This window comes from Hevea brasiliensis, unplaced genomic scaffold (genome assembly GCF_030052815.1).
Source record: "Hevea brasiliensis isolate MT/VB/25A 57/8 unplaced genomic scaffold, ASM3005281v1 Scaf258, whole genome shotgun sequence".
Taxonomy (NCBI): Eukaryota; Viridiplantae; Streptophyta; class Magnoliopsida; order Malpighiales; family Euphorbiaceae; genus Hevea; species Hevea brasiliensis.
This window is the reverse complement of record NW_026614760.1, coordinates 1819-73907: the sequence shown is the minus strand read 5'-3', so window position 1 is coordinate 73907 and position 72089 is coordinate 1819. Positions and strand designations below refer to the sequence as shown.

The following is a 72089-nucleotide window of genomic DNA, read 5'->3' as shown; positions in this document are numbered from 1 at the left end:
AATGAAAATTTTAGAAGTTTATGAATTTTTTTAAAAAACTATTTTCATTGACCAAAGGCGAAGTATAAGAAAATATATGAATGTTCTTTTTAATAGATAAAATTAAATTATAGGGACTTTTAAATATAACTGTCAAAATATAAGGACTAACTAATGAACTATAGCAAATGCTAGGGACCTCAAAGTAATTCACTGTAACATCTAAATGAATTGTGATTTGTGCAATTGCATCCCTATACAAATCTCTTTCCTCCAAATCAAAAAGCTTCGCAATAGTGAATATTTAACCTGAGAGCTCTCTAAAATATGCTACATGAAAATATTCGCTGGGGCGAGAGCGACTATCTCTAACACAACCCCATATATAAATTCTCACTAAATTTGAATTGTGAATAAATATATGTCTATTTTATCTTGTGTTTGAATATTTAATTAATAAATAAGAGCAATCAAAATCCTAATTCTCAATTTTTTAATATATCAATAAATTACTCAATTTAAAAACCGAAACTTAAAGTGAGGGTAATAAGAAAAGGTTTGCATCCTGACATGTCGATCCGCCTCTTCTGATACTACCATAAAATGCAGAATATCCATAAGCTTTATATTAAGTGACGCTAGACTTTCATTTGCATCACCGAGAACAGTAATTGCGGCTAGGCACCAAGGCTTCCAAGATATTTCTGGACTGCCCATTCTTAGCTGCAAATTGAGATTAAAAGTTTAGTAATGATTCATGATATATGTATATATAATAGTCTTCGTTGTTTTATTTTATTAGAATCATAAGTTTAACTAGTTTGAGATTATGAAATAACTTTATTGCTGAGATAGTTAATATGAAACTTTCCCCTCCTTCAGAAGCAGAGTAAAGTTTCCACATATACTTCATATCCATAGCCAATTACATTTATGCCTGCCTATTTAAATAAGACAGCAATTGGACTTCCAACACTGTATCCATCAGCCACCCATTTCAGGTAACCCTGAGCAAAGGATCTTCTAGCATTCCCACTTCTGGCAAATGTTACAGAGTATGTAGCTTTCTGGTTCAGCCTACTGAAACTAATACTGTGAGGGGTTACCTTAACACGTACGCCTTTAGGTGAAGAGATGAGAAGAGAGTAGACTGAGTTGGGCTTGCCAACGTTTGTAACTGCTCTTGAATATATCTGTGGAGTAGAACCCAATTCGATAGAAAATGAAGGGTAATTCAGCTGAGCTTCAGGAATGCTTGAATCATTTGAGCACTTCACGTTGCGCTTCACTATTAGCCCTACATGTTTGTCAGAATAACCAAGACCACATAAGTAAGGAACGTAATCATCAGGTTTGAGGTCATAAATAAGCCCTGGATCACTTGCTCTTGATGGGTTCACATGGCCTGCACCAATGTCAAAGACAGTAGCCGGAAGATACTTTCTTTGTTCAGGAATAGGCTTGCCTCCAAGGTTATACAAAGAAGCAGTGGTCATGATGGCAGATTTTATAGCGGCTGGTGACCAGTTTGGGTGGGCACTTTTGAGTAGAGCAGCAATGCCACTAAGATGAGGGCAGGACATTGAGGTACCAGAGATCATACCAAACCTGTTGGTAGTATGATCATCTGAAACTGGATAGGCAGCTAAAATGTTCACACCAGGGCCTATAATGTCAGGTTTCAAGATCCCAGGACTTGCGATGCTAGGACCTCTCGAGGAAAACCAGGCCACTTGAGGAGCAGCCGATACACCAGTTACAGTTCCTTTAAACAAGAATGTAGCAGTCGGCGACGATGTAGAGTTTATATAGGCTTTAATTGCCAAGCCTGCCATGTAACTCACACGTGATGCAGGGAGCACATGATGTTCATAATCAAGCGTGATAACAGAGCCTTGATACTCATAATTCATTACAATCATGGCAGCGCCTCCTTTTCTTTTCACCTCTTTGCCTTCGGAAACTGTTTCAGACCCTCCTTCACAGAACACTATCTTGCCTTTGACATCAACATTTTTCAATGATCCATTTTCGCAGGATGCATAAACAAGTGGCAGTGATGATGGAGGAAAATGTTTTGGCTGAATAAGAGATTCGCCATGTAGCTCTTTATTATTTCCCAGCAACACTGTTGCTCTTATTTCTCTGTCCAACGTGCTTGCTCCTACAGTTAGAATCCATGGTGCCTCATTTGACAAAGTTCTAAGAAGAGGCCCTTCATTTCCTGCTGAGCAGCTGACAAATATCCCCTTTCGAATAGCAGCAAATGCTCCAGTTGCAATGGCATCATCATAGAAAGGATGAGAACCAGGACCAAGGGAAAGTGAAAGCACATCAACTCCATCATCGATGGCAGCGTCCATTGCAGCCAGTATCTCACTCTCGCCGGCCTTGTTATCTAAGGCAGAAACTTTGTACATTGCCAAGTGGGCTAATGGTGCCATGCCAATCGCAGTGCCATTGGCCTGCCCAAACAAATTGGCACCTTTCACCGGACTTCCAGCTGCTGTGCCAGCAGTGTGTGTCCCATGCTGTTCCCTGTCCAACATGTCATTACTGGTGGCGTCGAATTTTCTCAAACCAATAAGCTTGTTGTTGCACAGTGTTGCGTTGAACTCACATTTCCCTTTCCATTTTGCTGGCGGAGGAGGCATTCCTTTACCGCTAAAAGAAGGGTGATCACTCGCTATTCCACTGTCCACGACTCCAATAATCACTCCTTTGCCATAATTCGAAGATTTCCAAAATCCTAAATTTTGCTGGAGACCCAAAAAGCTAGGTGTGTGGGTCGTGTGTAGAGGCACCATCCTCTGAGGCCGGGCTAACAGCAACTCTTCCCTCATTTCCATTGCCTTTGCTTCATCTGCTGTAAGTTTTGCAGCAAACCCAGTAACCACATGGCGATAGCAGTGAAGCAAACGTGGTTGGTTTGAGTTTAAAGTGTCAGCTGGCAAAAATGATCGATACCAGCTTTCAAAATCTTTGGACTCTGTGAACAATTCTCCTTCTGGTTGCTTTAAGAGGACAATATAAGTCTCCAAGTCACTTTCTTCATTCACATATGCATTACTGGTTGAAGGAGTGATCAGTGGCTCAGCGATGGCTAGAGAGGAGCTAAACATAGAAGTGAGGATAAAGAGGGACATAAACAACATGGTTGGCAATATTTTGCATCTTCTGTTTTCCATATTGTTGGAAGGAATAGAAAATGCTGGAGCTTTTGAGCTTCGACAGCCATATCCAAGTACATTTATAGTAAATTTGGACACAAAGAAGAAAATTAGATTTCTCTTTCAACCGTCCATCGTGCTTAGTGGACTCGCTAATAATGCAGCCAGACCATGCCAAAGAAGAGCAGAAGTCAAAATTTCTTTGGAAATTAAAATGAAATGAAATGAATTAATACGGGGTTTTAAAAAGTTGTATTATAAAATCGATAAATTTAATTAAAATTATATAAAAAGATTATACTATTGAGCCAGAGATTGGACTCGGGACTGGTAATGCTACCAGTCCCTGTGAAATCAATGACGCGATTATGATTTCTTTGAATGACATGTCCTCATAGTGGAAGCTGATTTATCGATCTCGTTAACCAGTAGCCATACATTTTTTTCAACTTTGCTCCATAAGCGTAACATCCATGTCTAGAATTCAAGTTTTATATCAGATAGTGCTTGATCTTGCTAACTTAGCTCCACAAGTTTAGAATCCAAGTTTGATATCAGATAAAAATCACCATATTTAGAACCTAAAACTAAAATTGAATTCTATTTCTTAGATACTCAATTCATATTAAAATGTATGTTTATATGACAATAATTGGCTTAATTCCCCCATCGTTGCTCAATTTTGAGGGTATTTTATTATTATTCCTCAATTTCAATTTGCATTAAAAGAATATTCAAACTTTAATTTAATACCACTCTAAGCCCCTCTCACAAGATTTCATTGGATATTCTGACTAAAAGCTAATTTGAACATTAGATACAATAAACAAATATTTCTCTCTTGTTACCTAAAGAGAAAAGTCTCTCTGTCATCTAGGAAATGCACATGATAAAAGGAAAAAAATTGAGAAATAAGTGAATTTATTTATTGAAGATAAAGAGAGACTATTCTCTTTAGTTGATAAAGAAAAAAATATTTTTTGTTGTGTCAAAGGTATGTCCAGATTAGTTTATAATCGGAGTATTTGTGCACTGTAAAAGCATATAAACTAACAAAAAACAAAACATGCAAAACATCAATTTTTAAGTGATTCATTCTTTGCACATAGGACTATATTCACGGGAATGCCGTTATCCACTATAATCAAATAATAAATCAACCATTACAAGCTCCTAACTAACTACTCAATTATATTTAAGAGAATCCTGATATTATAACTACTCATAATAAATATATTAGTTAATCCTCTTAGTTTTCTCTAATTATAACTCAATATATTTACTATTTTAATTATTACACCAGAAAGGGTGTCTTTAACTACATAGACAAGAGCCTTCTTACCAATAGATAAAAATTTCTTCCTCTTAAATTTTACGTCCTTTTTCTGCTTTAAGCCTAAGGCTCTTTTCCTCCATTGCCTCTTTCTTTCCATGGGACTGTAATGGGCAAGAGTCCGTCATCAATGAGCAAAGCCAACTCCTTAGCAAATGGCCTTTACGTATTCCTTTCCTATTATTTTTTTTGAAAATTTTACTAATATTTTTAAATTTTTGTAGTTTTACTATTTATAATCTTTGAATACAATTTTAAAATTCAGGAAAAAGTCTATGCTAATTCTAATTACATTATTAATTATTAATATATAAAATAATGGAAGTTTGCCGTGACATGTGCATGGCCTTTTGTCAATAATTAGTCACGTAATTTCTAAATTAAACTATCCAAAAAATGCATAGGTTTTATTTTTTCTAATTAAATTATATTTATATAATCCTAGTCTTATTAAAATTCTAATTATAATACTATTCAACTTTCAAGTAATAATAAAATTAGAATTAAAATTTATAATAAAATTTTAATTTATATTAATTAATTTATTTTTATAATACTATAAATTTATAAGGTTAATACCGTTCAAAAGTTTACCCTCATTTATACATTTACATATATTATATTATAGATAAAAAAAATAAAACTACTGGTCAAACAACTAGTTTAATGCGAAAATATACAAAACACACCAAACATTATACTAAGAGGGTCGACCCACAAAGTAAAACCATCAAAACATTGTCTTTTGTGTAAGGAATTTGTCTAGCAATTAAGTTGATGTAGTGCAAATTTATATAAAATTTTAAAGACATTTTATTATATTTTATTGATTTTAGCACGCCTTTATTTTATTTACTATTGCTTACGTTGATTTAGTTGCTTTTATTAATTTTATGTTTTAAAAGTTGATTTTTAATTAAATTTAATGAAATTGCATCCATTTAAGGCCATGAATTGGGCTTCATGTGGCCATGTTCTTAGCATCATGCAAGTTTTTTTGTCTTTATGTGCCTATTTTATAACTTTGTGTTTATTGACTTTTAGGCATTAACTTTCCATTAACATGTGTTATATCTGGCATGAGAAATGAACCGAGCCATGCCTTTACTTGTCAAGATCAAACAGGTGTAGTTCAGGAAAAACAACTTTGGCCATAGTTTGGAAGTCAAGTGGCGAGAGAAGGAAAAGAAAAAAAAAAACAAAAAAAAAAACAATTGGGATAGTAGAAACCACACCAGCCCGTGAGAAGTTGGTACCGCGCACACTTGGCGGTGCGTCCTGTAGAAGGAAGACTTGCATTGCACAGCCGACTATAGAAATATATATAGTTTTTATTTTTTATTTTTTTTTTACCTGATTTAGAACCTCTTAACGCCTAAACACACCAGAAATTTTCATTATTAGAAAGAACAAGAATTTAGAGAAGTTTTCTTGGAGCATTTTGATGCTAAAGTAAGGATTTTTCATCAAACACACTTAGAATTTATTCTTTTTATTCTTTTCTTTCTTTTCTTTTATTTGAAACCCATTTGTTAGTTTGACGTTTGGATTTACTTTTATTAATTTTGAGTTGAAAATTGAGAAAATGAGTGACTAAATTTTTAAGTTAGGGTATTGATGTAGCTCGATTTTAATTTCATTATTTTGACTTAGTTTTCTCTATCTTGCAATTGATTGTTATCTTAATTTTAATGTTTTTGAGTATTATAATTGATGCTTGAATGAATTGTGATTTATAATTTTGACTGGAAAGTAGGACCATAAATTTGATTTTGATAGCAATCATCATTTGATTTTCAATTGAGAGTGGAAATTAAAGTTGGGTCTATAGAGTTTTTACAATAATTTTTGTCTTCATGTTTTAATTAATTGAGTAACTCTTATTGAAAAATAGGAATTACCTCTGTTAATTAGAAGGTTTGATAATGCCCAAAAGGAATTATTAGATAATTTCTGATTATTATCCTCGTAAAGATAGTTAAAGTGATTATTAGACAAAATTAATTGAGATGAATTATTGGGTCAAGTGAAATTAATGTCCCTAGTTAATTTCCAATTTTAGTTAATTTTATTTTTTAGTTCAATTTTAATTTCTTGAATTTAATCTGATTTAATAGTCTAGATATTAGAAAAATTAATATAGATTTTAGTAATTAAAGACAATCTCCATGGGAATGATACTTTACTCACTTTTTATTACTTGTGTAATTTAGTATACTTTCGGATTAGTATCAAGTTTTTGGCATCGTTGCCGAGGATTGACAACTTTAATATCAAAATAGTTGATTTTATTGGTAATCTAGGCATTTTTACTTTATTGGTTTTAATTTGTGTTTGTGCTTTGGTTATTTTCAAGTGGTTTATGAGAAGATTGGTTGACTCAAGCTCATTGCAATTTGATCCTGAAATTGAGAAAACTTGTAAAGCAAACAGAAGATAAGTTAGAGAAAGGAAGAAGGCTGAAAAAGAGGTTAATTTTGAAATAGATGACATGAATCCAAGAGTAGTGATTGAGGAAGTGGTGGATGATGAGAAAGAGGCACAAGTTCCAAGGCAAGAAATGAGGATTTTGCAGGGGGCACAAGTTCCAAGGCAAGAAATGAGGATTTTGTAGGATTACATTAGACTAATGGTGTTTGGTTCTACATCGAGCATTACAAGACCTCCGGTGTAAGCTAACAATTTTGAGCTAAAGCTTTGTCACGACCCAAAATTCTGAACCGTGACCGGCGCATAATTTAAGTATTCTTAAATCATGCAAGCCTTATCAGAGTATCTTGAATGAATATATTGTCACTTACTAATCCCAAAAATAGACAAAATTCAAATAAATAAAATGCTGAATAAACATCATAAATATCCCATAAGTAAACTGCGGAGTCTCTACAGATTTCAATAAAAACTTAAACTGTTCAATAAACCAAACTAATTATTAGCCCGAGAAAACACGAGTTCGGGCATACCATGAGAACAAATCAAAGTTGTCCCTCTCCAGAAAATGGACTAAATATTTGGATCAGCTGTAGAATTCTACTGATCTGAAACAGATAACAGACAGAGAAAATGTAGTTTGAGCTAGATGCTCAGTGAATGATAATTATAGCACACAATGGAATAGGAACAGGCAGACGCTTGATTAATTTCACAATAAATTTTCTATTCAATAAAATCATGCTCATACTGTCAAAATCATTAATAAAATAATTTCATAAAATATATATATAAAATAAATTTATTCAATAAAAATTTTATGGTATAGTGCACCAGGGTGATGATATCCCAGATCACCAAAGGCCAGATGGTAAGCGCGCTACCAGATATTAGATACCTTCCTCCTCCTTCACAGATATCAATGCATATGATACTAATGCAAGCCATAAACTGCAATGATGCAACCTAATACCGTGATAGTCCACACGGCGGGGCCAGATAACAAAAATAGATACTGGGCACAGGTACCAATTCAAAACAGAAAATCAATTTGTACAAATCAATCAATATCAATAAAAAATTTCAGATAGCAAATAATAACTGATAGTGCAATTCCAATAGTGTATTTCAATAGTTTCAGAGAGTCAATAAAATCAAATCAATCTCAAATCAATTCAGTAACACATCGGTAAATTTTATATTCAAATATTAATCAATATAAATACATTAAAGGCCTGTTCTCGGAATCCTAATAGGTCTAATGCAGAGATAGTTGGCAAAATCAATTATTTAATCAAAATCGAGATAAAATTCAATAATAAAATAAAACTCTAGAAAATCACATATAAAATCATTGTTAAAATATTGATTTAAAATTTCATTTAATAACAAACTTAATGCTAAGAAATTTTTAAAGGAACAAAAACGGTGCCATGTACTATAATTACCACTCACCTGGAACCTCCAAGACAATAGTTATTTTCAATGGAAGAGAGACAATTTCAATTGGCTGATTGAATATTCGAATCTCCTACACACCCAAAGTATTAAAGAGAAATATTAAATAACAGTAAAATAAAATGATTTTTAATATATATATATATATATATATATATACACACACACGCACAGGGGTGCACAGGGACGCAGGACGCACGCCAACAAATATATATATATATATATATATATATATATATATATATATATATATATATATATATATAGGAATGACAGAGGGACGAATTCGTGAATTCGATGAACAGATTTATATATATATATATATATATATATATATATATATATATATATATATATATATATAAAATCTAAATTGAAGGTTATTATCTCACAGTAATCATAATCAACCCAATTCAATACCAATGATCAAAGGAAAAAAAATAAATTTTTAGAGTAGTTGTAACAAATCGAGGAAAGAAAATAAAATCAAATTCACCCATTATTGAATAAAGAATGAGAATTTTTACCTTGAAAACAGAATCGAAGGTGATGAATAGAGAAGTAAAAATTTAGGGATTTTCTGCACACATCAGATTATAAATAGTAAATTTTTATATTTATATGTATATATATGTACATATATAATAATAATTTAAAAGATAATGAAAATACCTGTTGAGAGTATTTGATAGAAAAAGGAGGTGACAAACAGGTTTTGAGAGCAAAGTTTAGCAGAAGAGATGATTAGGGTATATATATATTTCAAGAGTTCTATTAGGTGTAGAATGGAAATAGAGTTATTATTGAACTGGGTTGTTCAGATTGCAGATATATATTTAATTTCAAAAATAATATATATATATATATCTAAAAATAAATAAGCAGACCATCCAATAAAATATATATATATATATATATATTTTTATAAATATATTAAATTATTGTTAGCTAATTAAAATAAAATAAAATAATAATAATAAATAATAATTGTATATGGGTTTTCACATACTTCCCCCCTTAAAAAAATTCGGTTCCCGAATTTGAATAGACAAAATTCTAACCTGAAGAATCAAATAAGTGAGGATATTTGGCTCGCATTTCAGATTCTGCCTCCCATGTGGCCTCACTACTTGAGTGATTATGCCGCAAGACTTTGACCAAAGCCACTTCCTTAGACCGGAGTTTCCTAATTTGTCGATCTAAAATCTTTAATGGTTGCTCCTCATATGACATATCATCCCTAAATTGCATGGTTTGAGGTTGTAAAACATGAGATGGATCTGGTACATACTTCCTAAGCATAGAAATATGGAAAACTGGATGTACATGTGCAAAACCAGGTGGAAGAGCTAAACGGTAAGCAACTGCTCCAATTCTCTCCAAAATTTCAAATGGACCAACAAAACGAGGGCTAAGCTTCCCTTTCTTCCCAAACCTCATGATTCCTTTCATAGGGGAAACTCTCAGAAATACATGATCACCAATCATAAATTCTACATCTTTACGCTTAGGATCAGCATAACTTCTCTGTCGACTTTGAGCAGTCAAAAGTCGATCACGAATTAGTCGAACCTTCTCTGAAGTTAATTGTATCAACTCTGGTATAGTAAGCCTTCTTTCTCCAACTTCATCCCAACAAACCAGTGACCTGCACTTTCGACCATATAATGCCTCATATGGAGCCATCTCTATACTTGCCTGATAACTGTTATTATAAGCAAACTCCACTAAAGGCAAATGATGATCCCAACAGCCACCAAAATCCATAACGCATGCACGAAGCATGTCCTCTAATGTCTGTATGGTCCTTTCTGACTGTCCATCCGTATGAGGGTGAAAAGTAGTACTAAAGTCTACTCGTGTCCTAAAGCTTCTTGGAATTTCTTCCAAAATCGAGAAGTAAACTGAGTACCACGATCAGAGACAATGGAAACTGGAACTCCATGAAGACTAACAATCTTGTTTATATACAACTGTGCAAGTTTAGCAAAGTCATATGTAGTCTTCACAAGAAGGAAATGAGCAGATTTTGTCAATCTGTCACTATCACCTGATTGCATTGTAACCACCTCGTGTACTAGGTAAACCCACAACAAAGTCCATGGCAATATGCTCCCACTTCCACTCGGGAATAGGCAATGGCTGAAGTAACCCAGATGGTCTCTGATGTTCTGCCTTAACCTGCTGACAAGTCAAACATTTAGCAACAAAGTCTACAACATCCCTCTTCATGCCACCCCACCAATAATACTCCCTTAAATCACGGTACATCTTAGTTGAACCTGGGTGTACTGTGTAAGCAGAATGGTGTGCCTCCTCCATGATTTCTCTTCTCAACTCATCAACATTGGGGACACAAAGTCTAGTGCCATAATGAAGAACTCCATCATCATTCAACATGAATCCTTGAGCTTGGCCTTGATGAATATTATCTATAATCTCACACAGCTGAGAATCCCTCTTTTGAGCAGCCTTAATTCGATCAATCAAGATAGGCCTAACTCGAAAATGTGCTAAGAGTGATCCAGCTATGATTTCAAACTCTACTCCCTGATCTAGCAACTCATGTAATTCACCAATCAAAGGCCTCATTTTGGTAGATATATGGGCTAAACTACCAGAAGACTTCCTGCTTAGAGCATCAGCCACTACATTAGCTTTTCCAGGATGATACTGTATAGTGCAGTCATAATCCTTCAGCAATTCTACCCATCTCCTTTGCCTAAGACTAAGATCACGTTGGTCAAATATGTATTTGAGACTTTTGTGGTCAGTGAAGATTTCACAAGTCTCACCATATAGATAGTGCCTCCAGATTTTCAAAGCAAAAATTACTGCAGCCATTTCCAAATCATGAGTTGGATAATTTTGCTCGTGTCTTTTCAACTGACGAGAAGCATATGCAATAACCCGTCCATGCTGCATCAAAACACATCCTAAACCAATCCTAGAAGCATCACAATATACTACATAACCCCCTGATCCAGATGGAAGGGCTAACAGTCTTTGTCAGAGTTAAACGAGTCTTAAGCTCTGAAAACTTTTTCACAAGCCTCAGACCACTGAAATTTCACATTCTTCTGTGTCAACTTAGTTAAAGGTGCTGCAATACGAGAGAAGTCTTGAACAAACCGTCTATAATACCCTGCTAAACCCAAGAAACTACGAATCTCTGACACAGTTGTGGGTCTAGGCCAATGAAGCACTGCCTCAACTTTCTTCTTATCAATGCACACCCCATCCTTCGATACTGTATGGCCTAGGAAAGCCACACTATCTAACCAGAACTCACATTTTGAGAACTTGGCATATAGCTTGTGTTCTTGTAAGGTCTGAAGGACAATTCTCAAATGCTGTTCATGCTCCTCCATACTCTTTGAGTACACTAGAATGTCATCGATGAACACTATAACAAATTGATCTAAGAAAGGCTTAAAACTCTATTCATGAGATCCATAAAAGCGGCCGGAGCATTGGTAAGACCAAAAGACATTACAAGAAATTCATAGTGTCCATACCTAGTCCTAAAGGCTGTCTTGAGTATGTCTTCTTTCTTGACCCTCAATTGATGATACCCAGATCGAAGATCAATCTTGGAAAAATACTTTGCACCTTGAAGTTGGTCAAACAGGTCATCTATGCATGGAAGAGGATACTTATTACGCACAATTACCTTATTCAATTGCCTATAATCAATACACATTCTCAAAGACCCATTCTTTTTCCGTACAAATAACACAGGAGCATCCCATGGAGAAACACTAGGGCGAATAAACCCCTTATCTAGTAGGTCCTGTAGTTGCTCCTTCAACTCCTTAAGTTCTACGGGTGCCATACGAGAAGGTGGCATATATATGGACTCAGTTCCAGGAACTAAGTCTATACCAAACTCTACCTCTCACTCCGAGGGTAAACCTGATAAATCTTCTGGAAACACATCAGGAAACTCCTTAACTACTATAACATTCTCCAAACCTGCACCTTCTACTTGAACATCTCTAACATAAGCTAGATACCCTTTACACCTCTTTCGCAATAATCGTCTAGCACTCACTATGGAGATAAGATCACTAGAGGCTATACTGCGATCTCCCTGAAATTGAAATTCTGCCTCCCCAGGAATTTTAAAGAGTACAACTTTATTATGACAATCCAATGAAACGTGATAAGTGGCTAACGAATCCATGCCTAAAATCACATCAAACTCAAACATATCCAAAGAAATAAGATCTGCAGCTAATTCTCTATCTCCAATGTGAACTATACATCCCCTATACACCATATCAGTGTCTATTGCATCCCCCATAGGTGTTGATACAGATAAAGGACACTCTAACAAAGTAGGTGGTGTACTAAATATCGTGAAAAAGTATGGAGAAACAAAGGAATGGTTGTGCCCCAGTCTTAGCCTTAGGCATTTGTTCAGATGTCTGATTAATAGTTTGAGGTGGTACCTCCCCTGTTGGATCAAGGCTTGCACCATTAAGACCCTTGGCCTTAGTTCTCCTCTTACGTCTAATAGACCCAGGCACCTATTCATTTTAATAAACAAGCATTAAATTTGAAAATGTGAGCCATATTAAGACAGGCAAAAAAGTACGAAGGACGCAGATATCTGAAGTAATGATAAACTGAAAAGACGTTAAGGATCCTATACTCCGCAAGTTTACTAGACCTCAACCGAGCTCTGATACCAACTTTATCACGACCCAAAATTCTGAACCGTGACCGGCGCATAATTTAAGTATTCTTAAATCATGCAAGCCTTATCAGAGTATCTTGAATGAATATATTGTCACTTACTAATCCCAAAAATAGATAAAATTCAAATAAACAAAATGCTGAATAAACATCATAAATATCCCATAAGTAAACTGCGGAGTCTCTACAGATTTCAATAAAAACTTAAACTGTTCAATAAACCAAACTAATTATTAGCCCGAGAAAACACGAGTTCGGGCATACCATGAGAACAAATCAAAGTTGTCCCTCTCCAGAAAATGGACTGAATATTTGGATCACCACAGATTCTCTTGATCGAAATAGATAATGCATGAGAAAACGTGGTTTGAGCTAGATGCTCAGTGAATGATAATTATAGCACACAATGGAATAGGAACAGGCAGACGCTTGATTAATTTCACAATAAATTTTCTATTCAATAAAATCATGCTCATACTGTCAAAATCATTAATAAAATAATTTCATAAAACATATATATAAAATAAATTTATTCAATAAAAATTTTATGGTACAGTGCACCAGGGTGATGATACCCCACATCACCAAAGGCCAGATGGTAAGCGCGCTACCGGATATTTGATACCTTCCTCCTCCTTCACAGATATCAATGCATATGATACTAATGCAAGCCATAAACTGCAATGATGCATAACTCGATAATGCAACCTAATACCGTGATAGTCCACACGGCGGGGCCAGATAACAGAAACAGATACTGGGCACAGGTACCAATTCAAAATAGAATATCAATTTGTACAAATCAATCAATATCAATAAAAAATTTCAGATAGCAAATAATAACTGATAGTGCAATTCCAATAGTGTATTTCAATAGTTTCAGAGAGTCAATAAAATCAAATCAATCTCAAATCAATTCAATAAAATCAAATCAATCTCAAATCAATTCAGTAACACATTGATAAATTTTATAGTCAAATATCAATCAATATAAATATATTAAAGGCCTGTTCCCAGAATCCTAATGGGTCTAATGCAGAGATAGTTGGCAAAATCAATTATTTAATCAAAATCGAGATAAAATTTAATAATAAAATAAAACTCTAGAAAATCACATATAAAATCATTGTTAAAATATTGATTTAAAATTTCATTTAATAACAAACTTAATGCTAAGAAATTTTTAAAGGGACAAAAACGGTGCCATGTACTATAATTACCACTCACCTGGAACCTCCAAGACAATAGTTATTTTCAATGGAAGAGAGACAATTTCAATTGGCTGATTGAATATTCGAATCTCCTGCACACCCAAAGTATTAAAGAGAAATATTAAATAACAGTAAAATAAAATGATTTTTAATATATATATATATATATATATATATACATATATATATATATATATATATATATATATATATATATATATATATATATATATATATATATATATATATATATATATATATAGGAATGATCAGGGGGACGAGTTCAGTGGACAGAATTCGATGAACAGGGTGACGAAGGTTTATATATATATATAATCTAAATTGAAGGTTATTATCTCACAGTAATCATGATCAACCCAATTCAATACCAATGATCAAAGGAAAAAAAATAAATTTCTAGAGTAGTTGTAACAAATCGAGGAAAGAAAATAAAATCAAATTCACCCATTATTGAATAAAGAATGATAATTTTTACCTTGAAAACAGAATCGAAGGTGATGAATAGAGAAGTAAAAATTTAGGGATTTTCTGCACACATCAGATTATAAATAGTAAATTTTTATATTTATATGTATATATATGTACATATATAATAATAATTTAAAAGATAATAAAAATACCTGTTGAGAGTATTTGATAGAAAAAGGAGGTGACAAACAGGTTTTGAGAGCAAAGTTTAGCAGAAGAGATGATTAGGGTATATATATATTTCAAGAGTTCTATTAGGTGTAGAATGGAAATAGAGTTATTATTGAACTGGGTTGTTCAGATTGCAGATATATATTTAATTTCAAAAATAATATATATATATATATATCTAAAAATAAATAAGCAGACCATCCAATAAAATATATATATATATATATTTTATAAATATATTAAATTATTGTTAGCTAATTAAAATAAAATAAAATATTAATAAATAATAATTGTATATGGGTTTTCACAAGCTTGCTCTTATTCAAATAGTTTAAATTGCATGCCAATTTAGAGGGACTGAAAATGAGGATCCTAATGTTCATCTGGAGAGTTTTCTCATGATTTGTGACACATTGAAGTTTAATGGAGCATCGGATGATGCCATTAGATTGAGACTCTTCTCATTCTCACTAAGGGATAGAGCAAGAGCATGGTTGAATTCTTTACCTATTGGGTCTATCACTACATGGGAGGATTTGGCAGAAAAGCTCATGGCAAAGTTTTTCCCTCTAGCTAAGATTGTGAAGCTAAAAAATGATATCCAAATGTTTACTTAGATGGATATGGAGACACTTTATGAAGCCTGGGATAGATTCAAGGATTTGGTGAGAAAGTGTCCACACCATGGACTACCTAAGTGGTTGTTGATTCAAAGTTTCTACAATGGGTTAAATGGTCATACTAGAAGCAATATAGACTCTGCAGCAGGAGGATCTCTATTGAGCAGATCAATTGATGATGGTAATGAATTGATGTAAGAGTTGGCAGATAATTGCTATCAATGGCTCAATGAGAGGAACACAACAAGTAGAGTTGCTGGAATTTATGAGGTTGACTCCATTACCACACTGAATGCCAAAATTGATTCCATTTCTAGAAGGCTTGACCAGATATTAGTGAATGCAGCTACCATTAGCACTAGAGCACCTGTATATGAGAACTATGCTGGGCCACATGCAATAAGGGACTGTTATATTGATGAGTCTTTTTTCCAACCAATGCAAGAGCAAGCTCAATATGTAGGCAATCCTAGAAGACAATAGAACAACCCATATTTTGACACTTATAATCCTTCTTGGAAGAATCACCCAAATTTTTTATGGGGAGGACAACAACAGTAGCTTAACTACTAGAACAGAGCGCCACGTAGTTTTTCACAATCAGAGAAGAAACAAAGTTTGGAAGATATTGTGGCAAATATGGCTAAGACAATTGAGAATTACATGAATGAGACTAGGATGAACTTTCAAAATCAAAGTTTGACATTACAAAATCAACAAGCTGCTCTAAAGAACTTAGAGGTGCAAATGGGGCAAATAGCTAGCATGCTATCTGAAAGGAATCCAGGTAATTTTCCTAGTAACATAAAGACTAACCCCAAAGAGCAGTGCAATGCAATTAATTTGAGAAGTGGGAAGCAATTGGAGGAACCGTAAAAGAAAGAGAAGGGAAAGAAAGTTGAAAAAAAGCTGTTGATGATAAGAAGAAGGAAGAAGGGAAGTTGAAAGGAGAAAGTCTTAGAGCCATTAAAGCCTTATATACCTCCTATACCATTTCCACAGAGACTCAAGCAACACCAAGAGGATAAAAATTTTTTGAAATTCTTGGAGGTGTTTAAAAAGTTGCATATCAGCTTATCTTTTACAGAAGCATTGGCATAGATGTCCAATTATGTCAAGTTTCTTAAGGAGAATTTGTCCAAGAAAAGAAGGTTAGAGGATTATGAGAAAGTGATGCTTAATAAGGAGTGCAGTGCCATTATCCTAAACAAATTGCCTTTGAAGTCTAAAGATCCAAGTAGTTTCACTATCCCTTATAAAATAGGCAATTGTGAATTTGATAAAGCATTGTGTGATCTTGGTGCAACTATTAATCTTATGCCTTATTCTGTTTCCAGGAAACTAGGACTAGGAGAGGTCAAACCCACTACTATTTCTCTATAATTAGCAGACCATTCTGTGATGATGCCAAGGTGCATAGTAGAGAATGTGCTCGTAAAAGTCAACAAATTCATCTTTCTTGTGGATTTTGTTGTATTAGACATGGTGGAGGAAAAAGAGGTACATCTAATTCTTGGGCGACCATTCCTTGCAACTAGTAAGGCTCTAATTGATGTTCATAAAGGTACACTGACTTGGGCATGAAGAGGTAAAATTTAATGTCTCTAGTACTCTAAATTTTCCATGGAAAATGATCAATGCTTTAGAATAGAAGTTATTGATGAGAGCTTGAGTAATTTGTTTAGTGAGCCTAAATTGAATGATTTTGATAAAGTTAGTGTTGAGAAGGATTTTACACAAATGATTGATATTGTTAAAAAAGTGCAAGATAAAATTGAGTTTAAGCAAGATGAATATAAAAAGCTTCAATCTCAGTTTAAGGTTCCAAAGGTTAAACTCAAATCTTTTTCTCCTAAACTTCAAATGAAATATTTTCAAGGTGGAATAGGAATGTTGAATAAAATAACAGGTGTTTTAACTATTGATGGAAAGAAATGAAAATATAAGTTCACTAGAACAGCTGTTAACAAGGAAGACAAATCTGTGTTTAAAACTCCATGAAGAGAGAGAAATGGTTAAACTAAAGACTTAAAATAGGCGCTTTTGGGAGGCAACCCAAGCAAAAAAATTTGATATCCTTTCTTTTTGTCATTTCTTTTAAGTTTTGTTCATATTGATTGCATATAATTTTAGTTGAAGTTTTTTCTCAAAGTTTGATTGTTATTTTCTTCTTTGATTATAGGTATATAAAAAGAAAAAGAAAAGACAAATGCTTGAGATTAACAAATAAAGGAATGGGATGCTAAATTTGGTGGAGCAAGAGAAAAAGGCATGCATCAAAAGGGAGTGATATTAATCTATTGATGTCTTGATTAAATTTATTGTGTGCGCGGCTAAATCTTTTTAGAGTTTTGTCTAGTTCTCTCTCTCTCTTACAATGAACGGTTATTTTTCTTCCTTTTTCTGTGCCTTGTTGCCAATTTAAACTTTCATCATAAGTCAACTTGTTGTCCTTAAATTGTCTTTTAGGCAATATACAATGCAAGGAAATATATGTAATAGTCTTTGTGGACAAATTACATTAACTATTTCTTGGGATACTTTATAGCTGTCATGTGTGTTTACTATTGGATGGGTGGGTGGGATAGTTTTCTGAGCGGTGTTTGGAAATTGATATTTGAGAAGCATGTTTTAAATTGTGGTTGCACTTGTGAGTAACAAAAACAGTTGTGTATGATATAACATAATGATAACAGTCTATGATTATCTATTTTTTTTTATGAAATAAATAAATATTTAAAGATATCATTAAAAATAAGATATACAATTAAATAATATATATATATATATATATATCAATTAAAGACATTAAATCAATCAGTTTAGGCCAGGTAAGTATTAATAATAATAAAAAAACTAGAGATTTTTTCTGAAAAAAAAGAAAAAGGATTGTTGTGGCCTTTACTTATTGTTTAAGAATTTTTGACAAAGCATTCTAAACAATTAAATTATTCACATGGCAAATTTTTTTGAATATATCACAGTATCCCTCCATTTAACTCATGGTTACTTTTCTTAATAATATTTTCTTAAAAAATTAGACCTGAATTCTTTCTTCCTTTGCGAGTGTAGTGATCCTTACTATTCCACTCAACACTTGTTGGTCATTCTGGCAAATTGACATCGTTTTTGTGTGTGTATATATATATATATATAAGTTAATTTTATATCATTTAGTTGGAAAGATACAAATTTTGCATTATCGTCTACATTGTTTTATTTTATCAGAATCATAAATTAACTAGTTAACTTTATTGATGAGATAGTTGATATGAAGATTTCCCCTCCTTCAGAAGAAAGTATCCACATACTCCATATCCATAAACAATTACTTTTGCGCCTGCCTATTTAAATAAGACCGCAATTGGACTTTCAACCCTATATCCATCAGCCATCCAATTTAGGTATCCCTGAGCAAAATATATACTAGCGTTCCCACTTCGGCTAAATGTTACAGAGTATGTAGCTTTCTCGTTCAGCCTACTGAAACTAATCCTATGAGGAGTTACCATAACATGTACTCCTTCAGGTGAAGAGATGTCAAGGGAGTAAACTGAGTTGGGCTTGCCAACATTTGTAATTGTTCTTGTATATGTCTGCGGAGTAGATCCCAATTCGAAAGAAAATGAAGGGTAATTCAGCTGAGCTTCAGGAATGCTTGAATCATTTGAGCACTTCACTGTGCGCTTCACTATAAATCCCACATGTTTGTCAGAATAACCAAGACCACATAAGTAAGGAACGTAATCATCGGGTTTGAAGTCATAAATAAGGCCTGGATTGCTTTTGATGGGTTCACATGGCCTGCACCAATGTCAAAGACATTAGCTGGAAGAAACTCTGTATGTTCAGAAATAGGCTTGCCTCCAAGGTTATATAAATAAGCGGTGGTCATGATGGCAGATTTTATAGCAGCAGATGACCAGTTTGGGTGCGCACTTTTGAGTAGAGCAGCAATGCCACTAAGATGAGGGCAGGACATTCAGGTACCAGAGATCATGCCAAACCTGTTAGTAGTATGGTCAACTGAAACTGGATAAGCAGCTAAAATGTTCACACCGGGGCCTATAATGTCAGGTTTCAAGATCCCAGGACTTGCAATGCTAGGACCTCTCGAGGAAAACCAGGCCACTTGAGGAGCAGCCGGTACACCAGTTACAGTTATTGTCGCAGTTGGCGACGATGTAGAGTTTATATAGGCTTTAATTGCCAAGCCTGCCTTGTAACTCGCGTGTTGCAGGAAGCACACGGTTATCAAGGTCAAGTGCAATAACAAAGCCTTCATTCTCATAATTCATTACAATCATGGTAGAGCCTCCGTTTCTTTTCACTTCTTTGCCTTTGGAAACAGTTTCTGGCCCTCCTTCCCACAACACTATCTTGCCTTTGACATCAACAACTCTCAATGATCCTTTTTGGCGGGATGCAGATGATGCATTACCATTTGCACCTGCATAAACAAGTGGCAGTAATGATGAAGGAAAATCTTTTGGCTGAAAAAGATATTCGCCATTTAGCTCTGTATTATTTCCCAGCAACACTGTTGCTCTTATTTCTCTGTCCAGAGTGCTTGCTCCTACAGTTAGAATCCATGGTGCCTCATTTGATAAAGATCTATAGGATTGCCCAGAATTTCCTGTTGAGCAGCTGAAGAATATCCCCTTTTGAATAGCAGCATACGCTCCAATTGCAACTACATCGTCATAGAAAGTATAAGAATCAAGACCAAGGGAAAGTGGAAGCACATCAACTCCATCATCGATGGCAGCGTCCGTTGCAGCCTGTATCTCACTCTCGCCGGCCTTAATACCTCTGGCAGAAACTTTGTACATTGCCAGGTGGGCTAATGGTGCCATGCCAATTGCAGTGCCATTGGCCTGCCCAAACAAAATGGCACCTTTCACAGGACTTCCAGCGGCTGTGCCAGCAGTGTGTGTCCCATGCTGATCCCTGTCCAACATGTCATTACCGGTGCCTTTCTCAAACCAATAAAAGCTTGTTGTTGCATAGTGTTGCATTGAACTCACATTTCCCTTTCCATTTTGCTGGCGGAGGAGGCATTCCTTGACCGCTAAATGAAGGGTGATCAGGAGCTATTCCACTGTCCTCGACTCCAATAATCACTCCTTTGCCATAATTCAAAGATTTCCAAAATCCTAAATTTTGCTGGAGACCCAAAAAGCTAGGTGTGTGGGGTCGTGTGCAGAGGCACCATCCTCTAAGGCCTGGCTAACACCAACTCTTCCCTCATTTCCATTGCCTTTGCTTCATCTGCTGTAACTTTTGCAGCAAACCCAATAACTACATGGCGATAGTAGTGAAGCAAACGTGGTTGGTTTGAGTTTAAAGTGTCAGCTGGCAAAAATGATCGATACCAGCTTTCTAAATCTTTGGACTCCGCGAACAATTCTCCTTCTTGTTGCTTTAAGAGGACAATGTAAGTCTCCAAGTCACTTTCTTCATTCACATATGCATTACCGGTTGAAGAAGTTACCAGTGGCTCAGCGATGGCTAGAGAGGAGCCAACCATAGAATTGAGGATAAAGAGGGACATAAACAACGTGGTCGGCAATATTTTGCATCTTCTGTTTTCCATATTGTTGGAAGGAATAGAAAATGCTGGAGCTTATGAGCTTCGACAGCCATATCCAAGTACATTTATAGCAAATTTGGACACAAAGAAAACACTGGTGTGTTGGTTAGATCTCTCTTTAACCCCGTCCATCGTGCTTAGTGGGACTCGCTAATAATGCAGTCAGTCCATGCCGAAGAAAAGCAGAAACTAAAATTTCAATGGAAGTATACTTGATGGATCCCTTTTGGTGACTTGTTTTGGATTGTGTGATTCTTGAAAAATATGTATCCTAATAAACCAATTGATGTTATGGTGTCACCATATAGTTTTATTTATTGTAGTTTTTATTTATTATGCTGTTATTATCCATATCTATTGATTGTTTATTTAAAATGTACTTTGATTTGGCCAGTTCTTTAAAATTAATTTGATTATTTAATCATATTATACTTGTAACCACTATATATATTCGATAAAAAAAAATCTTTAATTTAGCAAAATGAAAATTAAGTAATCCAATAGTTTTTAATTTTGAGCTACTGAACCTTTGTTTTTTGTTAGAAATGCAAATTCTTTGTTTAAGAGATTTGAGTCATGATTTTTCTCGCTTATAAATAACAAGCCTAGAGACTCAAGCTCCCTCAGGTTAGGTACCCAATTGCATGGTGGGCAAATGGAAATATTATTTGCAGAAATCTTTGTTCACGCTTAAATCATAGGTTTATTTCAACCATTTATTTCTGAAGAATTTATCATTGCCGATGAACGGATGTGGTTCAAAGATAGAACAATCAATCCCCTGATCCCTTCCCACCTACCACTAGTCTCTGAAAAACGAGAGCCTAGTCTTGTAATTGCCTCTTGTTACAGAGATGATAGTATTTGTTAATGGTGACTTGGATTCTTAGTACTAAAGAATTCTAGAATTACTTACCATGAAGATCTGAAAGCGTCAAAAGTTGGTCTTGATTTATATCCTTGGAAATAAAAACAAAATATATTAAAGAATTACAATTTGTGCCAGTTGCAATTCAAATTTAATTTAAATTATTTTTTAATACTCTCTAACTAATACATTTAAAAAAATATTTTTTTAATAGCAATTCCAATCTTAATGCCAAATAGGCATTACATCTTTTGTAAAATTTTGGGTGTAATTGGATAGAGGGTTTTAAGTGATTAGTGAGCGAGAAAAATATTTAATGTTTATAATTATTTTTCTTATAATATAAGATTTATATGTGAAGTAGACTTACGTTGAACCACTTCAAATTTGGTGTCTTTGTATTTTGAATTATATTTTCTTAACCGTATTTATACCAAAAGAAGAATGAGAGAGAAATTGGAGAGATAAAGTAGCCAATCCATAGTCATCAGCACTTTTCCACTTTCATTTTCTAGCATTCTCGTTTGCCATGAAGGATCGGCCGTATCCATGGAAAAATCTATCTTACTCAGGTTAAATTCTACCGTGTCTTAATTTTGGATTGTTTTGTTTCATTTTAGTCATTCACCCTAGATGTTATTATTTAGGCATTCTTCTTGTATATAAATATCCTTATGCGTACATGTAAGGTGATGATGTAAAATACAAAATTCTTGTTTTCCTAGTTTATTGTGTTCTCATAAGAGGGAGACAAAGAGAAGAGAAGGTGAGAGAGTGGGAGAGAGAAATGGTGGAGTGAAAAGAGTGTTTGAGAGATAGCAAAGAGAGGGTAAAAGAGAGACCGAGAAGAAAGGGTAAGATAGAGAAAGAGAAAGGGAGAGAGAAATGGTATAGGAGAGAAAAGAGAGGAAGAGAGAAATGGTGAGAAAGAAAAGGAGAAATTATATTATAAAATTATTATTATATTGCACCGAATGATAAGTCAATAAGAATTCTACGTATATACAAATTTAACTATTAAATTTCGAAGAAAATAAAAACTGTTTGATGCTTATTTGGTAATTAAAATTTTGTAGGGTCTATTTGTGTACACATATTTGCTCTTTATTGGCTTACCATTCGATTTAAGATATCATATATGGAATTACTGCTATATTGTATAATTATTTGAAATAAAAGAATATGAGAGAGAGAAAAATAGAAAGTAGATACTGTGGTTTCATGGAAATGAAAATTTTGAAAGTTTATGGATATTTTTAAAAAACTCTCTACATTGACTAATGACGAAGTATAAGAAAATAGATGGATATTCCTTTTAATAGATGGAATTAAATTATAGGGGCTTTTTAATATAATTGTCAAAATAAAAGGACTAACTAATGAATTATAGCAAATGCTAGAGACCTCATAGTAATTCATCCCAACATCAAAATGAATTGTGATTTGGGCAATTGCATCCCTATATAAATCTCTTTCTTCCAAATAAAAAAGTTTCACAATAGTGACTATTTAACGTGAGAGCTCTCTATAAATACGCTATACACAAATGTTCATTGGGGTGAGGGCCACTATCTCTAACACAACCTCACCCGCAAATTCCCACTAAAGTTTAAGTGCGAACAAACATATATCCATTTTATCTTGTGTTTGAATATTTAATTAATAAATGAGAGCGATCAAAATTCTAACTCTCAATTTTTTCACTTGAAAGACTTTGATAATATATCAATAAACTTATAAGTGAGAGTTATAAGAAAAGGTTTGCATCCTAGCATGTGGATCCGCCTCTTCTAATACTACCATAAAATACAGAATATCCATAAGCTTTATATTGAGTGACGCTAGACTTTCATTTGCATCACCGAGAATAGTAATTGTGGCTAGACATCAAGGCTTCCAAGATATTTCTGGAGTGCCCATTTTTAGCTGCAAATTGAGATTAAAAGTTTAGTAATGATACATGATATATGTATATATAGCATTCTTCATTGTTTTATTTTATTAGAATCATTACTTTAACTAGTTTGAGATTATGAAATAACTTTATTGATGAGATAGTTGATATGAAACTTTCCCCTCTTTCAGAAGCAGAGTAAAGTTTCCACACATAACTTCATATCCATATCCAATTACATTTATGCCTGCCTATTTAAATAAGACAGCAATTGGGTTTCCAACACTATATCCATCAGCCACCCATTTCAGGTATCCCTGAGCAAAAGATCTTCTAGCATTCCCACTTCTGGTAAATGTTACAGAGTATGTAGCTTTCTGGTTCAGCCCACTGAAACTAATCCTGTGAGGTGTTACCTTAACACGTACGCCTTTAGGTGAAGAGATGTGAAGAGAGTAGACTGAGTTGGGCTTGCCAACGTTTGTAATTGTTCTTGAATATATCTGTGGAGTAGATCCCAATTCGATAGAAAATGAAGGGTAATTCAGCTGAGCTTCAGGAATGCTTGAATCATTTGAGCACTTCACTTTGCGCTTCACTATAAGCCCTACATGTTTGTCAGAATAACCAAGACCACATAAGTAAGGAACGTAATCATCAGGTTTGAGGTCATAAATAAGCCCTGGATCACTTGCTCTTGATGGGTTCACATGGCCTGCACCGATGTCAAAGACAATAGCCGGACGATACTTTCTTTGTTCAGGAATAGGCTTGCCTGCAAGATTATACAAAGAAGCAGTGGTCATGATGGCAGATTTTATAGCAGCAGGTGACCAGTTTGGGTGGGCACTTTTGAGTAGAGCAGCAATGCCACTAAGATGAGGGCAGGACATTGAGGTACCAGAGATCATACCAAACCTGTTGGTAGTATGATCATCTGAAACTGGATAGGCAGCTAAAATGTTCACACCAGGGCCTATAATGTCAGGTTTCAAGATCCCTGGACTCGCGATGCTAGGACCCCTCGAGGAAAACCAGGCCACTTGAGGAGCAGCCGGTACACCAGTTACGGTTCCTTTAAACAAGATTGTAGCAGTCGGCGACGATGTAGAGTTTATATAGGCTTTAATTGCCAAGCCTGCCATGTAACTCACACGTGATGCAGGGAGCACATGATGTTCAGAATCAAGCACGATAACAGAGCCTTGATACTCATAATTCATTACAATCATGGCAGCGCCTCCATTTCTTTTCACCTCTTTGCCTTTGGAAACTGTTTCAGACCCTCCTTCACAGAACACTATCTTGCCTTTGACATCAACATTTTTCAATGATCCATTTTTGCAGGATGCATAAACAAGTGGCAGTGATGATGAAGTAAAATGTTTTGGCTGAATAAGAGATTCGCCATTTAGCTCTTTATTATTTCCAAGCAACACTGTTGCTCGTATTTCTCTGTCCACAGTGCTTGCTCCTACAGTTAGAATCCATGGTGCCTCATTTGACAAAGTTCCATAAAGAGGCCCTTTATTTCCTGCTGAGCAGCTGACAAATATCCCCTTGTGAATAGCAGCAAATGCTCCAGTTGCAATGGCATCATCATAGAAAGGATGAGAACCAAGACCAAGGGAAAGTGAAAGCACATCAACTCCATCATCGATGGCAGCGTCCATTGCAGCCAGTATCTCACTCTCGCCGGCCTTGTTACCTCTGGCAGAAACTTTGTACATTGCCACGTGGGCTAAAGGTGCCATGCCAATTGCAGTGCCATTGGCCTGCCCAAACAAATTGGCACCTTTCACAGGACTTCCAGCTGCTGTGCTAGCAGTGTGTGTCCCATGCTGAACCCTGTCCAAAATGTCATTACTGGTGGCGTCGAATTTTCTCAAACCAATAAGCTTGTTGTTGCACAGTGTTGCATTGAACTCACATTTCCCTTTCCATTTTGCTGGCGGAGGAGGCATTCCTTTACCGCTGAATGAAGGGTGATCAGGCGCTATTCCACTGTCCACAACTCCAATAATCACTCCTTCGCCGTAATTCGAAGAATTCCAAAATCCTAAATTTTGCTGCAGACCCAAAAAGCTTGGCGTGTGGGTCGTGTGTAGAGGCACCATCCTCTGAGGCCGGGCTAACAGCAACTCTTCCCTCATTTCCATTGCCTTTGCTTCGTCTGCTGTAAGTTTTGCAGCAAACCCAGTAACCACATGGCGATAGCAGTGAAGCAAACGTGGTTGGTTTGAGTTTAAAGTGTCAGCTGGCAAAAATGATCGATACCAGCTTTCTAAATCTTTGGACTCTGTGAACAATTCTCCTTCTGGTTGCTTTAAGAGGACAATATAAGTCTCGAAGACGCTTTCTTCATTCACATATCCATTACTGGTTGAAGGAGTGATCAATGACTCAACGATGACTAGAGAGGGGCTAAACATAGAAGTGAGGATAAAGAGGGACATAAACAACATGGTTGGCAATATTTTGCATCTTCTGTTTTCCATATTGTTGGAAGGAATAGAAAATGCTGGAGCTTTTGAGCTTCGACAGCCATATCCTCGTACATTTATAGTAAATTTGGACATAAAGAAGAAAACACCAGTGTATTGATTAGATTTCTCTTTCACCCGTCCATCGTGCTTAGTGGGACGCGCTAATAATGCAGCCAGACCATGCCAAAGAAGAGCAGAAATTAAAATGAATGAAATGAATGAATACGGGTGTTAAAAAATTGTATTATAAAATGGATAAATTTTAATTAAAATTAAATAAAAAAATTATATTACCAAGCCAGAGATTGAATTCGGGACTGGTAATGCTGCTAGTCCCTGTAAAAACAATGACGCGATTTTGATTTCTTTGAATGACATGTCCTCATATTAGAAGCTGATTTATCGATCTCGACAACCAGTAGCCATTTATTTTTTTTCAACTTTGCTCCATAAACGTAACATCCATGTTTTGGACAAAATAATTATGATAGGTTATTCCTATTTGAATTTTTTTTTAAAATATTGCTTTAAATTTCTAAAATAATAAAAACCAATTTTTAAAAATTAGCGAGTGTTTTATCGCTAACTTAGCTCCACAAGTTTAGAATCCAAGTTTGATATCAGATAAAAATCGCGTTTTTTAGAACATAAAACTAAATTCTATTTCTCATATACTTTGCTCATATTAACGAGGTCTGCTTATATAACAATAAATGGCTTATCGTTGCTCAGTTACATAACAATAAATGGCTTATCGTTACTCAATTTTGAGGTTATTTTATTATTATTTTTTAATTTCAATTTCCATTAAAAGAATGTTCAAACTTTAATTTAATATCACTCTAAATCCCTCTTACAAGACTTCATTGAATATTCCGACTAAAAGCTGATCTGAACATTAGATACAATAAACAAATATTTCTCTTTTGTTACTTAAAGAGAACAGTCTCTCCGTTATCTAGGAAATGTATATGATGAGAGAAAAATAAAAAATAAAAACTAAGTGATTTTATTTACTAAAGATAAGAGAGAGTATTCTCTCTAGTTGATAGAGAAAAAATATTTTTTGTTGTGTCAAAGGTATGTTCAGATTAGTTTCTAATCGGAATATTTATGTATCGCGAAAGCATATAAACTAAAAGAAACAAAGTAAATATGTAAAACACTAATATTTACATGGTTTATTTTTTGCACATAGGATTATATCCATGGACATGCAATCATCCACTATAATCAAATAATAAATCAATCATTACAACTTTCAAACTAACTACCCAATTACACCCAAGAGAACCCTGACATCACAATTGCTCATAGTAAATATATTAGTTAGTCATCTCAGTCTCCTCCAAACATAACCCAATATATTTACTACTTTAATGATTAAATTACAAAATGTGTCTTCAACTAAATAGGTAAGTGCCCGCTCACTAATGGACAATAATTTCTTCCTCTTGAATTCTATGTCTTTTCTTCACTTCAAGCCCAAGTCTCTTTCCTTCCATGGAACTGCAATGGGCAAGAGCCCCTTATCATCCATGGGCTGAAAGTCACTCTCTATGGTCAAAGTCAAATAACCTTATCACCATACTTCTATTTATAGTGTTAATCCCCTCAATTGTAATCTGATTAGGAGTCCTACTCAATTTAGGAATAACACTAAAATAGGAATTCTACTCTATTATATTGAGTAATATTTCTTCCACTCAAATTAGGAAAAAGATCTTCCAAATCAACTAAAATTTTAGGTCATAAATCTAATAATCTTCACCTTGACACAAAATCCATCAATCATTGCATACCTCAAATTCTTGGGTATCATGAAATCTCTGTACTTGAGTTTAAACCCTTCAAATCTTCCTTTCTTCAATCTTCATCTTGGATATAACTTGCTTCTTTCTTCAAAAAAATCTTTACATCATCAATTTTCTTGATTTTGCATCAAGAATTTCATCTTAATTTTCAACTTTCTACTACCTTGAACTTACATTCCATATTGCACGTGTGACTTCTACATGTCATAGTAGCTCCACCTTTAATCAAACTCATTAAAATTATCCTCACGCTCTGATATCAATTATTGTGCATTGTGAGAGCGTGTAAACTAACAAGAAACAAAGCAAACATAAAACAACATTAATATTTACATGGTTAACTATTTTCACATCAGGCTACATACACAAGTATGCTATCATCCACCATAATCAAATAATAAATCAACTATTACAAGCTTCAAACTAATTACCCAATTATACCAAAGAGAACAAAGCCATTCACCCCATGAGTTGAAAATCACTCTTTCAATGGGTGAAGTCACTCTTCATAGGCAAAACTACTCTCTATGAGCAAAACCAAATAATATTTTTACTGTACTTCTATTTATAGTATTAATTTCCTCAATCATAATCTGGTTAGGAGTCCCACTCAATTTAAGAATAACACTAAATTAAGAGTTATGCTCTATATAGAAAATATTACTCCATCTTATTGTGGAATATTTCTCTTATTCAAATTAAGAAAAGAATCTTCCAAGTCAAATAGGATTTTTTTATCATAAATCTAACAAAAACCTAGTTAGAGAACTTTGAGGGATTAAAATTTGAGTATTTTTGCGATGTAAATTAAAATTGAGGGACAATATAATGAAACTAACTTTTAAAATTGATGGATGATAAGCGAAATTAAATCAATAATAATTTTTACAAAATATAAATGTAAAGTAAATAATTAATAGATTTTTTTTCCTGCACCCCATATTTAATATAATGCTGGAGTTTTTGAGCTTCGACACCCGTATCCGAGTGGATATAGAGCAAAGTTGGACACAAGAAAAGAAAAAAGTACTAATGTGCTTTGTGGGACTCACTAATAATGCAGGCACTCCATGCCAAAGAAGATTTTCTTTAAAATGTGCTTCTTTCTCTTGATCATGGCACTTTCACTTCCTGATATAAGTCTTTTTAACTTATTTTTGTTAAACGTTTTATTAGTATGTTGAACTAACGTCACTATTAAAAATAAAAATAATTTAAATATCACGTCTCTATATTCTTTTTCCATCTTTCATCTCTCACACTACTCTCTCTTTCTTCCTATTCTATCCTCCTCTCCATGCCTCTATATTTTCATTGAAATAATTTCTCATCAATAATGAAATTATAATTAAATTAAAAATTATAATTATAATTTAAAATTCTTATAAAAAATAATGAAAATTTAATTTCTTCTTTTATTTGGATGCTCTTTAGGTATTAATTTTATTTAACTTTATAAAATATAAATTTCATGAATTAACCAAAAAAAAAAAAGTAGCCTTTACGTTTTCCTCTCCTATTAAATTTTTTTCGGATATTTTACTAATATTTTTAAACTTTTGTAGTTTCACTATTTATAATCTTTTAATACAATTTTAAAATTTAGAAAAAAATTCATGCAAATTCTAATTACACTATTAATTATTAATATATAAAATAATTGAAGCTTGCGTAACATGTGCATGGCCTTTTGTCAATAATTAGTCAAGTAATTTTCTAAATTAACCTATCCAAACCAAGTCTTATTAAAATTCTAATTATAACATTATTCAACTTTCAAGTAATAATAAAATTAGAAATAAATTTATAATAAAATTTTAATTTTTATTAATTAATTTTTGTAAATAATATAAATTTATAACGGTATTTTATGTAGTTCAAAAGTTCACCTCTCATTCGTATATTTACATATATTGTATTATAGATAGATAAATAGAACTACTAGTCCAATAAATAGTTTAATGCTAAATTATACAAAACGCGCCAAACATTATATATATAAGAGGGTAAACCCACAAAATAAAACCATAAAAACAGTCTTCTGTGTAAAGAATTTGTTTAGCAATTAAGTTTATGAGAATAGCTCAAAAGAGGGAAAAAAAATACAATAAAAATGAGAGAAAATGGCTTTTGAGGGAGCAAAAGAGAAGCTTGAATGGTTTATGGTAGTAACAATAGTTTAGTAGAATGGATATAGATTTTTGGATTACCTAGCTTTGTTTCTACGAAAATCCCCCTGATGCAACTCGGATACACAAACTGAAAACCTCATACTCTTATCTTTGGTTGAAATACGTTGGAGGAGGAAGAAAATGTAACAAAGGAAAAAGGGAGAGGTAAATGCCGACTAGAATTTTGCCAAAAGAATTCTACTCACTGCTGTTATAGTAAAAAAATTTTAAAGATTTGTGTGAAATTACTAATATAACCTGGACATTGACTAGATTTTTGCCAAAAGAATTTTGTTCTTTGCTGGTATAGTATAGTAAAGAAACTTTAAAGATTTGTGTGAAATTACTAGTTATTAAATTTGGAGAAAGTATTAGGCCAATTATATTCAATGTGGGTTCATATAAGTGATTATTTTATACATCAAAATGACTAACCATTTTAATATTGAAATATAACCACTTATATATTTGTTTGCAATAAAATAAATAATTATTAATTATTTTTAAGCCTAAAGAATTAATTAAATTAATTTTTTGTAAAATTAATTTGATTAATTTGATTAATAAATGGCCTAAGAGAGTTATTAAATAAATAACTAAGGAGTGATCAGGTGGTTAGCTAAAGTAAAAATTAGCAGAAGTTATTAGTAGATGCAGGGAGCTATAAGGTAATGACCAGGGATGCTCAAACCCGAGGCATTGCTGGCGAGCGATGTCTTGACCACTAGGCTTATATATTACCTTTTCATTTAATAGATTTCTCATGTGAGACAAGTATTTCCAATACTAATATAACCCAAACAATTTTCAAAATTTTAAAGGCTTAATGCTTCCCTTATATAATTCCGTAATTGGATATACTTATTATATATAGTCATATTTTTATTTATTTTCTAATTTAAATATGACAGAATTTGTTAAATAATTGTAATAAAGACACTCTTAACGAAAATTTAATACTCCTATTTGAAATGAAATGTTGAGGTGACTGTCACAAAGAGATGAAATTTGATGGGATGACTTGCGATTATGAGGCTAAAGGAATTAATATAGGGTTTTAAAAAGGTTGTATTATAAAATAGATTAAATTTTGATTTAATAGTATTAAAATTATTTCAGTATAAAATATAGAACTTATATTTTGGTTAAAATTAAATAAAAAAAATTATATTACAAAGCCTGAGATTCAATTTGGGACTAGTAATGCCGCTGGTCCCATTGTAAAAACAAGATGCGATTATATTATAAAAAAAAATAAAAAATAAAAAAAGAGAGAGAGAGAGAGAGAGAGGGAACAAAAGAACAAAGATGCAATGTCCTCGTGTCGGCAGCTGATTTTTTCAACTTTTGCTCTCCATAAATAACGTTAATGTTTTGGACAAATATAATAATATAAGTCTAGTCCTATTTCAATTATTTAAATTGGAATAACGTCAATGTTTTGGACCTATTTGACTTATTTAAGTTGGAATAACGTCAATGTTTTGGACAAATATAATAATATAGGTCTAGTCCTATTTCACTTATTTAAGTTGGAATAACGTCAATGTTTTGGACAAATATAATACTATAGGTCTAGTCCTATTTGAATTATTTGACTTATTTAAGTTGGAATAACGTCAATGTTTTGGACAAATATAATAATATAGGTCTAGTCCTATTTGACTTATTTAAGTTGGAATAGCGTCAATGTTTTGGACAAATATAATAATATAGGTCTAGTCCTATTTGAATTATTTAAGTTAGAATAACGTCAATGTTTTGGACAAATATAATAATATAGGTCTAGTCCTATTTGAATGGAATAACGTCAATGTTTTGGACAAATATAATAATATAGGTCTAGTCCTATTTGAATTATTTAAGTTGGAATAACGTCAATGTTTTGGACCTATTTGACTTATTTAAGTTGGAATAACGTCAATGTTTTGGACAAATATAATAATATAGGTCTAGTCCTATTTGAATGGAATAACGTCAATGTTTTGAACAAATATAATAATATAGGTCTAGTCCTATTTGAATTATTTAAGTTGGAATAACGTCAATGTTTTGGATAAATATAATAATATAGGTCTAGTCCTATTTGAATGGAATAACGTCAATGTTTTGGACAAATATAATAATATAGGTCTAGTCCTATTTGAATTATTTAAGTTGGAATAACGTCAATGTTTTGGACCTATTTGACTTATTTAAGTTGGAATAATGTCAATGTTTTGGACAAATATAATAATATAGGTCTAGTCCTATTTGAATGGAATAACATCAATGTTTTGGACAAATATGATAATATAGGTCTAGTCCTATTTGAATTAGTCCTATTTGAATGGAATAACGTCAATGTTTTGGACAAATATAATAATATAGGTCTAGTCCTATTTGAATTATTTAAGTTGGAATAACGTCAATGTTTTGGACCTATTTGACTTATTTAAGTTGGAATAACGTCAATGTTTTGGACAAATATAATAATATAGGTCTAGTCCTATTTGACTTATTTAAGTTGGAATAACGTCAATGTTTGGACAAATATAATAATATAGGTCTAGTCATATTTGAATTATTTAAGTTGGAATAACGTCAATGTTTTGGACAAATATAATAATATAGGTCTAGTCCTATTTGACTTATTTAAGTTGGAATAACGTCAATGTTTTGGACAAATATAATAATATAGTTCTAGTCCTATTTGACTTATTTAAGTTGGAATTATTTAAGTTGGAATAACGTCAATATTTTGGACAAATATAATAATATAGGTCTTGTCCTATTTGAATTATTTAAGTTGGAATAAAGTCAATGTTTTGGACAAATATAATAATATAGGACTAGACTTATTTAAGTTGGAATAACGTCAATGTTTTTGGACAAATATAATAATATAGATCTAGTCCTATTTGACTTATTTAAGTTGGAATAACGTCAATATTTTGGACAAATATAATAATATAGGTCTAGTCCTATTTGACTTATTTAAGTTGGAATAACGTCAATATTTTGGACAAATATAATAATATAGGTCTAGTCCTATTTGACTTATTTAAGTTGGAATAACGTCAATATTTTGGACAAATATAATAATATAGGTCTAGTCCTATTTGAATTATTTAAGTTGGAATAACGTCAATGTTTTGGACAAATATAATAATATAGGTCTAGTCCTATTTGACTTATTTAAGTTGGAATAACGTCAATGTTTTGGACAAATATAATAATATAGGTCTAGTCCTATTTGAATTATTTAAGTTGGAATAACGTCAATGTTTTGGACAAATATAATAATATAGGTCTAGTCCTATTTGACTTATTTAAGTTGGAATAACGTCAATGTTTTGGACAAATATAATAATATAGGTCTAGTCCTATTTGAATGGAATAACGTCAATGTTTTGGACAAATATAATAGTATAGGTCTAGTCCTATTTGAATTATTTAAGTGGGAATAACGTCAATGTTTTGGACCTATTTGACTTATTTAAGTTGGAATAACATCAATGTTTTGGACAAATATAATAATATAGGTCTAGTCCTATTTGAATTATTTAAGTTGAAATAACGTCAATGTTTTGGACAAATATAATAATATAGGACTAGTCCTATTTGACTTATAATTCACTTCACTTTATTTCATATTCACCATTTAATTCAGTCAATCGACAAAAAAAAAAAAAATAACGGCTGCAAAACGTTAACAGCATCTAGAAAAGTCATTAAAAAAAATTAATTATAAGAATTGAAAAGGAATAAAGGTTTAAATTTTCATGTCCAATCAGAAATTTATCAAGGAAACTTTTTGTATATATTTAGTGTATAAATTAATTTATACTCACACTAATTAAAAATTAGAATTCTATTATCAGTACGAGTAGTAAAAAATTTAATATCTCTTAAGTATGGTCGATCAGATATTTAATCCTCGTGAATAAAAAAAAATTTCTACTAAGAGCACTTTACCTTTATAATTGGGTTAAGAGATTTTTTTTTTTAAAAAAATTAATATGATTGTTTTGATTATTAAATTAATGAATATGATATTTTGTTAAAAAAAAGTAAATAATATGATATTTATGCTTATAAATATGAAGCAAGCAAACCCTATATCTTCATTCCGAGCTATAGCTAAAGCACAAAACTCTTTCTTTAACTCTGGTATCCATGCAAACCACAAAGCCTCATGCAGCACTATTAGCTAGCCGAGAAATTGACCGTACAAGGGTAATTTGGAAACTAAAATTATTAAAAACGGGTGCGATGTGTAAAATTTATCAGAGTGGGGTGAGAAAAAGTCAGAGCGTGAAAACGCTATTATCAGTAGCGTTTTAATGTCCAAAACGCTATTAAAAATAGCGTTCCAAAACAAAATAGTGTTTTAGTATAAAAACGCTACTAATAATAACATTTTAGTATAAAAATGCCACTAATAATAGCGTTTTGATTCAAAACGCTATTGACACCAGCATTTCTACCAAAACGCCACTGACAATAGCATTTTGACATCAATTTTCTACCAAAACGCTACTATGAGTAGCGATTTCCACAAAGCATTTCTGCAAAAAAAAAAAACTTTTTTTTTAAATATAATAGTTTTATAAATTTAAAATATTAAAGTGTAAAATTGTAATTGTATTAAATTAACAAAAAATATGTAGTATAATTTTTATTAAAGTGTAAATAATTATTTTTATATATTTAAGGAAATTAAATGTTAAATGTAAAAGGGTATTGTGCAATTTCAAATTACTAGAAATTTTATGTGAAAAAAATAAAAAAATATATACTATAATTTTTTTAGAAAATATGTGAGTTTTATAAAATAAAAATATTATTTGAACTAAATTTTTTGAATAAAAATTTAAATTGTAATTATTAAAAGAATAATTAATTTTATAGATTTAAATAAATTAAATGTTGTACAATTGAATGCAAAGTATTTAGCATCCTGAGGCCATACTCATATAAAAATTTGTAATAATTAATACAAGTTAAAAAAATTAAAATTGAAATTTATAAGAAATTAAGTAAAATTCATTGCTTTAATATTAATTTTTATTCTTATTATAATTAGGAATAATTTATTTTGTTGATAGCAATTAATAAATTTAAATTTTAAAAGAAATGAAATTATTATTTATTATATGTTAGCATGTATAACAATATAAAATTTAAATACAGTAATTGATTTTCAGTTAGTGCCAAATTAAGTTATTAAAAATTTGCAGGAAATTTAATTTTGCAAAAAATATAAAAATTATCAATAACATATTGTAGCAATTAACTTAAAGCGAGAAATAACTTGAGAGAAGTTTTCAAATTAATATATAAATGATAACAAATATTTAAATAAGTCATGTGCCACAATCAGGTCTTCGTATATGTTGTCTCGGTCGAAGAACTCGATGTTCTCCCCCTTCTTGATGTTCTGCTGGATGACCTTGTGCATCTTTGGGTTGGCTAGCTTGCCCTTGATGTTGTCCCAATGATTCCCCCCCTGCAATATAATGCACAACACTTTGTTCATGATATCCAAATAGACCCGCAGCAGATGGAATATAGCCTAAGGCACCAGAATGATATGGTGCAAAGTATTATTCTGACCCATATCCACTAAATTGACCTGACGTATACTGTGTATAGTGGTCACATGTTCATTAAAAATATTATTAATCTCTCCTGATGCTAGGCTAGAGGTTAAAAAGTAAAACAAAGAAGTTAGAAAACACCACATAATAAAAAACCAATTTGTAAAAATTAGCGAGTGTTTTATTGCTAACTTAGCTCCACAAGTTTAGAATCCAAGTTTGATATCAGATAAAAATCACGTTTCTTAGAACATAAAACTAAAACTAAATTCTATTTCTCATATACTTTGTTCATATTAACGAGGTCTGTTTATATAACAATAAACATATTAACGAGGTCTGTTTATATAACAATAAATGGCTTATCGTTGCTCAGTTGTATAACAATAAATGGCTTATCGTTACTCAATTTTGAGGTTATTTTATTATTATTTTTTAATTTCAATTTTCATTAAAAGAATGTTCAAACTTTAATTTAATATCACTCTAAATCCCTCTTACAAGACTTCATTGAATATTCTGACTAAAAGCTGATCTGAACGTTAGATACAATAAACAAATATTTCTCTTTTGTTACTTAAAGAGAACAGTTTCTCTGTTATCTAGGAAATGTACGTGATAAGAGAAAAAAAAAAATTTAAAAACTAAGTGATTTTATTTACTGAAGAAAAGAGAGAGTATTCTCTCTAGTTGATAAAGAAAAAATATTTTTTATTGTGTCAAAGGTATGTTCAAATTAGAAACTAGGAATATTTATGTACCATAAAAGCATGTAAATTAAAATAAATAAAATAAATATGAAAAACACTAATATTTACATAGTTTATTTTTTTCACATAGGGTTATATCTATGGGCATACCATCATCCACTATAATCAAATAATAAATCAACCATTATAACTTTCAAATTAACTACCCAATTACACCAAAGAGAACCTTGACATCATAATTGCTAATAGTAAATATATTAGTTAGTCTTCTTAGTCTCCTCCAAACATAACCTAATATATTTACTACTTTAACGACTAAACTACAAAAGGTGTCTTCAACTAAATGGGCAAGTGCCCGCTCACTAATGGACAATAATTTCTTCGTTTTGAATTTTATATCTTCTCTTCACTTCAAGCCCAAGTCTCTTTCCATCCATAGAACTGTAATGGGCAAGAGCCCCTTATCATCTATGGGCTGAAAGTCACTCTATAGTCAAAGTTAGATAACATTATCACCATACTTCTATTTATAGTGTCAATCCCCTCAATTGTAATTTGATTAGGAGTCCTACTAAATTTAAGAATAACACTAAAATAGAAGTTCTACTCTATTATATTGAGAAATATTTCTTCCATTCAAATTAGGAAAAAGATCTTCCAAATCAACTAAAATTTTGGGTCATAAATCTAATAATCTTCACTTTGACACAAAATTCATCAATCATTGCATACCTCAAATTCTTGGGTGTCATCAAATCATCAAATATTTGTACTTGAGCTTGAACCCTTCAAATCTTCCTTTCTTCAATCTTCATCTTGGATATAACTTGCTTTTTTCTTCAAAAAATCTTCACATTATCAATTTTCTTGATTTTGCATCAAGAATTCCATCTTAATTTTCAACTTTCTACTACCTTGAACTTGCATTCCATATTGCACGTGCGACTTCTACATGTCACAGTAGCTCCACCTTTAACCAAACTCATTAAGATCATCCCCATGCTCTGATATCAATTATTGTGCATTGTGAAAGTGTGTAAACTAACAAGAAACAAAGTGAACATAAAATAATATTAATATTTACATGGTTCACCCTTTTCACATCGAGCTACATCCACAGATATGCCATCATCTACTATAATCAAATAATAAATCAACTATTACAAGCTCCAAACTAACTACCCAATTATATCAAAGAAAATAAAGTCATTCACCCCAAGAGCTGAAAATCACTGTTTCAATGGGTGAAGCCACTCTCCATAGGTAAAGCCACTCTCTATGAGCAAAACCAAATAATACTTTCACCATACTTCTATTTATAGTGTTAATTCCTTCAATTCTAATCTGGTTAAGAGTCTCACTCAATTTAGGAATAACACTAAACTAGGAGTTCTACTCTATATAGAAAATATTACTCCTTCTTATTGATAAATATTTCTCTCATTCAAATTAGAAAAAAAATCTTTCAAGTCAAGTAGGATTTTAGATCATAAATCTAATAAGAATCTAGTTAGAGGACATTGAGGGATTAAAATTGAGGGAAGATATAATGAAACTAACTTTTAAAATTGATGGATGATAAGTGAAATTAAATCGATAATAATTTTTACAAAATATAAATGTAAAGTCAATAATTAATAGATTTTTTTTTCCTGCACCCTATATTCAATATAATGCTGGAGTTTTTGAGCCTCGATACCCGTATCCGAGTGGATATAGAGCAAAGTTGGACACGAGAAAAGAAAAAAGCACTAATGTGCTTTGTGGGACTCACTAATAATGCAGGCACTCCATGCCAAAGAAGATTTTCTTTAAAATTTGCTTCTTTCTCTTGATCATGGCACTTTCACTTCCTGATATAAGTCTTTTTAACTTATTTTTGTTAAACGTTTTATTAGTATGTTGAACTAACGTCACTATTAAAAATAAAAATAATTTAAATATCACGTCTCTATATTCTTTTTCCATCTTTCATCTCTCACACTACTCTTTCTCTTTCTTCCTATTCTATCCTCCTCTCCATGTCTCTATATTTTCATTGAAATAATTTCTCATCAATAATGAAATTAGAATTAAATTAAAAATTATAATTATAATTTAAAATTCTTATAAAAAATAATGAAAATTTAATTTCTTCTTTTATTTGGATGCTCTTTAGGTATTAATTTTATTTAACTTTATAAAATATAAATTTCATGAATTAACAAAAAAAAAAGTAGCCTTTACGTTTTCCTCTCCTATTAATTTTTTTTCGGATATTTTACTAATATTTTTAAACTTTTGTAGTTTCACTATTTATAATCTTTTAATACAATTTTAAAATTTAGAAAAAAATTCATGCAAATTCTAATTACACTATTAATTATTAATATATAAAATAATTGAAGCTTGCGTAACATGTGCATGGCCTTTTGTCAATAATTAGTCAAGTAATTTTCTAAATTAACCTATCCAAACCAAGTCTTATTAAAATTCTAATTATAACATTATTCAACTTTCAAGTAATAATAAAATTAGAAATAAATTTATAATAAAATTTTAATTTTTATTAATTAATTTTTGTAAATAATATAAATTTATAACGGTATTTTATGTAAGTTCAAAAGTTCACCTCTCATTCGTATATTTACATATATTGTATTATAGATAGATAAATAGAACTACTAGTCCAATAAATAGTTTAATGCTAAATTATACAAAACGCGCCAAACATTATATAAGAGGGTAAACCCACAAAATAAAACCATAAAAACAGTCTTCTGTGTAAAGAATTTGTTTAGCAATTAAGTTTATGAGAATAGCTCAAAAGAGGGAAAAAAAAATACAATAAAAATGAGAGAAAATAACTCTTGAGGGAGCAAAAGAGAAGCTTGAATGGTTTATGGTAGTAACAATAGTTTAGTAGAATGGATATAGATTTTTGGATTACCTAGCTTTGTTTCTACGAAAATCCCCCAGATGCAACTCGGATACACAAACTGAAAACCTCATACTCTTATCTTTGGTTGAAATACGTTGGAGAAGGAAGAAAATGGAACAAAGGAAAAAGGGAGAGGTAAATGCCGACTAGAATTTTGCCAAAAGAATTCTACTCACTGCTGTTATAGTAAAAAAATTTTAAAGATTTGTGTGAAATTACTAATATAACCTGGACATTGACTGGATTTTTGCCAAAAGAATTTTGTTCTTTGCTGGTATAGTATAGTAAAGAAACTTTAAAGATTTGTGTGAAATTACTAATTATTAAATTTGGAGAAAGTATTAGGCCAATTATATTCAATGTGGGCTCATATAAGTTATTATTTTATATATCAAAATGATTAACCATTTTAATATTGAAATATAACCACTTATATATTTGTTTGCAATAAAATAATTAATTATTAATTATTTTTAGGCCTAAAGAATTAATTAAATTAATTTTTTATAAAATTAATTTGATTAATTTGATTAATAAATGGCCTAAGAGAGTTATTAAATAAATAACTAAGGAGTGATCAGGTGGTTAGCTAAAGTAAAAATTAGCAAAAGTTATTTGTAGTTCCAAGGAGCTATAAGGTAGTGACCAGGTAACTGCCAACAACCGTAGAACGTAAAGGTAAGTCTTCCAAATTTTTCCTGGTACCTGCATATAAAGTTATAAATATCAGATGAGCAACATCATAAAAATTTCCAACAACTCAATTTGACAATGCAAATTATTGTATTTTATTGTATTTTAAACTCTAACAATCTTTTATCTTTACTTTATCTATCTTTAAATTTTCAATTATTGTATTTGATTTCTAAAGCCTTGCATTTATTTTCTCAAAGCCTTATATTTAAGGTTCAAACAATCAAATTAGTCATTTTTCATTTAATTACATGTGACATTAATGAAGCTAGTGTACAGTAGAGTCGGTTCTCACGATCATCTCTATGGCACGCCCACAAACCGTAAGCTGTAAGACAACTGAGATTGTTTTCTAAAGGAAACAATATTATCCTTTCATTTCATAGATTTTCCATGTGGGACAAGTATTCCTAGTACTCCCTTTCAAGTGCAACCACATAGATGTCACTTTATGATTAATTTGTACTAACCCAATATAAGCCAAATTACAAAACCTTATGGGCGGCTAAAACTCACAACCCACAGTCTGAACTCTGATACCATATTAAATTTAAGGAAATATAGGCCTAATTATAAAACCTTATGCGCGGCTGAAACTCGCAACCTATAGTTTGAACTTTGATGCCATGTTAAATTTAGGAAAAATATTGAGCCAATTATATCTAATTTAATTTAATATAAACTTATATAAGTGTTTAAATTACTTTACATATTAAAATGACTAACTACTTTAATATTATAACCTATTTACTTATATTTTTTTTTGTCAGATGTACATTTTGTTTTGGGGGGGATGCTCGAACCCGAGGCATTGCTCAGAGCGAGCGATGTCTTGACTACTAGGCTTATATATTACCTTTTCATTTAATAGATTTCTCATGTGAGACAAGTATTTCCAATACTAATATAACCCGAACAATTTTCAAAATTTTAAGGGCTTAATGCTTCCCTTATATAATTCCGTAATTGGATATACTTATTATATATAGTCATATTTTTATTTATTTTCTAATTTAAATATGACAGAATTTGTTAAATAATTGTAATAAAGTCACTCTCAACGAAAATTTAATACTCCTATTTGAAATGAAATGTTGAGGTGACTGTCACAAAGAGATGAAATTTGATGGGATGACTTGCGATTATGAGGCTAAAGGAATTAATATAGAGTTTTAAAAAGGTTGTATTATAAAATAGATTAAATTTTGATTTAATAGTATTAAAATTATTTCAGTATAAAATATAGAACTTATATTTTGGTTAAAATTAAATAAAAAAAAATTATATTACAAAGCCTGAGATTCAATTTGGGACTAGTAACGCCGCTGGTCCCCTTGTAAAAACAAAGATGCGATTATATTATATATATATAAAAAAAAAAGAGAGAGAGAGAGAGAGGGAACAAAAGAACAAAGATGCAATGTCCTCGTGTCGGCAGCTGATTTTTTCAACTTTTGCTCTCCATAAATAAATTTGAATTGTTTAAGTTGGAATAACGTTAATGTTTTGAATAAATACAATAATATAGGTCTAGTCCTATTTGAATTGTTTAAGTTGGAATAACGTCAATGTTTTGGACAAATACAATAATATAGGTCTAGTTCTATTTGAATTGTTTAAGTTGGATCAATGTTTTGGACAAATACAATAATATAGGCCTAGTCCTATTTGAATTATTTAAGTTGGAATATATAAATTTATTCTTAAATTTTATTAAAGAAAAAAAATCTTATAGCATGTTGAATTTTTGTAATATATTATATGGCACACCTTAACTCATATAAATTTTTATAATATATTTTAATTTTTATAAAAAAAATTTAAAATATCTTTTAAATTATAATTAATAAATTATCATGTCAGTATAATTAAATTAATACTTTTAAAAAAATCATAATTTAGTGAAAATTAAATTAATAATCAATTAATTAACTAATTAATTAAGCAAGTGGTTTATCTAATTATCTTGTTGTTGGTCAAAATTCATATTGAGAGCGAAGATTGCTTTATTATTATTTTTTGCTCTCTCACATGTTTATTTCTTTAAATCTCTTTATTTTTTTCTTGTTAAATTTATGATCTAAAATTCTAATTGATTTTTAAAACTTTTTTTAATAATTTGAGTAGAAAAAATATTTTTTAATAAAATAAATAAATAATAAAATTTTTATTTTAATATTATTCTGCGATGTATAACATTTTTATAACAAATTGTTATTTTTTTGAGTAAAATGGCTAATTTGGAAGATTTTATGAATCACAATAAAATTGATGTTCAATATCAAATTAATAACATTAGTTTAGAGCGTGTTTGATATTAATTATATTTTCTATTTTACTTTATATTTTTTAATTTCAAAAAATTATTATTTGATATTACATGAAAGATTATCTATATAATTAAACAGGAAAAATCAAAACAAATAAAGAAAAAACACCACTAAGGCTGAATTGAATTAAAAAAAAAAAAAAAGGAAAGGAAAAACGAATCACAAGGGTAAATTAGCATGAAGCCCATCTGCGGAACCCCATGGTTAGCAAGGGCAGGTGGGATAGTATATAATTAAATTTAAGATAAATTTAAATTTAATAAATAATATTTATAGTGAATTTAAATTTTATATATTATATATAAATTATTTAAATTTATTTATATAAATAATTAATTAAATATAAAATATATATTTTTTATAATAATATTTATATATTTTAAATAAATAGAATTTAAATATTTTATAAAATTATTAATTTTTTAAAATATAAATTATTAATTAAAAATATTTTTTATATAAAATATTAATTAAAATATATAAAATTAAATAAATTTAAATATTATTTAAATAATATTAATTGAGTTTACAATAAATTTTATTTTATTCATTGTTATTAAAAAATAAATAAATAAATAATAAAGCAACGGATGAAAGTTGTTTTTTCTAAGAAAATAATATGTTAAACTGTCTTTTTCATCAGCTGGAAGTAGAGATTAAAAAAAAAGCTCATATCATATCATGATGCTATGTTTTTTATTATTTTAAAAACAAGGTTGTAATTTGGATTAGTGTTTTGCTTAAAAAAAAAGTTTTAAGGACGATGGTGACAAGGTGAAGTGTAAGGTTGTCCACGTGTACGATTCTGAGTCGAAATTGTCAGTTCAAATTATTGAACTCAATGAGATACTGCTGATTAAAAAAAAAAAAAAAAAAACTCGATGAGATACCTCGGCCAACGTATCTACGAAATTAAGAATACCTAAAATTGAATCTAGAGCTGAGCATTCGGTTCGAACCGAATCGAATCGAATCGAATAAATCAAATTACATAATATTATGAATCGAACCGAATCAAAATATATAATAAACCGAATTGAACCGAATCGAAAAATTTCAGTTCGGTTCGGTTCGGTTCAATCGGTTTGGGCTCTAAATGGGCTTATGTTTTGGACCCGATTTCACCTTACTTTAACTTGATTTTTGCTTTTTTGATTTGATTTTTACCCCTTACTTGAACTTGATTTTTGCTTTTTTGATTTGATTTTTACCCTACTTAGACCTAATTTCACATTAATCAATAAAATTAAACATATAGTACTCAAAATCTCTATAAAAATAAAATAATTAAAAAAAAAATTCATCATAAAGCAAATGGATAAGTCCTTGACAATCTAAATACATAAAATGAAAGCCATCCAAACCAATAAAATAAAAGTTCTTATACAGTCCACATTAAACAAACTCCATAAAATACATCAAACATGAAAGCAAATAAGCAAGTGTCCAACATAAAAAATCATACAATTACAAATTAAAATATTACAATAGTTCCATCACTTTGTCTCCAACTAGCAAGCCTGAATGCTTCAAATACCAATTGATGGATATGCAAACATGAAAAGGATTAGAATTGGTAAAAAAAATTTAAAAAAATAAACAAAATAAACAATTATAGCCATATTTACCTGTAATATCAAGTATCCCGGTTCACAGTGTTATCATTGATGCTATTTATTTCACAAAGTGAAAATGCTGAAAAATAAATAAAAAATAATTTAGCAAATAAATTAGAAACAAATAAAAGTAAATTAATCGAAACACATACCCTCTTCAAGCCTTTCAAGGTCAGCAATTTGCTCTTCAATGGATTTGCAGCAATGGGACTTCCGCAACCAATCTTGTGCACATATTAATGCTTCAACAATTTTAGGAGTTAAAGAACTTCTAAAAGGATCAAGTACTCTACCTCCAGTACTAAAGGCTGATTCCGAAGCAACTGTAGATATAGGCATTGCTAATATATCTCTTACCATGATTGAAAGGATGGGAAACCTACCAGAATTAAGTTGCCACCACTTTAATATATCAAATTCTTCTTTTTCATCCACCACTTTAATGCCCTCATTCAAATAGCAATCTAAGTCAGACTTGCTATTAGCTTCTCCAGTCTCTATTTTATGTTTCAAGAATTGATCCCCCAAATTCAACCGTGATTTCTTTTTTGCTCCTTCACTTTCATTGTTTTCACTTGTATTCCCAGCTACATTTGCTACCACGATCATGTTCAGCTTGATATGTTTTCTTGTATTCATCAAACAACTCATATACAGTCAATTTAATTTTCTTTGCCAATTCCATACCCTTTTCTTTCCCATACACAGTTGAAAGAGCAAATTCCATAAATTCCAACTTATATCGAGGATCAACCACCACTGCAATATAAACTATTTTATTCATCTTATCAGGATCCCCCCAATATTTATCAAATTTTACCTTCATCCTTTCACCCATACATGCCAATTCTACGTCATTACTCCCTTGCCACTCTTGCAATAAACAATCAACTGAACTGATCTCATTAAAAAATATATTAGAAGTGACATATCGAGATCCTGATATTCTCAAGGTAAGATCATAAAAGTGGCCCAAAAAATCTACAAGTCTCCTAACATTTTCCCAATCCAAACTATCTGGCAAACCATCACTTGACTGAAGATCAAATTTAAAGCATGGATCTATAGTAGCATATCTATCAAATGCATTTTCAAACTTTTGTGCAACATTTAACATCAAATAAGTAGAATTCCACCTAGTGCACACGTCTAAGCATAAAGAACTTTTACTTTCAATCCCCTCCATCTCACAACATGATTTAAACTTTTGCAACCTAGCAGGAGATTGCCTAATATATCTCACTGCTTCCCTAACCCTTTTCACTGAAACATTAGTTTCCTTCAATCCATCAACAACAACCAAGTTAATTATGTGTGCAATGCATCTCATGTGAAGGTACTTGCAATTTAAAATGCTAAACCCCCAACCAACTATTTTCTTTTTCAAATAGGCAATAGCAACATCATTTGAACTTGCATTATCAACAGTTACTGTAAACACTCTCTTAATTCCCCAATTTAGCAAACAACTCTCAACTGCCATGCCAATATCATCACCCTTGTGACTAGTAATTGGACAAAAATTAAGAATTTTTTTATGCAATGTCCAATTATCATCAACATAATGTACAGTGATACACATATAATTGATTCTTTGCAATGAAGTCCATGTATCTGTGGTAATGCAAACCCTTTGATTAGAATTTTGAAAGTAATTCTTCAATTTTTTTCTCTCTTCCATGTACAAGTCATAACAATCCCTTGAAACTGTCCAACGGGATGGAATTCGAAACTTAGGTTGCGTAACTTCCATAAATTCCTTAAACCCTTCCCCTTCCACAAACATAAATGGGAGCTCATCAACAATTATCATTTTAGCTAGGTTCCGCCTTGACCTCTCTTGATTAAAATTCCAAGTATTTAGTGTACCACAATGACTTCCCCCTCCCTCTTGTATACTAGAAGATGGTTGTAAATACAATTGTGATTGCCTAGTAGTCATAACATGTGGGTTCTTTATGCATGCAAACATGTGATTTCTAAGTGCAGTAGTTCCATTTTTTTTGGGGTCACAGAAAAATTCTTTATAGCAGTAATTGCACTTGCCTTTTTGTGTGCCACTACCATCAACAAACTTTGAAAAGTGATCCCAAACAGCTGATCTTGGCTTCATGCCCTTCCTCTTCATTTTAGAAGTTGCTTCATCAACTTCGGTTTGACTTGAAGCAACTGGAGGTGGATGAGAAGGTTCCACAAGAAGATCATTTGTTGTTTCTTGTTGTGCCATCTTTGAAATTTAAAAATTAACCTGCATATGAAATCAAAATATATAATTACATATAATATACAATTACATGTCATTTAATATGTTTTATGAAGGATTGAAACTTAAACATAATACATCTACTTATATATATATTAGCTCATTAATCTAATCAAAGACAAATAATTAATTGAATTTCAGCATTCCTACTCCTTAGATTAAACATAGAAGTGGCATGAGTTTTGCAACCACAAGGGTATAGGTTCAATTCTTAAGAGCAGCAGCCACTTCATGCAAAAATGCTGAAGTAGGATCATAATTCAATATTGGAATTTTATATGACTTATTTCTGTTTAACCACTTCTATATGAACGTGCTTTTGGTTTACATGCTGCTCTATCTAAATATTGTTTGTACTATCAGTCATTTTAAAGCAGTTATGCATTGCCTTCTGATCTTGTAGGTCTTAGGGGCATCGTGGTATTTGTTGTCAATTGAGCGTCATGCAACATGCTGGAAATCTGTTTGCACACATGAATTTAGTCCTGTAAAGTGCAAACTTCCTTTGTTGCATTGTAGTAGTTTGACCAAAGATGAATGCAAGCGTGGCAAAAGCGACACTCAGTCTTTAGCAATGCGATCCGAGAAAACAATCTTGTTTTACGGATTTCACTATTAAAGACTGAGTCTTGTTTGCAACGATTAAGCATCTTATTTTTATTATGGGATATTTGCAAATGCTGTGACACAGAATGTTGTCTCCTCTGAATTTCTAGAGAAGTATTTCTATTGTCTCTGGTGGGGCAAAACCTAAGGTACAAATTCATGAAAATGTGCCTCAATGTTTATTTCTTTTCCAATGATAATAAACGACACAATATTGTTATGTTTAACTGAATGCTTGGAAATTATCTGAAGCGTTTGCTCCCTTAGTGCTAATGCTATACGTATAATATGAATATTTTCACATTCATCATTCTGCCCTTAAATTTCACAAGTGATATTCCAAATAAAGCAAGAATTTTCCATGTATTTCACACACAGAGGGATGGAAGGAAGATATATAATCATAGAGAAATTTTAGTATAAACAGTAGATATAAATTTATAATATCATGTATCAAACATTCAAACTACTCAATTGTATTTGAGATTGAAAGTAAGAAAAGAACTAAGGAGAGTTGAACCTACCGTGGACTGGAGAATGAGAGCGAGAGACCAAGCACTCCAAGACAGTGACGACGGCCTCAAGTTGCAAGAAGAATGAGTCGAGAGAGAAGAGAGGAGAGGAATGAGCAGAGTGAGAAGTGTGAAGACTGACGAGACGACAGACGAGTCGCGCGGCGAGTGAGAATCGAATGACTGGCTGCTATGTTCTCCAGAATCGCGCGGCGAGCAAGTTTGGAGGAAGGGACTGAAGAAGTTAACGAGATATTTACCTAACCCTAAATCTCAAGGCCAAAACGATGTGTTTTAATAAATTTCGGTTCGGTTCGGTTCAACCGAACTTTTTGGTCAGTAAAACCGAACCGAACCGAAATAACCGAAATTTTTTAAAAAATAAAACCGAACCGAATTGAACCACTCCTAAAACCGAACCGAAATATCGAAATAGGACGGTTCGGTTCGGTTAATTCGGTTTGAACCGAATAGTGCTCAGCCCTAATTGAATCTAATAAAAAATAAATTAAATAAAAAAATAATTAAGAAAGAAAAAATAATTAATACAAATATATACAAATATATAAAAATAATATAAAAATAAATAAAAAATAAAAAAAATAATGAAAAAATAAATAATAAAGAAAAAAATAATAATAATAATTCTAAATTTAGTCATTATTCATAAATTGATTGTTAAATTAAATATTTAAAAAAAAACTTTTTATTTTAATAAATAATTTGTAACTAATTGTTATTAAAAATTAATTTTAATTTTAACAATTTACTAAATTTGTAATGAATTGCTAACTAGTCAATAAATTATAGAGTTAATTAAAAAAAGCTTTATAATTTAACAATTCTAAACTCAACTTAACTAAACATTTATCTCAAAAATTTGGGGTCGGCTACATGGATTTGCTTTCTCCACTCTAAACAATTTTGGGTTAAATCTTCATAAATATATAATGCTTTTAGGTCATGTTGTACTACTTTTCTCCAAGTTAATTTAGGTCTACCCTTTTTTTCTTTCTATCCTCTAACCTAATCTGCTCTACTTGTCTAACTGGAGTCTCCGTATGTTTACGCTTCACCTGACCAAACCACTTCAATCTCCCTTCTCTCAACTTATCTTCAATTGTCACCACTCCTACATTTTCTCTAATACTCTCATTACGGACTTTATTTAGTCTAGTATGGCCACTCATCCACCTTAACATTCTCATCTCTGCAACTCTTATCTTAGATGCATACGACTCTTTCAGTGCCCAACACTCACTACCATATAACATAGTTGGTCGTATGGCTGTATGGTAAAATTTTCCTTTCAATTTATTGGGAATCTTACGATCACATAAAACTCCCGTAGCACGTCTCCGCTTCAACCATCCGGCTTTAATCCTATGACTAACATCCTCCTCACATCCCTCATCTACTTGAAGGATTAAGCCTAAATATTTATAATTATTTTAGTAACTAATTATATTTCAATTGATAATAGCAACGATTTCAATGGAAATTTCTTTTATAGTATCTATGAAATTTAATTTCTTTTTCAAAATGTGAACTTGAACTACAAAGTGCGCACTAAGGGTATCAAAATCATCTACTTTTTTTTCCTCTTCTTTCATTCACATGTTTATTTCTTTTCTCTCTTTACTTTTCTTATATCAAATTATTATTTTGAGTAAAATGGCTAATTTGGAAGATTATATATGGTTTGAGTTCTAAAAAAACATTTTTTATTAGAAAAAATATTAGAAATTCAATACTTGTAATTCTTTTTAACAATAATAATAATAATAATAATAATAATAATAATAATAAATCGATGAAAAAAAAAGAAAATGGTGAAAGAAAAGTGTAGATGCATTTTGTTCTTCCCATTTTCAACTAATTAATTAAAGTTTGGGTGGGTGATATAATTTCAATTAAAAAATACTAAAAAAAAAAAATTTCATTCGCAGATCGTGTAACACGAGGTGGTGCACAGTGCACACTTCTGTGCACTGTTAAATTGATGGACTCATATGCAATCTACAATAATTTTTGTGCCAAGTGATATTGATGGGAATGATAATGATAGGGAATATATTGATAATCATCTAAGTTTGAATTTAATTAATGTTTTTAATATTAAAATTTATTTTAAATTAAAAATATAATAAATTAGATATTTTTAAATATTTAATTATATAAAATTTTATTATGATTTATTTAAATAATATATAATAAATTTAAAATGAATTCAAATTTAATAATATGTGGATCAAGTTTAGATTTATATGTTAAATATTTATTATATGAGTTTATTTATGTAAATAATTAATTAAATATAAAAAATATATATTTTTATAATATTGTTTATATAAATAAAAAATATGTTTATTATATATTTTTATAATAAAAGAGTGTATCTATTAGGTACATACAAGTGTTGAAAGATATGTATGAGGGAGCAAGTACTATTGTGTGCACAGTAGGAGGGGACACAAGAGATTTTCCGATCTCAATTGGATTACACCAAGGATCGGCTATAAGTCCTTACATTTTTACATTAGTTTTAGATGAATTGACAAAACATATACAAGAGAGTATTCCTTGGTGCATGATGTTTGCGGATGATATTGTTCTGATAGATGAAACGCGAGAAGGAGTCAATAGAAAGCTAGAGCTTGGAGAAGTACTCTAGAGTCAAAGGGCTTTAAGTTAAGTAGAACGAAGACAGAATACATGCATTGCAAGTTCAGTGAAGGCCAAACTAGCGATAGGGAATGAGTTAGTTTGGATAGAGTGTTACTATCCCAAAGTAATCACTTTAAATATCTTGGCTCAGTCCTTCAAGTAGATGGGGGATGTGAGGAGGATGTTAGTCATAGGATTAAAGCCGGATAGTTGAAGTGGAGACGTGCCATGGGAGTTTTATGTGATCGCAAGATTCCCAATAAGTTGAAAGAAAAATTTTACCGTTCAACCATACGACCGGCTATGTTATATGGTAGTGAGTGTTGAGCATTGAAGGAGTCGTATGTGTCTAAGATAAGAGTTGCAGATATGAGAATGTTAAGGTGGATGAGTGGCCATACTAGACTAGATAAAGTCTGTAATGAGAGTATTAGAGAAAAGGTAGGAGTGATACCAATTAAGGATAAGTTGAGAGAAGGGAGATTGAGGTGGTTTGTGATGCACACATTTTGCATAGTCATTTAGGTCTAATTTCATAATCATTTTATTTGGTTATTAGTCATTTTTTAGCTAATTTCATTAGTTAATTAGTTAGTTTTTCATAGTTGTCAATTTTGCACTAATTTGTAATTTTTACTTTGTTTTGTAGGAAAAATGGTGTTTTTGAAGGACTAAAGAGAATTTTGCCATTGAGGAGTGTCTTCTACAGCAAAAAGATGCCAAAAACAAGTTTTCAAGCTGAAATATGCATTGACCAAAGCGTGCATAACTTGCGCATAAGCTATGCGATTCGCATAAGGAGGAAGATCACTGCATTCGAGAACCAGTAGAAATGTGCACTTGGTGCATAGCTTATGCACATTCTCACCTCCCTTATGCACATTCACGAAATTGTGCATAACCTATGCACCAAGTCATGCAGCTTCGCATAAGTGACCCGAACCAGTAGCGCATAAGGGACGCATAACTTATGCGATCCACTTATGCGATCCATGAAGAGTTCATTAATGAGCTGGCAGGAGATTCCCTCAAATAATTCCTCCTAGAACATACCATTTTAGGGCTCCATGTCAGAAAAATGCTATAAATAGTCCCATTTTCTCATTTTAAAAAAAGAAAAAGGGAGCAAAGGAAGAAAGGAGGAGGCTAAGCAGAATTTGAGGAGTCATTTCACCTTCCACACCATTTTCAACTAAGATTTGCAGATTTCTTTCTTTCTTTACACTTTTCTACATTTCTAGTGTTTAATTACTTACTTCTTAGCTTAGATTAAAGCTTTATTTCCATTTAAACTCATCATATCTTGTAAGCATTATGGATAGTGAGTAGTTTACTTTTGATTCTGGAGTAAGGGTTGTAATATTTGAGATATTTTGAGGATTTTGATTGGGTAATCCATATTTTGTGGTCTTAATGAGTTTTATTCATTTCTTGTATGCTTAATGACATGCTTAATGTAGGATCCCATTGAGTAATGTTCTTAATCCATGGTTGAAGCACCGAAAGGAGAAGGCCTTGTGATAGATAATCAGGAAATTGGACTTAATTAACTTAGACCTAGAAATAGGCTAAGGATTAAGAGGATTCATAGATTAATTAAAGAACTTAATGGGTCTTAATTAATTCTAACTCCACGAAAGTAGGATTAGTTTGATTAAGGCACTCTTTGTCTCACTCGAAAGGGAATTCAAAGGATTTAAGAATTAATCTCCTTAAAACCCATTAGTTTCACAAGATTGGATAACCAATTTAAAATCCCAAAATAGCTCGAATATGAAATCCGAACTCGGAATCGCCTTTTTACCATTGTTAATTTCTAATCGAATTTAATCATTTGCCAATTTAAATATTGCCATATTTGAACTTGCTTATTTCTATTTGATGCAATTTTAGTTTAATTAATACATTGTTGAATAGAATATTAATTTTGCACAATTAGATTTCACACTCCATTACCCATTAATTCATCATTTTAATCTCATAAATACTTCAATTTAGTCAACTTTTATATCAAAAATTCAATCATTAACACAACTCCTCGTGGGATCGATATTTTCTATACTACTTATGCGACCAGTGCACTTGCGGTTGGGACGCATCAAGTTTTTGGCGCCGTTCTTGAGTTGTTTGTTTAAGATTGAATTCTTGATTATTTTAGTTGTTTTTTAGTTTTATCTCTGTTATCTTTTCATTTTGTGTTTGTTTGTTTTTTTTCAGGTACTCTTAATCTTTTATGAGAAGAGCTAGAAGCACAAGTGATACATCCTTATTATTCAACCACAGAAATTGAGAAATTTTGTAAGGCCAACAAGAAAGAAACCGAGAAAAAGGAAGGAAGCCTTGAGAGAAACTGAATTAGAAGCGGATATGGTGATGAAAGAATTAGAATTGGTGTTGGTAATCTTGGAAATGGTCAAAACAATGAAAATGAAGCCCAAGGGAAGAAGTTGTTAATGCAAGCGTGCCTAGGGAAGTATGATGGATCATGCTTTTCCTCGTTTTGATGACTTGAGAGAGCATAGCAAGACCAAGGATTGATGCAAACAGCTACAAGATGGATTTTGGAGTTCTTCAAATGATCCAAAACTCTCAATTTGGAGGACATCCTACGAAAATCCACACACACACGAAGAAGTTTGCTATGATTTGCGACATGCAAAAACAACTGGAGTGTCGATGATGCAGCAAGATTGAAGCTATTCCCATTCTCTTTGAAAGATAGAGCATTGGATTGGCTTGATTCTTTACCTCACAACTCCATTACAAATTGGGAGCAACTAAGCGATGCATTTCTTGCACAATATTTTCCACTGGAAAAACTCAAGAGTGAGAATCAAATGACATCTTTCGGACCAAGAGAAGATGAAACTCTCTATGAATCATGGATGAGATGGAAGGACCTGGAAAGATTATGCCCACATCATTCCATTCCAAAATGGATGATAAATCAGAATTTATACACAAATGTCACTCATGCAATCAGAGGAATAATTGATGCTCAAAAAGGAGGAGAATTTATTATAAAGCATGAAGATGAAGCTTATGAGTTATTAGAGAAAATTGCAAAGAATACTCATCTATGGAGTAGTCCAAGAGGACCAGCTCAACTCGAGAAAGGCAAGGCTTTGGAATGTATGATCTTGATCCATTCAACATGATTAATGCAAAGTTTGATGCACTTACAAATGTCCTTGCTAAGAAGATGGAAGATTTGAGTATGTTGGTTAGTTCAACATCATCATTTGGAAGTTCACAACAAGTGGCTTATGCAGGAAACTACCGGTGTGGAGTAGATTATGGAGAACAAGCGGCATATGTTGGTAATTATGGAAACAAGCAAATGGGGAATCCTTATTCTCAAACTTACAATCCAAATTGGAGGAATCATCCCAACTTTTCATGGGGCAATCAGCAAAGTCAAGTTCCATATCAGCAAAATAGGCAACCATTGCCTAATTTTCAGCAAAAAAATATGAACCCTCCATCAAAACAGCAAGAACGAAATTCCACCACTGAAGCTTTATTGCAACAGATTCTTGCCAACCAAAATAAGCATGATGAGGAGATGAGAGAGGTGAAAGCAAGGCTGGAACAAATGCAAACACACAGCAGAATCTTTGGAAAACCAGTTGCACAACAAGCATCTTCCTCAAGTGCCAAATCTTTTGGAAAGCTTCCAAGTCAACGAGAAAATCCAAGAGAGCATTGTCAAGCTATTACTTTAAAGTGGTAAAGTTATAAATGATGAGAAGAGTGAAAGCAGTGAGAAGAGAGAAAATGAAAAAGGCGATGAGAGTGAAAAACAACAAAGTAAGGAGAAATTTGAAGAAAAAGAATAGAAGTATATACCTCTGAGCCCTACAAGCCACAACTTCCCTTTCCACAAAGATTTCACAAAGCCAAGCTTGATAGGCAATTTGGGAAGTTCTTAGAGGTTTTGAAGAAACTTTACATAAATGTGCCTTTTGTTGATGCTCTTTCACAAATGCCCTCTTATGCAAAATTCTTGAAAGAAATTCTCTCAAACAAGAAAACTTGAAGATGATGAAGCTGTAGCTTTGTGAGGAAGAATGTAGTGCTATCCTCCAAAGGAAACTTCCTCCAAAGCTTAAGGATCGAGGAGTTTTCAATTCCATGCCACATTGGAGAGTCTTGTTCTACAAAAGCTCTATGTGATTTAGGGGCGTGTTAGCCTTATGCCCCTTTCTATCTATGAAAAGCTCAACATGGGAGATCTAAAGCCAACCCACATTTCTCTTGATTAGGTGAGAACAATCAAGTATCTGAAGGGATTTTGGAGAATGTGCCCTGAAGGTTGGAAAGTTCTATATACTGTTGACTTTGTCATCTTGGACATGGAGGAAGATTCTAATATTCCAATTATCTTGGGAGACCCTTTCTAGCTACAGCAGAGCATTGATTGATGTGAAAGGAGAAAAGCTTACTCTTAGAGTTGGTGAAGAGCGATTAATTTTCAATATCAATAACACTATGAAAAAGCATCATTGAAGTGATACTTGCTTGAGAGTTGATATTATTGATGAGTGGTTGAAGAACACTTGAGAAAAAATATCGGAAGATCCACTTGAAAATTGTTTGGTTCATGGAGGAGGCATAGACTATGACAACCCTCATGCAGCTGCATATACTCAACACTTAGAGGAAGTCCACCATTCATTTCTGCTCCAGTTTTCAACTCACACAAAAGGAAAAAGCTGAATTTAAGCAATCATCATTCAAGGAAGAAGATGCACCTAAGGTAGAACTTAAGCAACTTCCTTCTCATTTCAGTATGAATTTCTTGGCACTAATAACACTTATCCGTAATTGTAAATGCAAACTTGAGTACTTTAGAGGTGATAAGTTGTTAAGAGTGTTGAGAAAATTTAGGAAAGTTTTGGGATACACCATAGATGACATTAAGGGAATAAGCCCACACTTTTGCATGCATAGAATCGGTTTGGAAGAAAATTGTAAACCATCTATTGAACATCAAAGGAGGTTGAACCCAAATATGAAAGAAGTTGTTAAAAGGAAATTTTGAAGTTGCTTGATGCAGGATCATATATCCCATCTCGAATGATGCTTGGGTGAGCCAGGTACATGTTGTCCCAAAAAGGGTGGAATAACGGTGGTCAAAAATGAAAATAATGAATTAATTCCCACTAGAGCGGTGACTAGTTGGCGAATGTGCATAGATTCTGAGAAAATTAAATGTTGCCACTAGAAAAGATCATTTTCCACTTCCCTTCATTGATCAAATGTTGGAAAGACTAGCTAGGCATTCTTACTTTTGCTATTTAGATGGATATTGAGTTTTTTCAAATCCTATCCATCCAAATGATCAAGAGAAAACCACTTTTACTTGTCCATATGGAACCTTTGCTTATAGAAGGATGCCATTTGGGTTGTGTAATGCACCACCACTTTTGAGGTGCATGATGGCAATCTTCTCGATTTCATTGAAGACATAATGGAGGTTTTTATGGGCGATTTTTACATTTATGGATCTTCTTTTGATATATGCTTGGCTAACCTTTCTAAAATTTTGCGGCGATGTGCGAATCTTGACCTTGTGTTAAAGCTGGGAAAAGTGTCATTTCATGGTTCAGAAGGGATAGTGCTTGGACATTTGGTGTCTAACAGAGGAATAGAGGTTGATAAAGCCAAAGTTGAAGTGATAGAGAAGATGGCTCCTCCTACCAATGTCAAGGGAATTCGAAGTTTCCTAGGACACGCGGGTTCTCTGACGCTTTATTAAGGATTTTTCTAAAATAGCTAAACCTTTGTCTAATTTGTTAAGTAATGACACACCATTTGAATTTGACCAAGAGTGTTTGGATGCCTTTTGCGAGTTGAAGCAAGCTCTCATCTTGCACCAATCATGCAACCACGATTGGAGCCTACCTTTTGAAATTATGTGTGATGCTAGCAACTATGCAATTGGGGCTGTTCTTGGTCAAAGAAAGGACAAAAGGCTTATGCTATTTATTATGCTAGTAGAACAACTGGATGAGGCTCAAACAAATTATGCAACAAGCGAAAAGGAATTTTTGGCAATTGTCTTTGCATTGGAAAAGTTCAGACCTTACATTATTGACTCAAAGGTGGTTATATTTTCAGATCATGTAGCCATCAGGTATTTGCTCCGTAAAAAGGAGGCCAAACCGAGGCTCATTAGGTGGATCGATGCTACAAGAATTTGATTTGGAGATTAGAGATAAGAAAGGAGCTGAAAAAGTAGTTGCTGATAATCTTAGTAGGTTGAAATTGGATGGTGAAGAATTGGATGAAATCCCTATTGATGAGTTCTTTTTGGATGAACAACTTTTCTCTCTTGTTGCTAAACTACCTTGGTATGCAGACTTTGTGAATTATCTATCTTGTGGAATATTACCTCTAGGTATGACATGGCAACAAAAGAAAAAGTTCTTGCATGAAGTGAAGTTTTATAGATGGGATGATCCTTTACTCTTTAGGAGATGTTGTGATGGTCTAATTAGAAGATGTATTCCTGAAGAGGAAATCCAGTATTTTGCATCATTGCCATGCTTACGATTATGGAGGACATTTTGGCATCTCTAAGTCAGCTAGTAAAATTTTGCAAGCTGGTTTCTTTTGGCCAAATCTTTTTAAGGATGTGAGGAAATTTGTGTTGGATTGTGATAAATGTCAAAGGAGTGGAAATTTGTCAAAAAGAGATCAAATGCCCCTAAATAATATTCTTGAAGTGGAATTATTTGATGTTTTGGGAATAGATTTTATGGGGCCATTCCCTCCTTCATATGGTAATAGATACATCTTAGTTGGGGTTGACTATGTGTCAAAGTGGGTGGAAGCTATTGCAACTCCAACTAATGATGCTAGAGTGGTAGTAAAATTTTTGAAAAAAATTTGTCTTGGCGATTTGGAGCTCCTAGGGCTATAATTAGTGATGGGGGTTCCCATTTTTGTAATAAGCAATTTGAGAGCTTAATGAGGAAGTATGGTGTAGTGCACAAGATAGCTACCCCATACCATCCTCAAACTTCAGGACAAGTTGAAATTTCTAACAGAGAGCTCAAGCATATTTTGGAGAAAGCAGTTGAACAATTCTAGGAAAGATTGGTCTATCAAACTAGATGATGCTTTATGGGCATATAGGATGCCTACAAAACCCCTATAGGAACTACTCCCTTTAGGTTGGTGTATGGTAAGTCTTGTCATTTACACTGTGGAGCTAGAACATAGAGCATATTGGGCCATTCGGACCTTGAATTTTGATCTTAAGCAATTTGGTGAGAAAAGGTTATTACAACTTAATGAGCTTGAGGAATTGAGGATGGATGCCTATGAAAGTGCCGTATTTACAAAGAAAGAACTAAAGTTTGGCATGATAAGCATCGAGGAAAAAGGAATTCAAAGAAGGTGATTCGGTTTTGTTGTTCAACTCAAGATTGAAATTGTTCACTGGAAAACTCAAGTCAAGGTGGGTGGTCCATATAGAGTTTCTAAGGTTTTCCCTTATGGAGCAATAGAAATTTGGAGTGAAAAATCTGGGAATTTTAAGGTCAATGGGCATAGATTGAAGCATTACATAGCGGAGACCCAATACTAGGAGCAAGCTGTTACAAGCTCTCCAATCCCTCACCTCTTTTGATGAAATTCATGAAAAGTCCAGCTAAGGACTATAAATTAGCCCTCTTGGGAGGCATCCCAAGTCCTTTTATTTTGCTTTTGTTGATTTACTTTCATTTTCATTAATTTTGTTTTTATCTTAAATCTCCCCAAATTCAATTTTTGACAGTGTTAAATTTTGTCTCTTGTAGATGTAATTCAATGAAGAAGAAATTTGGTGAACTATTGGGAAGTAATTCTTAACTTGACAAATTTAGTCCTTCAAAAGAAGCGATAAGCTTTTCTTTGCATAATCTGTGCGGGAGCTGCAATCTAGTTCATGCAGAGAAATGTACATTCTGCAGCAAAAGGGGTGTCTGCGACAAAATGGCTCATGTTTTGATGAAGTTGGATGTATATCAATGGAGAAAGGTTGGTGAAGCTACTTGAAATTGCTATCTGGTTTATGCAGAGCGAGAACAATAAAATCTGCATGATTACATGTGTTTTTGGTGAGGTTGGGTGGGTAATTTTCTAATATTTGTGCTTATAATGATATTATGGTGGTAAGTGAGTCATTTTTGCAGTCTTGAGCTTCTTTGGGTTGTAGGATACAAGGTAGAAATCTTTGCATTTTCTTGGCGAATCTTGGAGAGTTCATTTCTCATTTGTGGTTAGATGCAACTTCATGCAAATTTTATGGAGTTTTATGTGCCAAATGTTGATTTGCAGAATTTGAGTCAAAATGGCATAGCTCTCAAAGGTCTTTTATGTAGGATCCATTTTTACATGCTTGTGTGATGCACTTTTGATGAACTTTGAATATATTGATGTGTTTTTGATGAAACTTCTCATGGTTTATGCTTCATGGAATTATATTTCCTCATTCTAGGGTATTTTTCACACTTGCAATCCATGTTCTATTGCATTCTTGATCTTGCTAACTTGTGCATAAGCAACTGCATAGCTTATGCAATCCTGCATAACCACAATTCTTGCCATTTTTCACCTTTATTGCAAGTGCATAAGCAGAGTGCATAGCTTATGCAACTCTGCATAACCTCATTTTGTCAAAATTCATATCTGTCAAAACTTGCATAAGGTGAGTGCATGACCTATGCACAATTGCATAACTTCAAATCCTTCATTTTCTCTCTCTGCCGAAGTTTGCATAAGGAAGGTGCATAAGCTATGCATACGCATAACCAAAATTCCAAAGCTCAGTGCAGAAGGTTGCATAAGCGAGTGCATAACCTATGCATACGCATGACCAAAAACCAGAAAAATCATTCTTGCGAAAGGTGCATAAGGAAGGTGCATAAGTTATGCACCTCTGCATAACCAAGATCTCCAAAAATCAATTCAGTAGAAGAGTGCATAAGCGAGTGCATAACCTATGCACTCTGCATAACCAAAAAGAAAATCCCAAAAGTTGCGAGACACGCATAAGCAATGTGCATAGCCTATGCATACGCATAACCAAAATTCTGAATTTCAAAACCTACTGCGAGTGCATAGCTTATGCATACGCATGACCACCAACCAAAATTCAAAAAAATTGCGCGAGTGCATAAGCGAGTGCATAGCTTATGCACATCTGCATGACCCAAGTTTCTGAAAAACAATTCTTGCCGAGAGATGCATAAGGGGAGTGCATAACTTATGCACTCCCGCATGACTTCGCTCCTCACCATTTCAGGTCACGAAACATGCATAAGGGCGGTGCATAACCTATGCACTTGTGCATAAGCACTTCTCGAAAATTAAATCCTTTTGAAACATGTACAAAAGAGTGCACAGGTTATGCATAAATCATTTTCCCCTTATGCAATCTCCTCAAACCCGATTCACATTCATTTTCGAAAAAAATTCCCACCACCTCCACTTCCCGACTCTTCACCCCCACGATCGCCCTTCATCCTCCATTTCTTCTGGCAATCTCGCCGTCTCTCTACAATCTTCTCCACCAGCGCTCTAATCACTAAACCCTAAATCCCCCTACATTTTCATTTCCCCTATCTCTTCTCCAATCGACCATGGATTCCCCTCCACATTCCCGCCCCGCCTCTCCTCTTGAAGTCACTCCATTGTCTTGATACATCCCCTTCCAATCCTCCACCACAAGCGACACCACCACCACCTCCATCAACAACATACAAGCATAAAATCCGATCCAAATCCGTGCGACCCATGTCCTCTGCTCCTCCTCTGTCCAAGCGCAAAGACCCACCCACCCCATTTTGGAGCCACCTCCTAAAAGCCAAAAGCTCCAGCCTCTACACCTTCTTCAAGCAAAAGACAATTTCAACCCCATTTGTATCAAAGCTACCTAGCCTCTCACGATACAATTCAAAAGCCGCTTTCAAAAGACTCAAAGATAGAAGGGTACAACATACTAGTTATATATCGTTTGATGCTCTACAATCTCTGGGTTTATTTGATAATGTAGTTGCATTTCTTGTGGTATGGGTTGGGCAGAATTTGTGCATAAGCAAGAGGTAGTTTATCAATTCTAGTTTTGGAGTTTATTTATTCTTTCTCTGACACCCTCAACTTTCATGATTTAGACCATAAGCCAATTATGAGATTTATATTCTTTGGCCAAAATAGAGAGCTTTAAATGGATCAATTTCATATCATTTTTGGTTTTGCAATTGATGGGTTCTTTAGAGTACCACATACTGGAGTAGAGGTAGCCAATAAGGGCATCTGGAATCCTGCCCAATTTTGGAGAATCATAACAAACCAACCCCAAACCTTCTCTGCTGGTAGGTCCAAAACATCCCAAATCCTTGACCCTGCACTTAGGTTTATTCATAGGTTGATGGCTAGCACCATATTGGGCAGAGGGACTAGTTAGTCTTTGTGGGCAAATCTGAACTTTTTATGTTATGGTGTGCATTTCACAAAGTTAAGGTGTCTCCAGGTTACTTCTTTTGCGAACATGTGCTGCATATTGCCACCAAATCCATTGGTGACATTGTTTTGGGTGGACTCATCACTGTCATAGCCAAGCATTTTGGCTTTAATCTGTGAGCACTCAATCCCGACTTGAGGACACTTCCTATTTTGATCTGCACACTTAACAAAAACAGGGTTCCATTTATCATATTTTGATGATACTGGCCACCCTGCAGCAGAAACTGAGCCTATTGCACAACCAGAAACCCAACCTTTCACACCAGTCCCACAGCACCCTACTACCCCTACCCCACCCCCTCAGCCTACTCAGGACACTCCAGCTACCTCTGCTCAGCCCATTCCTCCTACAGCTGAACCTACCTCATCCACAGCACCTCCTCCATTCAACACTAAAGCCTTATTCACCTACCTCGACAGGCTTAGTGATGATATCTACTTTGTGGATAGGAAGCTTGACAGTGGTCTTGATACACTAAAGGATCGTCATGAGCAACTATTTGACCTTGTCATGGAAACCGAGGACAAGCGAGAAAGAAGCTGAAGGAAATGGTGAAGCAACTCATGATCTTCTGGGCATGCCACCCCACCTCCATCACCTCCTCCTGCACCATCATTTCGACAATGGCGTGACCACCATTATAGCAACATCCTTGGACAAAGGAAAAACAATAGACATAGATTAGTGTTTAGTTTACTTTTGTTCAATCTTGTAGGACCTTTTCTTTGTAAATATGTTCAAACATTTATACTTTGTTTTGGATTTTGTTGATTTGCTCTGAATTAGTTTCTTCTAAATTCTGTTTCCTTTGAAGTTTTATTGAATAGCTATTACATTCGTCTTCTTTGATTTTTATTGCACTTATTGCCTTTTTGTACATATTTGCCCATACTCTGTCTATATTTCCATACTTTTACTGCTGGTTGTACATTTCCCCTTGCCAATTCCCATGCAGCAGTTTTTGTATACACTGCACAGCTATGAATTTCCTCATGCATAACCTTTGCATAGCTTTGTGCAACCCTTTACTGCTATAGAACTGCAGTTGTATTTCCCTTATGCAAGCATCTGCATAGCCTATGCAACATCTATTGCTTCTTATGCGACCTTTGCATGGCTTATGCACCTTACCTATGCACATGTTCTGGACAGCACTTAACTCTGCATAACCTGTGCAGCTTCTTATGCATCCCTTTAACTTGAATTCTCATACCAGGTAACTCTTTCTTTTTGTTCTTATTTTTACAATTCCTGGTCAATATTATTTGCTTTGAGTTTTGGATATCTACTGTTTGAGACATTGAGGACAATGTCTAATTTTGAGTTTGGGGGTGCACATTTTGATTTTTAGCTTTATTTTTCACATTTTGAGTATAAGAGCATCTCATCCCATTTCATTTAGATATATTGTAAATATTTTACATATACATCCATACATACATATTCATTACACATTTACACACACATTATACATCACTTAGAAATTGTACAAATTGCATACAAATAGACTTCCTCCATTTAGTTCATGCATTACTCATTTTAGGAATCATACACCATGCATTAAAATCTTTTGCCAAATCCCTTGAGTATTGAAAATGTGCCTATGAAAGTGATTTGACTCACCTTTTAGTTGGGTTTGTGGATTGAAAGTTTCCTAAAAGGTGCAAGGTTTTGAAGTGTCTATCTCTTGCCTATATCTTCTTAGCCAAAAAGCCACCCAATTAGTCATTTGGAGGTGGAAGTGTTTAGAGGGAATTATTGGATATAAGGTAGTCAAATGATGTCTCACCAATCCTAGAACAAATTTTCTAAACCTTTCAAGGCGAAATACCAGCTTGTACTTTCTTTGATTTAAACCTTCTCATTTTAAACCTTTGGCCCTTTTTCCCAACTAAAATTTATCCTTGCAAACCCCTTTGAGCCTTTTTACCCCTAATTTTTCTTGAAACCCTTATTATTACCTAGCCAATGAACCAAACACTCCAACCCTTTTCATGAGAATAATTATTTACAATATTAGGTACATAAAAAAAAAAGAGAAAAAGAAAAGAAAAAAATACAATAAAAGGGAGAAGAAATACTTGTCACCTTGTAAAAGTGCTAGTATATGTGCTTTTCACTATTGCCATTCAAAATGAAAGAAATCCACCCAAAGTATCAAAAGAAATGAGTTTGGGGGTGGCAATTTTAGGGACAATCATCAAAAGAAAATACAAAATACAAATTAAAGTATCAAAATGTCCCTCCATTTTTATGTGTTTTGTAAACTATGCTAGCACTTGACAATCCTCATTGTGTATTCTTCTCTCCCATATAAAAAAAAAGAGAAAAAAATATATAATAAAGTGTACCTTATGTTTCAAAAATTGAAAATATTCTCATGCTTTGAATCCTTTTTACCTATCTTTCTTCTTAGTCTCATTTTGAACCCCATGGCCCCACTACATCCCTAAAAAGACCTTTGATCTCTTGATAGTACTAGCTACATTAGTGGAGATAGGAGTAGGGAATTTGCCTATGGGATTGGAAAATTACTCATTCATTCATTCAATTCCATCATTCCATATGGAGACACTTTGACTATTGATTGTTCTAGAATTCCCTTTGAGCATGACTCTCTCTTTTGATTGGTTGGTTTGGGGATTTGAATGATAATTGACTTGATGGCTAAGCGGTGAAAGCTTGGATAAGCATTAAATTCTCTGCATTTTGAAGGATGGGTATATGGATTGTTGGTATGGCTAAAGGTGTGTTAAGTTACCTTAATGAGTGATTTTCATAACTCTTTGGATAAGGCACCCTTAAAAACTTTGCACCACATTTTAAAGTTTGCTTGAGGACAAGCAAAAGCTTGAGTTTGGGGGTATTTGATGCACACATTTTGCATAGTCATTTAGGTCTAATTTCATAATCATTTTATTTGGTTATTAGTCATTTTTTAGCTAATTTCATTAGTTAATTAGTTAGTTTTTCATAGTTGTCAATTTTGCACTAATTTGTAATTTTTACTTTGTTTTGTAGGAAAAATGGTGTTTTTGAAGGACTAAAGAGAATTTTGCCATTGAGGAGTGTCTTCTACAGCAAAAAGATGCCAAAAACAAGTTTTCAAGCTGAAATATGCATTGACCAAAGCGTGCATAACTTGCGCATAAGCTATGCGATTCTGCATAAGGAGGAAGATCAACATTCGAGAACCAGCATGAAATGTGCATAGCTTATGCACATTCTCACCTCCCTTATGCACATTCACGAAATTGTGCATAACCTATGCACCAAGTCATGCGAACCGCATAAGTGACCAGAACGGTAAGCGCATAAGGGTGCATAACTTATGCGATCCACTTATGCGATCCATGAAGTTCATTAATGAGCTGGCAGGAGATTCCCTCAAATAATTCCTCCTAGAACATACCATTTTAGGGCTCCATGTCAGAAAAATGCTATAAATAGTCCCATTTTCTCATTTTAAAAAAAAAGAAAAGGGAGCAAAGGAAGAAAGGAGGAGGCTAAGCAGAATTTGAGGAGTCATTTCACCTTCCACACCATTTTCAACTAAGATTTGCAGATTTCTTTCTTTCTTTACACTTTTCTACATTTCTAGTGTTTAATTACTTACTTCTTAGCTTAGATTAAAGCTTTATTTCCATTTAAACTCATCATATCTTGTAAGCATTATGGATAGTGAGTAGTTTACTTTTGATTCTGGAGTAAGGGTTGTAATATTTGAGATATTTTGAGGATTTTGATTGGGTAATCCATATTTTGTGGTCTTAATGAGTTTTATTCATTTCTTGTATGCTTAATGACATGCTTAATGTAGGATCCCATTGAGTAATGTTCTTAATCCATGGTTGAAGCACCGAAAGGAGAAGGCCTTGTGATAGATAATCAGGAAATTGGACTTAATTAACTTAGACCTAGAAATAGGCTAAGGATTAAGAGGATTCATAGATTAATTAAAGAACTTAATGGGTCTTAATTAATTCTAACTCCACGAAAGTAGGATTAGTTTGATTAAGGCACTCTTTGTCTCACTCGAAAGGGAATTCAAAGGATTTAAGAATTAATCTCCTTAAAACCCATTAGTTTCACAAGATTGGATAACCAATTTAAAATCCCAAAATAGCTCGAATATGAAATCCCGAACTCCGGAATCGCTTTTTTACCATTGTTAATTTCTAATCGAATTTAATCATTTGCCAATTTAAATATTGCCATATTTGAACTTGCTTATTTCTATTTGATGCAATTTTAGTTTAATTAATACATTGTTGAATAGAATATTAATTTTGCACAATTAGATTTCACACTCCATTACCCATTAATTCATCATTTTAATCTCATAAATACTTCAATTTAGTCAACTTTTATATCAAAAATTCAATCATTAACACAACTCCTCGTGGGATCGATATTTTTCTATACTACTTGTACGACCCGTGCACTTGCGGTTGGGACGCATCAGTTTGGTCATGTGAAGCGTAAACATACGGAAGCTCCAGTTAGACAAGTAGAGCACATTAGATTAGAGGATAGAAAGAAAAAAAGGGGTAGACCTAAATTGACTTGGAGGAGAGTAGTACAACATGACTTAGAAGTATTACAAATTTCTGAGGATTTAACCTAAAATTATTTAGAGTGGAGAAAACGAATCCATATAGCCGACCCTAAATTTTTGGGATAAAGGTTTAGTTGAGTTGAGTTGAGTTGAGTTAAGTATAAATTTAAAATTTTTAATTTTAAAATTCATATAAATTTAAAATTATTAATTCTGCTTATACTTAATTTCAATTGAATATAAAATTTTATAAAAAATAATTAATTAAATTAATAAGTAAAAAAAACAATTAATATATAATCTATAATCTTTTATAATATATATAAATATATGAAGCAGAGACATTGGCTTTGTCAAATACATCATTCATTATTCATTATTTGTAATTATTTTACTTTTATTATTTAAATTAATTTTAGAATTCACATAAATTTAAAATTTTTATTTTAAAATTTAAATTATTTTTTTAAATTTTAATTATATAAATGCCATGTTAAAAAGGAAAAAAAAAATCCTATCCTAAGTTAAAATCCTAATTTAAATAGACAAGTAGTTTTAAACTAAATAAAATTTTATTTGCTAATAAATTTTATAAATTTTATTAAAATGCAATTAAGTTACAAATTTAATTGTGCAACTGTGCACCTTAAAAAAATAAAAAGAAATCCTATCCTAAGTTAACATGTTAATTCAATTAAACAAGTGATTTTAAACCAAATAAAATTCTATTTATACTAATAAATTTTATCAATTTAAATTTAGATGATATCATATCCATCTATAATGTATGATTTATCTATTTATATCTATAATTTATATAATATATAAATGTAAGAGGGGATATTAGGTTTGACCTAAATACCCATAGTAATTTACCATAATGACTATAAAAAATTAAATTTAATTGGTTATTAAAAAATTAATATATTTCAAGTTTTATTATTTAAATTGCTTTTAAAGTTTATATGAATTTAAAATTTGAAGTCCTACTTATATTTAAATTTTAGAATTTTTTTCACAATAATTGCACTTATATGAGAATTCTATTATAATTTTTATATAATAATTTTATCTTTTATTAATTTATTTTATACATTGAATTGTTTTAATCTTCAAATTAACGTGCCAAAGAATTGTTTTCCCATGACTAGAATGCCATCCTCCTCTCTCCTTTGTTAATGATTGGTTTTGAGCCCAGTATTTCTACCAGCGGCGATGGCTATTTCTTTATTTGCGCGTTTCTTTTATGTCCTTTAAAGGTACTGCTCAAGCTAGTAAGACTTTGACAGAAGAAACCCTCCTTTCTGGTCTTCGGTGACCTCTTCCAGTTGATCTTAGTAGTGGCGGCACGATAAGGTCAGGCCTCATGGTTTTGGCTCTCTTAGGGTTCAGGGTTAGGGTTGGTTGTTTAGGTTATGAGCTCTAAGGGAGGGCCTGCAATTCAAAAAAAAAAAAAAAGTATCATAGCACTTACTGGAGAGGCGAAAACTATGCTTCAGGCTATCCAATTGGCAACAAGTATGGGAGCCACTTCCATTGTCCTTGAATCTGATTCAACAATCCTTATCTTTGCTCTTAAGAGATTTGAGACTGATTGTAGCTTTGTTTTAGGAATTAGTTACCTTGTAATTGGTTAGTAGCGAGTCTTAATTTCCATGATCTTATATGTAATCTTAATGTCTATATAGAGCCTTGTAATGCATTTGTAATTAAAAAAAAAAAAAAAAAACACAAAACCTTCTAAGAAAAATTTTTCCCTCTTTTTTCATTCGCATGTTTATTTCTTTAATCTCTTTATTTTCTTATAACAAATTGTTATTTTTCTCAGTAAAGCGACTAATTTGGAAGATTTTCTTCCATTAGTATCCAAATGAAATGGTTTGTAACTAATTGTTTGAGTTCTAAAAGAATAATTTGACTAGAAAACAAGAAAATATTAGAAATTCAATACTTGCAAATTCCTTTTAACAATAATCATAATAAATCAATTAAAAGAAAAAAAATGATGAAAGAAGAGCGTAGATGCATTTTGTTCTTTCTCATTTTCAACTAATTAATAATTAAAGAGAGAATGGACAATATATTCTACGGGGAAAATTATAAAATACAAGAGAAAAAATGCCACATGCGGCTCGTATAACACGAGGACGTGGGTGCACACTTATGTGCACTGTTAAGCTGGTGGACATGATGGATTCCACAATAATTCACCAACAATAATTCATTGGTGAAATGATATTGATAAGGATGATGATGGGTAGGGCATAGATGATAACTTTTTTATTTAAATTTAAATTTAATTAATATTTTTAATATTTTAATTTATTTTAAATTAGAAATGATAATAGATTAAGTATTTTCTGATATCTAATAAGATATGTTCCGCCTTAAAAAATAATACTCAAATTGAGTTTTAATTTTTATGTTAAATACTCATTATTTAAATTTATTTATATAAATAATTAATTATATATATATATTTTAATAATATTTATAAGTATTTTTATGGGTTATATTTTAAATAAATAGAATTTAAATATTTTATAAAGTTATTAAATTTTAAAATATAAATTATTATTAAAACATATTATTTATTAAAATATATAAAGTGAAATGAGTTTGATATTAATAATCAAATTTGGAATAAGTTTAACTTAGGCTTAAATTTTAATTGAGATTTATATAATAAAAATAATAATCGAGTTTGAATTCAGATACGGTGATTCTTATGGATACTATCTCTATTCCAAATACAATTAAAATTCATTTTATATTATCCATATCAATTTAATTTAGTTTTTAATTTTATTTTTTTAATTTATTCAATTTATTTTTTATTAATTTTAGAAATTTTTAATTTATCATTTCTATTTAGTTATTAAAATTAAAATAATCGAAATAGGAGAGGACTGAATTTTATTTTGCCATATACATTGGTTATGCCGTACCCAAGGCCACGACCGAAATCCCTAAAGGCCTAAATGCAATTCCCATTCTGCATTTTGTGCTCTATTCTCCGGACGCAGCCTCAGTGAATCGCTGAGATCCCAAGTCCGAAGCCTCTCCCTCGACCTCGCCTTTCTGTTGTGCTCCTCCCTTGCCTTTGATGTGCAACCTGCGGTCATCCCTCACCTTACCTGGGACTCATGGCCTTCTTTCTCCATAGGCAACAGCCGCGGTAGTGAGCTCACAACTTCAAATTTGAAAAATGTATTGGAAGATCAAGTGAATGCGAGTCGATTGAATATATTTTTTACAAATTTTATAAATTTATTTGCAGGTGAAGGTGAGACTCATTTGTTTGGATCTGGTTTTATTCAATTAAGAGATTTTGAATATTAGGGATATTTGGCCAGCAGCGAACTCTAAATAATATACTTGAGAAAGAGCAAGAAACCATCATTTGTTGCACCACCAAGGAAAAAACTTAGTAACCCTTTAAAGCCACCGAGAATACAAGCCTACTGGACTGGGATCAACGTTCCAGTGAAAACCAAGACCAAGATATGCACAAGAGATATCCTTTCCTCTTTCACTTAGCAAGAACTCAAAATACAAATTAATCTGGTTCCAATAAAAATAATTAGACCTGGTCTATAAATTCAGTTCAGTTGCATTTAAGGAGTAATATGGAAGTCCCACGCGGTCAATTATAATAATTGAAAGAGAATATATAATAAGAGAAGCCAAACTAAAAATTGAAGCCATTTTTATGTAAGCAAGCTCGATAATTACACTTTATCAATACTTTTTACTTTTCAGTACTCTCCAAATAAGAAAAATTTGTGTTTTCACAAGGAGCCCAAGTTTTTCCTCTCTCTAAAACCATGCAAATGTGGCCACTTAATTAATCCTCATGTAGAGATCACACACTGAACACCATTATGCCTCTTTTGTGTTGTAACTTGTATCACTTTCTTAGGTGGTTTTCTTACCAACTTTTGATATTGATGGCCACCTTTCATGCAGAATGCGGGGGCATTTCACGTTAAGTTTGTGGACTCGTAGGATCCTACAATGATTCTCGCGTGAAATGCTGTTGATAGGAATGATAGCAAATAGATATATACCGAGAAATTCTATAGTTATTTGATTTTATATAAAATATAATTATTTTGTTATAAAAAATAAAATAATTTATATAAATTTACCACTCATTTTATTATATTATCATAAAATGATTCTTTTTTTATAAATTAGTTAATTATGAAAATTTTATTAATTTAATAAAAAAATAAAATTTCCTTAAATAAAAAAGCGCATATAACATTTTAAAAAAAATCTAATAGATGAATTATGTATATTAAATTTTGTTAAAAAATTATAGGAACAAGGTTAGGTTTATTAAATATTATTTATTAGATTTTTAAAAAATATTATAAGTTAAGATTTTTTTTTTGTTAAGTTAACAAAATTTTCGTAATTAACTATTTTATGAAAAAAATAGTCATTCTATAAAAATTTAATAATATAAATTGTAAATTTATATAAAATTATCTTTTTTTTTAACAAAATAATTATACTTTTTATGAAATCAAGTCACCATAGAAAGCACCATACTCATAAAAATCATTTTATTTAAATTTAAATTTAATTAAATTGTTTTAATTTATGAATTTTTTAAAATTATTCTTAATTATTTAAATTTATTTCAAATTCAAATACCCTTAACTATTTAATTTTACATATTCTAATTAATAATTTATATAGAAATATATTTTTATTAATATTTATATTTTAAAATTTAATAATTCTATAAAATATTTAATTTCTTTTTTAAATATAATATATAAAAATTATGAATATTAATTATTTATATAAATATATTTAAATAATAGGTACCAAACACATAAAATTTAAATTCAACACAAATATTATTTTTTAAATCTAAATTCATCCTAAACTCAATCATATGTTATTTAAATTAATTTTAATTGGGTCTAGTCATAACACATATCTTAAAATATTTGACTCTTTGTTATTCTTAATATTCATATTTGGCATGGATTAGAGTGAGTAAAATTTGAAAATTTAAATTAAATTAATTTAAGCTATTTTTATTATTTTTTTAAATTTTAAATTTTGTTTAGTAATAAAGATCAAAATAATCAAAATAATCAAAATAACCGATCACCAATTTTATTTTGCTATTAACATGGGCTCTGTCGCTTTTAATAGATGAGGCCCAATCCAAGAGCCAAGAGGCTAAAGACCAAAATGACTAATGCTTTGTTTGGATTGAGAGCTTTTGATTTTATGAATTTGAATTTAAATTAAATATATTATTTGAATATTTTAAATAAAAATACATATTCATAATAAATTTAAAAGCTAAATATTTAAAATAAGTATTTTTACCTTGTTATTTTAAATTTATTTTACTATAATTAAATGTATTAATTTTGGCTCCATTTATTTCACATAAAATAATTTATATATAAAAAATATTTTTAATAAAAATATCTTCTATTATTTAGTTGTAATATTAAATTAATGATATGTGTTTATATCTATAAATATTTTTACTTTTTAATAAAATTGTTAAAATCTAAAAAATAGCTGTCCTTTTAAAAAAGAGAAAATTATTTTCTTTTAAAATGACTTATTTTTCACCTTGATCAAAAAAATATTTTTTTATTAATTCATTTTTCTCAATGTCTCAAATACTAAATAAATGTAAAAATATTTTCTAAAAAAAAATTTATCATGAAACATATAAAGTCTAAATAATGTTATAATTTATATGCATTTTCATGCAAATTCCTTTTATTAATCAAATAAAAGATTTTTTTAATTTATGAATTTTAAATTATACATTTTAAATTTGATATTTAAATTTTAAATCCAAATCGTAGAATCCAAAACCCTAAAGTCGAACAAAACTTAGCAACCCTTTAAAGCCAACAAGCCTGAAACATTACAAGGTATATCCTTTCCTCTTTCACTTAGCAAGAACTCATCAGAAAGCGGATTATTGGCCACAAAATTGGTAGCTCGCGAAAACCACCAGAGAAGAGTTTCCTCTCTCTAAAACCATAAAAATGTGCCCTCTCAATCAACACGTAGAGATCACACACTGAGCACCATTATGCCTTTTTGTTTTGTATCAGTTTCTTGGTTAGTTGTCTAACCAACTTTTGATATTGATGGCCACCTTTCAGGGGAAGGGAGTCACTCCCACGTCCTGCAGCCAGCATCGGTAGGGAAGGAAACTTCCCCCTACACCAGCAGCTAGATGGGTTCTCCGCATGAGGCTTGGGTCTAAACCCAACATGGACCATTTCCTTTAGTGCGAAATGGTGATGCGGCAAAGTATATTAGACTCAAACTGCAAAATGAATCCAATCAAAATTTTCAATTTTTATTTGGTTCAATTTAATTAAAATTTTATATTCTATTCAGTTTAATCGTAATATTTAAAAATTTTAATTTTTTAATTAATTAATATCACGACCCAACCTATTGACCGGACCGGCACTAGGACTTGGACCAGCCTAAAGCCCCCGAGGCCCGTAGTAAGCCTAACTATTCCTCAACCCATGACCAGACCCACAATTTTAGGCCCAATATGCATATAAAATAATTTAAATTAAACTGTTATAATTTTATTTGAGGCCAACTTAGTCTAGTAATTATCAAAAACTAAAATTAGGGAAGCCTAGCTCAACCCTGTTACATCATTTACAAACTATTTAAAACTCATAAAAATTTTTCATTTGTTAATACAA

The 72089-nt window shown here is 32.0% G+C and overlaps 3 protein-coding genes, 2 non-coding genes and 1 pseudogene across 7 annotated transcripts; all 6 read right to left on the bottom strand.

Moving 5' to 3' along the window:
* Positions 1 to 799: 799 nt before the first annotated feature.
* LOC110635884 (subtilisin-like protease) lies at positions 800 to 3223 on the bottom strand. The gene has a single exon (XM_058141866.1). The coding sequence runs from the start codon at positions 3165 to 3167 to the stop codon at positions 921 to 923; it is 2247 nt and encodes a 748-aa protein (XP_057997849.1). The 5' UTR covers positions 3168 to 3223; the 3' UTR covers positions 800 to 920.
* A 12303-nt stretch (positions 3224 to 15526) lies between these two features.
* Positions 15527 to 15633, bottom strand: LOC131176846 (small nucleolar RNA R71). The gene has a single exon (XR_009146700.1). It is a non-coding gene; the product is annotated as a small nucleolar RNA R71 (small nucleolar RNA).
* A 3200-nt stretch (positions 15634 to 18833) lies between these two features.
* LOC110635883 (subtilisin-like protease 4) lies at positions 18834 to 21169 on the bottom strand (annotated as a pseudogene).
* Positions 21170 to 24046: 2877 nt separating this feature from the next.
* On the bottom strand, positions 24047 to 26461 carry LOC131176845 (subtilisin-like protease 3). The gene has a single exon (XM_058141871.1). The coding sequence runs from the start codon at positions 26413 to 26415 to the stop codon at positions 24169 to 24171; it is 2247 nt and encodes a 748-aa protein (XP_057997854.1). The 5' UTR covers positions 26416 to 26461; the 3' UTR covers positions 24047 to 24168.
* Positions 26462 to 43990: 17529 nt separating this feature from the next.
* Positions 43991 to 48090, bottom strand: LOC110635691 (zinc finger BED domain-containing protein RICESLEEPER 2-like). Of its 3 annotated transcripts, XM_058141869.1 has the most exons (4): positions 47633 to 48090; positions 44392 to 46487; positions 44252 to 44318; positions 43991 to 44150 (listed from the first exon to the last, which is right to left on the bottom strand). In XM_058141869.1, the coding sequence occupies exon 2, from the start codon at positions 46464 to 46466 to the stop codon at positions 44811 to 44813; it is 1656 nt and encodes a 551-aa protein (XP_057997852.1). In that variant the 5' UTR covers positions 46467 to 46487; positions 47633 to 48090; the 3' UTR covers positions 43991 to 44150; positions 44252 to 44318; positions 44392 to 44810. The 3 variants fall into 3 exon arrangements, with proteins under 3 accessions (XP_057997852.1, XP_057997851.1, XP_057997853.1); XM_058141868.1 differs by lacking the exon at positions 47633 to 48090 and having other exon boundaries at positions 44392 to 46985; XM_058141870.1 differs by lacking the exon at positions 47633 to 48090 and having other exon boundaries at positions 43991 to 44143; positions 44392 to 46985.
* A 5020-nt stretch (positions 48091 to 53110) lies between these two features.
* Positions 53111 to 53216, bottom strand: LOC131176847 (small nucleolar RNA R71). Its single transcript, XR_009146701.1, has one exon. It is a non-coding gene; the product is annotated as a small nucleolar RNA R71 (small nucleolar RNA).
* Between the last annotated feature and the right edge of the window lie 18873 nt (positions 53217 to 72089).

Excerpts from the sequence above, each read along its gene's own strand:
- LOC110635884 (XM_058141866.1), bottom strand. The coding sequence starts at position 3,167 with ATGGAAAACAGAAGATGCAAAATATTGCCAACCATGTTGTTTATGTCC.
- LOC131176845 (XM_058141871.1), bottom strand. The coding sequence starts at position 26,415 with ATGGAAAACAGAAGATGCAAAATATTGCCAACCATGTTGTTTATGTCC.
- LOC110635691 (XM_058141869.1), bottom strand. The coding sequence starts at position 46,466 with ATGGCACAACAAGAAACAACAAATGATCTTCTTGTGGAACCTTCTCAT.